Source organism: Pieris napi, chromosome 10 (assembly GCF_905475465.1).
Source record: "Pieris napi chromosome 10, ilPieNapi1.2, whole genome shotgun sequence".
NCBI lineage: Eukaryota > Metazoa > Arthropoda > Insecta > Lepidoptera > Pieridae > Pieris > Pieris napi.
The window spans coordinates 8,835,195-8,898,440 of record NC_062243.1 but is presented as its reverse complement, the minus strand read 5'-3'; the positions used below and the strand labels follow the sequence as shown (position 1 = coordinate 8,898,440).

At 32.3% G+C, this 63,246-nt stretch overlaps 1 protein-coding gene across 2 annotated transcripts; it reads right to left on the bottom strand.

Moving 5' to 3' along the window:
• Nucleotides 1-4,999: 4,999 nt before the first annotated feature.
• LOC125053336 (facilitated trehalose transporter Tret1-like) lies at nucleotides 5,000-62,730 on the bottom strand. 2 transcript variants are annotated; one of them, XM_047654658.1, is made up of 5 exons: nucleotides 62,497-62,730; nucleotides 22,238-22,403; nucleotides 19,521-19,680; nucleotides 10,034-10,221; nucleotides 5,000-6,994 (listed from the first exon to the last, which is right to left on the bottom strand). In XM_047654658.1, exons 2-5 carry the CDS (start codon nucleotides 22,340-22,342, stop codon nucleotides 5,966-5,968), a joined length of 1,482 nt encoding a protein of 493 aa, XP_047510614.1. In that variant the 5' UTR covers nucleotides 22,343-22,403; nucleotides 62,497-62,730; the 3' UTR covers nucleotides 5,000-5,965. The 2 variants fall into 2 exon arrangements, with proteins under 2 accessions (XP_047510614.1, XP_047510616.1); XM_047654660.1 differs by lacking the exon at nucleotides 62,497-62,730 and adding an exon at nucleotides 22,886-22,994.
• Between the last annotated feature and the right edge of the window lie 516 nt (nucleotides 62,731-63,246).

Genomic DNA, 63,246 nt, shown 5'->3' with positions numbered 1-63,246 from the left:
TTTCAAAATTACTGAATTTATTAGGTTAGATTTTAGAGGATTGAAATCGGAAGATAGGAAGACAGATTACCGTTTAACAATCCGTAACTTCTCCAAGGCATAAGACACGTTAGATAAGACAGTTCTGCAATTCTTTTTTTAATTCAGTAAGAGATTGGAAACTATATAACTATACAGGATGGATATCATCCTTACATGTAATGCTTCATATCAATTATAGAATTCACGTAATCATGAGTATAACATTTTTAAGGCAACTTTACCGGCATGTTAGTTTTAGTCTTTCTGCCTTTTTGCAGAGCACGTTGATGTATGTATGACTTGAACTAGTGAGAGAGCCATCGGCAATCTACTTTAAATGGAAGTAGAAAGATGATGGGAGATGGTAGAAGAAACTGTATGGACCAGCTTCCAGCATTGCTTAGATTATATGTACCTGAAAAGTATTTCAGATCCCGGAGGCATGCCCTGTTGTCACCATTCCGCATAAGACTTTGCTACTTAACCGTTTCCTCAGTTCTGGCTAGATCTGAATATATTTGTGACAGTTTGGGAAGACTAGGAGACGAATGTAGAATGTTTTTATTTTTTAGTAGAAATATTTTTTTAAGGTACCTAGTATGTAAATTAGAGAATATATTATAATTATGGTTAGGCATCTATGCTGTACATAAATAAATTTTATTATTTTCATAGATATTGAAATTAATAATTCAGCCAAAACCAATATTCATTCAATTTGTTTTGCTAACGAGAATGCCTGTGTTGAACGTATAGTTCAATATTAATTAAATAATATCAGAATCTATGAATAGGAAACCAGCAAAAGAGAAAATTTGATTAAAGCCAATGCATCAATAATTGAAAATAAATTATTTAGTTGTACATTTAAATGATACCGGGTCACAGATGATAATAAGATTTACTTTATAGATTTATTTTCAACCTTACACACTATATTAATTTAAATTTTAATTTAAACAAATTTAAATAGTGGCATACTTATCGTTGAGCTAGGAAAGCACCAGCTCTGGGGTCACGGGTACCTACTATCTACTTAAATCCTAAGGCGCCTACTTAAATCTATAAAAAGCGCCTGTGCACTTAAACCCCACGGCCCAAGAGTCTCTACTGGCATAAATATGAGAAATCATAAAGAATAAAAAAAACTTGTTATACCTTCCACCAATCCGTATCTCATACCTAACAAAATTTTTTCAGGAAAGTATTGTAGTGAATAGTAATTGCAAAACTTAATCGTTCCTAATCCTGGAGTAGTGCGTTGGAACGTATGATAAATGATTTAACATACTGTATTCGCAATTTATTTTTGAGTTTATATTTCTACATCTACAAACATATTTTAGAACATGTTACACATCCTGTATAGTCCTGTAAATCTAAAAACAACTCATTTCGAGCCCTCATCCAACCTCTAGAATTATTAACTTTCATCCTACTTGATGACTTTGTCGAAATAACATGTAATATCGATGATTATACGTGGAGTCTCGGTTTAGGGTCAATTAAATCTAGTCCAATTTAACCCCATGAAGACACAAGATTCCACGTTTTCCTCAAAAACAACCCCCTTTGTCACTACTCCTCTTATCAAGGACACTTTGTTTAAAGCCATAACCAGCATCGGAATACTTAGGGTTGATATATCGAACCACGATCAATTTCTTAGAGTACTGTTCGCACGTCTGGGCGAGAGCTTACCAGTACCAGCTCCTTCCATTTGACCGTATTCAACGAAGAGCGGTTTAAATTGTCAACGACCCTTTCCGCCTTTTCTTGGCGTTGCGTAGAGATGTGGGGTATTTCTGCATTTTATACCGCATTAACCACGAAGAGTGGAGTTGTTCGGATTAATACCTGCAGTTGAGTTTTATTAGCCAAGGCAGAATACGAAATACCATCCGTATCACCTCTACGTCCGTCGCCACAGCCCCACAGCAGTATTTCCGAACCAATTCGACTTAGGGTCCTTCAAGACGTACCAATTCTTATTAAGACGGCTCACTCGGGAGCCCTCTGGCATTGTGAGTGGCCATGTGGCGATATCACTTAATATTAGGTGACCCTGCCGTTTGCCCCGTTCTATAAAAAACACCAATACGGAAAATCTAGCTAAAGAATATTTACAACATTTACTTTTGTCACTTCACTTAAACGAACAATAACAAAGATCCGTTAATCTATGTAAATCGTTGACTAACTTAATATATCGAATACATGTCCTTTTTAGAAGGTTAATGCTAGCCGTGGGCACAAATAGTAACAATATTGTATTGCATTGTAAACCCTTTAATAATATATAGATTAAGCAAAAAATTTGTACCTTCTTTCATTCATTGCACAAATCATGATGTTTTAATTATTTCTATGGGGTTAAAGATGCGTATGCGCCACCACATTATTGGATAGTACACCATTCTCGAGTAATGAAAATACATATCATTGACGACTCATTGGTCTAGTGGTTAGTACCCCTGACTGCGAATCCATGGCTCCCGGGTTCGATCCCCGGCTGAGACGAACATCGTGATGAGCATTTGGTGTTGTGCTTAGGTCTTGGGTGTTTAAATATGTATTTATATGTCTATCTAACTATGTATGTATGTCCGTTGCCTAGTACCCATAACACAAGCTTCACCAGCTTAATGGGACTAGGTCAATTGGTGTGAATTGTCTTTAAAAAAAAAAACATATGTAAAAAAAATTTGGAGCTGTTTTAAGGTGGAGCCGTGATTTGGCAAATTTACTAAAACAAATTATCAGCGTATTTATGAGGCCAAGACCTAAAAGGTAGTATCGCCCGGTTGTCGTAGTCATAATCGTCGGCACGCTCATAGCTTTAAACTGCAATCAAATAAGCTTAAATTTTTTTTTTCAGAAACCATACTTCTAAGAATGATACAGTGGATTCAGTCAGACAGTAAAATTAAACTTCTATAAATATAGTTTAGTAAAGTGGGTTATGGATTCGTTTGCTTAGTAAACAATTTCTTTTATTTATAATTAAAATATTTTATTTATTTCACATTTATACAGCAACTATAGTAAAATAATAAGCAATATAATAAACAAATATAATAATGCAATATACATAAATATAGTTGCTTATATCGCAATAAAATGATCTTCACTAAATTCAGGCTCTATAAAACTCTTAAAAACCTATTTTCCACTATCGTCAGGTAGATTTTAAAGTACCTAATACCTCCATTACCAGAAAAGCCTCGTCCTGAAACATGCTAATACCCAGCCGGTATTTCCTCGTTACATGCATCCTTTGCATTTCACAGCGATGAAAATTGACTCATTCCATCTCACTCGCACTGATTGTTTGTGTATACCTATCTCGTACAACACCGATCAATCGATTGACTGATGACCACTATACGTGTTGATTGTTTTGTAGATTTGTCTTAAGATATATTTAGATATTTGAGTAAAATCAGGGAGATTCTACTTAAATTTTACAAGGTCTAGGCCTGATCAGCCTTAGGTGCCTAGAAATCATATACAATGATTTATTTTTGCATAAATCGAATTTAAAGAAATAATCATTACATTTGTGTTCATTCACGCATTGTGACTTTGCGTGTTAGATAAAACGTCATCAGTTATTTTTATACATTACAATATGCAAAATTATAATAATTGATAGTATATTCTTTCCGTGTACTTTTCTATTTTAGAAATTTATATGATTTTTTTACGTTATCTCGTTGCCAAACCAAAGTTTTCATTAATGCAAATTTTTTAAATTTTTTGTGTAAATATCACCGAACGTGTCTTTTGATGACTTGGCAAATGTTAGTAGGAATGCCCGGGGCATTGGTCGCTTTCCACTCGTTACTAGGAAAAAACCTACCTCACCCACCTACACCTCCATATGCCATAGTAGAAGTAACTTAGCTTGACCACTAAAAATATAGCTTTGGATATGTATATTTAGCAATAAGTTAAAGAAAAATCCTATTAGTCCAATAACTAATGGAGTACAGAAGTATCTTGTAAAAATGCCTAATTCTTTAGCATTAAGATATACAAGATATATCAAGATACATATAAGATAGATATATCAAGCAGGCAGTACATTCACGTATCCTCGAATATTTTGGCTAGGGATATATAATGGGCGGCGCTTTCATAAAGCCTCGAGTGCATTTGTCGTCTTAAAATTTTATAAGCACATAGTGTGAGTTGTGAGCCGAAACGATACAGCACAGGCTTCACCCATTTATCAAAATCCAATACATTTATGACGTACGTGAGTCAGACTTAGCGCTAAGTCCTACTTAGGACACTAAACTAATAATTTATATTTAATATTTTTTTTGTTTTTGAACGAATACCTACCGAGATTTTTCTTAATTATTAGTTAACCGATGTCTCTGCTCTGTGTAAACGTATTAAGATAATAGTGCGCATACATCAAGTGCACTCGAAATATAAATTTACCATCTCGAGTGGTTTCTTTGAACCCAACTCTATTCGAGAGCTTAAACTGATTTATTACTTTAATGGACTTGCATTGCATCATGCTAAATTAACATGTCATGCTTCTGCAATTAATTAATTGTTCTATATTTATAACAAAATACTTGTTTGTTCTGGGAGTCACGTTGAAGTGCCTGCACTTTATAATCTGCAATGTTTCCGGTCTGAATATTGCTAATAAAAAATTGCAGGCGTTATAGTTTTCATACTATTTTATTCTTTGTGTAAGTAATAGTGCCGAATGCAGAGTGAATTGGCACGTAAGGTTTAATCATACTTGTTTGATTATTGATTACATCTGGATAGTTTACCAATATTGACTGTTTCGTACTCCAGATTCGTTATTATCTACCAATATTAAACAGACTTTTCATTAAGTGTAAACATAAGCACATCCGTGAGAAATAATATTTTTATTTTTTATGCCTTGCAAGAACTTAATCAAAAAGAACTGGTAGATTAAAACTTGAAAATAAAAAAGCAAATATAATACTTGATATTTTATTAAAACTCTTAAAATCATTAAGTACATAAAATACACTATGTGTTGTACAGAACATGGCAACACTCTCACTACATAAATATACTATGTACAAAATATATATAACTAATATTGTTTTAGAAATTCCTAATTTTTAAGGCACCCGTTTTAGCACCCGATGTGTACATAGGCCAAACATTGTTTACTTAATTTAATTTGATTTTGTACAATATTTGTGACAATAATCTTATTTTAAATCGTAAAAAATTTCGTATTACAATCTATATACACATTTAAGTGTTGTTTTAAATTAATTTGTAGAAATAAATGCTATACGTTTGTGATTTTCACAAAATAACAATAAACATTAATATTTTTACATAGCCATAAAGGCTAGAATTATATTTACAATAATGGGTAAATTTTGAAGTTTTTGATAATTTCAAATACATGTTATTAAACATATGCAATTGTCATAATACAGAAATTGTATACATATAACATTTAAAAACTCGTCGTTTCATTAAAAGGTTTATCTGTTTTTAATTATTTGCTATAGTTTTGTGACTTAATATTCAGATCTTACCATAAAAGTTTTATATTAATTAAATACTTTGTAAGTTTAATTACTATGGCTCATAACATATAAAAATATAAAATTAGTCTATGAAACTATCACACATCTATTTTGTCTATGGAGCCGCGTGAAGACTTGCCTTTAAGATTATTTACTAAGATGGAAAATACTGCATCCACATTCCTAAATTATTTAAGTTCTAAGAGCGTATTTAAATATTTTTGACTTAAGCCCAAGGTTTATTTAACAATACAATATGTTCTGTGATGTATTTGGAAGGAACTCAATAAGGCACATGACTCAATGTTGAAGACAACTAACTATAATACTGGTTCGAAGAAAAACTATATTTACAAGTGCTATCAGTCTATTTGATATACTAAGACAAACGAATACTATCGGTTAATACATAACGATTCTACATACTTCGGGTCCATTTCATCGATCTCGCGCCCTTTTGTTTCCGGAACGAACAAAACCACAAATAACAGGCAAAGGACCGAAATCCCAGCGTATAACCAAAATAACCCGTATAAACCTATGTGGTCTTGGAAATCAGCTGCTGTTTTCACATTCACGAAACCACATAAATGACTAAAGCTCGTTGCCAAAGCACTTCCAGTACTCCTGTATTCTAATGGAAACAGTTCCCCAATCAACAATGATGATATGGGGCTGATACCGAGAGAAAAAGCTATGGTAAAAGTGACAACACATAGCAAGGGAATCCAGTCGTATCCGGGTTCAACGGGTGTCAAATTTAGTGTGTTTCTAAAGACTTCTTCATAGTAAGCATACGATCCGAAACCAGCCAAAGCAATAGACATCATAAAGCCACTGACCATTAGTAATGGTAGTCTACCAACGCTGTCGATGAGCATACCAGACACACAAGAGGCTACTAATTGTACTACGCTAATGGCAATCGCTCCACCGTGAGGACTCATAGTTCTGAACGTCTTCTTAAACATTGGTACCGCGTAGAAGTTGAAGACATGAGCGCCAGTAAACCGCTGAAAGAACATCAAGCCACAGGTGATGAGAACTGGTCTTGTTAGTCTTTTGGATAGAAGAACCTTAAGCTTTCCTGCTCTACCATCATTGAACTGCTTGCTTGCTAAAATGTTCGTTCTGATTGTTGCTAATTCCTGACGTATATCAGCATCAGGGCCACGAAGCCACTGTAAGGCTTCTGCGGCCTTTTCTTCCTTTCCTCTTAGCAGCAGAGAAGATGGAGTTTCAGGAACAAACAGGAGGGCCAAGAAGAGTAGAATTGGTGCGGCGGCAACTACCAATGCTAATTGTTGCCAGTTAAGATACGCTCCGAGAGAAAACGATGTGAGGATGCCTATTTGGCTTAGTATTTTCAGTACCGAGCTCAAGCAGCCACGTATTTCGGGTACAGCTATTTCTGTCACGTACACCTAGAACAAAGGAAATTTATATTATTAAGATGCACACACGGCTTATATTTTATTTGATGATACAATCACATTTATGGATATTTTATTAATTACATAGACTTTAGCCTTATAAATTTGATGTTCAATCGTATAAATATTATAGATCAAACTATGTAAAATTATATTTATTTTAGTATACATTTAATTATTGCCGTAATGACGAATTTTATCGTCACGTTCATTATAATAAGTGACAAATATTTATCCCTGAATTGAGACGTTAAAATTATTCTTACAAATAACAAATTGATAATAAGCGTCTCTAATTACGATTCGTGCGATAATTGCCGAGTCGGAACAAATCGTGACAGATCGCTGTTGAATTTTAATATCTCACGTCACGTTGGTTCAGCTTAATTGTACCAGATCCATTAAATCTTACTTATATTAAATATTCCACTGTAATAAAACTCATAAAAATAACTATGAACATATTTATTTAGGACATTATTGGGGACCTAATTTTTATAATACCCTTAAAGCGTCAATGTTAAGACTCTGTTGAGTAAACTGGCTTGATGTATACTTTTAATTTCTAATTAAATTATATAAAAATTATTACAACTCTACCCATTTAAAAAAATGTAAATGTTTTATAACTGCGGAGAAATTGCCTATTTCGTTTTATTGACGGCAAATTATAATTCTCAGAACTATTATCTGTTTAATGTTTATGTTATATTTGATATAATAGTTTTCATTCGAGTGGCTTTACTGGGAATCGGTATAAATGTATATTGTATATACTTCGCTATAAGATCCGTCGTGTAAAGTTTGTTTTTAAAAAGACATTCTTGGTCAAAACAACTGGTTCAATACATTGATAAAAACAATCTTACCTACTTTATTAAAATGAATTTTGTTAAACTTGGAAGACTAATTTCAAACTGAGTAAGGTGAGATGTCCCATTTAAACCATACATTATGCTTGCAGGTCCCAACGACATATTATTAGTTTGGAGTATTAGATCTAATGTAAATAAAAATGGGATCTGATGTGGGAGATAGATAAGTGATACAAAAATATATCTTATAGATAATTAGGTCTTAATTATGACTTTCATGACCTTATATTACACAAAAGCTTGTACAGAACAGTTATTTAATTTACATCTTCTCAGGTATTATACGGGGGAATCGTGGAAACGCACTCATACACCGAATATGGTTGATAATGCAGTTTTTCTGCGATACCTATTGATGGGAATGAGGTGTTTTTACAGCCTATGCCGAGATATACAGTTAGTAGGTACATTGATTAATGCTCAATTTTTTTACTCATAAAGGATTCTTGCCTTTATAAGTACCTAATGCCAATTTTGTATCATTTTTATTTCAAACCTGGCAATTAAAATTTAAATTGCCAGTTTTGTATAATAGATGGAGCTAGTAACTTCTGTCGTCATTGCACATTTGACATCTCAGGCGCCATAATATATACTTTGTCACGACTGATGCAAAGATATTTAGACATTTTGTTACAAGGTATTTTAAAATGCGAAAACATATTTTAATATTCTGCTAATGTTTCTATTACTATTTTGTTTTAAGGTATATTTAATAATGCTCAAATATTGGTAATGTCAGTCTTGTAACGTCGGCCATGATACATCAAAGTTTGTTAGATACAATTACAAAGTAAGATATCGGTGCAATAAAATTAATTATAGTACAAGATAAATGGCCGTAGGGTAGCGTATGCAATTATTAGTTATTATATTATGATTTACGAATTGATAACATACAGCATTGTTAACTGCGTCAATGAGTTTTGAAATTACTGTATTTAAGAATCAAATGTTACGTATAATTTATTTTATTCAGGTAGACAAGAACACACACACAAAAAAGATTGCTCAAGAAAAAATAATAATCGTTTTCATTATTATTTGCAATCGTTCTTTGTTTTGTCAGTTATGGCCATTGAATGCTTTATTTATTACATATTATCTTAATATATATAAATTACGTGTCACGTTGTTTGTCCGCTATGGACTCCTAAACTACCGAACCGATATCAATCAAATTTGCACACCGTGTGCAGTTTGATCTAACTTAAAAGATGGATAGCTTACATCTCAATTTATACCCGCAATATTATATTACTGCAAAATATTTGTTTATTATTTGATAGTCACAATTCTAATAGATGGCGCTGTGTTGAAAGTACCAACGTTTCATATAAGCTACAATTTAATGGCATAACCACCAATAAAGCATGGTGGATTGGTGTTCTCCTGCCGTTTCTCTTGAATAGTTTACTACTATGTAATATAACAAAAATCTTAGCCACAGCAACGCTTGGCCGGTCTGCTAGTTATAGTATATAAAATACTGTGAAAAACAGTAATCAATTGAGGGCAACAGTTGTTTTATAAATAAGATCTAAACTTCTTCCTTAAAGCTCAGAGTAAATTTTATTGAGCGTCTTATTAAAGGCATTTACACACGTAACCTTGTTCGTAAAAGCTTTCGAGAGATCAAAATTTCCAACACGTTTTGATATCATACAGGTCGTTAAATGCTTATTAAAAGATAAGTTATTGAGAAAATAAGTATTATAAATGATTTTCAGTATACTCATGATATATTAATAAAAAGCCAAATGAAGCTTTTTATTCGTTAAAATAACACTATGTATAGAAAATATACACATACCTTTATATAATTTACTTTAATACTAGAATAATAAAAGCTATTCCTTTCAGTACATTTTTGAATTTGTTTTAAAACTAAAAATATTTAAGTATTATTAGTTGCTGTATTCGCTAACGGTACTGAAGCTACAATTATATTCGCGCTTTTGAGGACTATCAATTTAATACAATACTTAACAAAAAAAACCAGACGCTCAGATTGCGGAGTTATTTGTCCAAGTTATACACAATAGAAGCGCACTGCTCTTTGAATAAATGTTGCCATCACTATGTCTCTGGTTTTATACATAAGAGGAAACATTTACTAAGCAAATTGGAGACACAAATATGTAATGAAACTCACCTGCGTTATCATAGTTATGCAACAAACAATCATGCCTCCGCAAAAAGAGGTGACTGAAATCATATCAACACTCGTCGACAAAGCTGTTGCCAGCCATGCCAGTGTGTATGGCAAGGCTACTGCTAGCAGAACCCTTCGCCTTCCAGAACGCATCGCCATACCACCGAGAATACCACCAAAGAGAGCGCCTGAAACAATATAGTACAAATAAAATTTACATTAAAATTAATCAAATTACACTTGTTATAAAACGGGCATTTTTAGAAGAAAATTTTGGTATGTGTAAGGCCCAAAAGGCTGATAGTTGAACTAGTGGATTAAAAGATAATTAAATAAAACACATGCAATCCAAAATGATCAGCCTTGCGATTCTGTAACTCACTTTTCGAACAGCATTCATTCATTCACACGGCATTCTGATAAACTACAAGCTCCCTCCTTATCAGAAAGCCAAATCGTAAAATGACTGCTTCACGACTAATTTGAGCGCGACCGCCGCTGCGAAAACCGCTGTGAGAGTTCGAAAAGTGAGTTACAGAATCGCAAGGCTGACCAGAAAGGGTTGTAGCGCCACTGGACTGGACTTCATTATACAAGAGCTTTTACAATTGTTGAAGCAATATTTAAGGGGCCGCATATATATTAAAATGTTTACTATAAATTAGCCTTTCATATAAAATGTAACCGCTTTTAGGAAACACTTAACAGAATATACACCACTTGAGATGTAAACGTTAACAATACAGTGTTTGAGATTCAAGATCTCATTGTTCGAAATTTGAATAAGTTTTGCTTACAGAACGGAAAATACTTAGGAACTTTTGAATAAAAGATTTTAAGATCCTTATTTTTAGTTAAAATTACCCAAATTTGCGTTTGAAAATGCTATCATAACATTATTAGTATTGCAGTGAGTGTGTTATGGCTTTATGCCGTTATTTGAACCAGTTTGTGAATAAATTCATAGAAAAACTTTGTAACAAATTTTAACAATAGCGGTGTGCCACCACAATAAAAGCAAACAATGTACGAATATTAAATTATCAAATTAAGTGTTTTTTGTACAGATAACACTGAGCTACTGATATATAAAATTTAAAGTACCTAAACATCGATTTGTTTACATTATCCCGCCAAATTCCCCAATATAGGTGGCGCCTCTGTAGTTTATGGACATACCGGCAGACGGCAGACACAAATAAACATCCCACGTACTATTTATGTATCGCGAATACCGGGTTTATTTTTAATGTCTTCTATACATTGATTTAATGAGGCTACTGCCCGCAAATACGTAGATTTAGGGTAAAAATCGCCAGCCATAATCGTAGAACAAAATCTGATCGCTTCGAATGTATTTTTAAACTGTATCAAATCACTGTTAGAATGTTCTTTCGATACTAATTGTAAAGAAAAAAATGTTGTGGAGAAAAAACCCAAAAGCTTCTCTACCGATTACATAAATTGTGTCGCCATTAGAACTCTTCATGTGTGTGTCAGGCACAGATGTTTGATCACCTACTTGCCATTAGAAATAATCACGGAGCCGATACAGAAATCTAATAACTAGACCTAAAAGGTTGTAGCGCCATTAGTATTATTATTATAAAGCCTCTACATTAACCCTGAGTAACATTTATTTATTTATTTCTACACTATTAAAAAAATCCGACTGTGCAAAGATGTGGGCGCTGTTTGTATAATAATATATTTGTCATCAAATAACATGTTCTAATATATAATAATATAAGTCAAAATGAAATTGGTGGCTGATTTTTTGCTTTAACATATTTTTGTTATTATTATTATTTTTTTATTTATAATGCTACAAATGTAATTATTTTATTTTATCTCACACACTGTTTTGTTGTGTTTTTTTATTAATAATGTTAGTATTCTACGGTTTCGATTTTTGTAAATATGTGAGGAACATGTATACTAACTTTTTTAGTATAGTAGTATTCTAAGAGTACATTGTCTTCACATATAATTATTTAACAAATGTAACATAATATTGTAAACGTATTTTAAAAGAGTAAGTGTTGAGTTTCTTGCCCATTTTTCTCCACACGAAACTACCATTTGGAAGGGGCAACTAGAATCTTCTTTGTATTTTTTTTTTTGACGTTCAAAAGTGCCATTTTAGCTGGTCTAATTGAAATAAATGATTTGACTTTGACTTTGAAGTAATAATCTTGGTTACAAAAACACCTGCAAATATGCTTGCTCAATGCAAATTGATACTGATCTAGCGTGTGACTAGGCTGCTGTGTTAATACAAATCTGTAATCAAAATAAATGTTCATAAGAGTAAATGTTTGGTAAATGTTCTGTAGACATTGCGTCGTGTCTCCTTTTTTCTGGCGTTAAACAAAGACAGTTGTTGAAAATAACCTAAATTATTATCGAGTACTGAATTCCGTACGAATTCCAATAATGACGGATGCTGCATTTTATTTTCGTAACATTTAAAATAACATCAAGGGTAAAGGAAGGGTTCCGTTGATTTATTACAAACCTAAAGATTTTTTTTTTAATTTTACCTATTAAATATCTATACTAATAATTTGTATGTTAAAACTCAAAAAGTACTGGACGGTATTTGAAAATTCCTTCACCTTTAGAATTGCATAAAATTTAATCATTAAACCTCAGCCTTTGTGTTTTTGAAGTCGGTTAAAATAATGATCGGTACTATAGGTAAAATAGTGTAATAAGATAGATTTACCTACTTTATTTATACATGTTAGCATTGGTTTATTAATTAATTCCTTAAAATTTTGTGAGAAAATAATCTCTTCTCTTAGCAAATAACAGTATTAATTTTCAATTTAATTGAGATATACATTTTACTTCCAATATTTATTTTAGAATTAGTTAATATGTAACTTCTGTTCATCCTTTACCCTACTCGGCAAAAACAAAAAAATTAGAAGCGATTGATTTACTGAACAATTGTTTTAAATAACAGACACATACTTCACGGGGATTTTTTGAAAACATAAAATATCATCTATATTTAAATAATGTTTCATTATATAACATCATTTATATGCTCAATGCTGTCTCTGACACTATCGACATCTTGTTCGCAGAGTGAGTACACAGTAGCGATATTATATATCTTTTTATATTTTATTTTGTTCGACATTATCGTATATACTTAGTACTGTAAGGATAGTGTATGTATTGTTGTGTATAAATAAATAATAACTTTAAGTAAAAAATAATGTTTTATTTTTTTACGTAGTCTTAAATCTAAAATGTTTAATTATTTATTTATGCTATAATAATAAGATAGACATCTAAGCCAGAAAATACTGATTATTTTGTGAAAAATATATCAGCTTGAAACCTATAATTTTCATCATCTTATAAACAGTTTTATGTGTTATAATATCACAAAATTGCTCTAACATATATTCCGGGCGTCAAGCCGCTGTGGGCTACAATTTGCGATGCGTGAGCGCAATACGAAGAAATCAATTAACGTTCAAGTTCTTGTTCATATAATTATGTATACATAACACTATGAGATATGAATATTGAAACCGCTATCACTTAAATATAAGTATTTTGGTAAATACTTAAGAAAGTTCTTTGACTTGTAATGAAATTGGAAGGTTGAAATTATATTGTATGGTTTCATTGAAGCTCACGGGACTTCATCATGTCTAGACTTTAGATAATATTAATATTTATTTGCAGCATTTGTGTTATAAAGTAATGGTAACATTTACTGTGATTTTCGTTTATCATCTTAAACTTATTTGGTTTATTAAAAGGTAAAAACAAATTGTATTTAAATGTATTATACCTCAACTGGTATGATATTTGCAAAGATTTTGGCTCACATATACGAGTACATAACCAAAGAAAATTTTAAATTGACTTGCAAAATTTCTAATGAATTATTAATCTTAGTAATATGAAGCCTTTAGTGGATTAAGTATAGATGGTATTAGCAGTGTATGATAACAACAAATTTTTAATGAAGTATAGTGGGGGTCGTTGTTGGATTAGTATAAAAAAATCTTCTACGCAAAAAAACACTGACAATGCGACAAACACAGTTCAATTCGTTCGAATAAGACTCGTAGCGATCTTAGATATTTACTTTGAGAGGTTTAGAAATATAACTAATTTAAAATAATATTGGTAAGTTGTTGGTTGGCTAGTGTCACAGAGTAGAGAGATAGAACAAAACAGACAAATATTGAATGATAAGAGATGTTAATGGCCCGAAATGTATATTTATATTTGACATAAGTACCCCTTTACCCTCTCAATTTTACCCCTATTTAAATATGTTTTACACCTATAAACCGAATAACTTAAACAACGCTCAAAATTCAAACAACCTCCAAATCTACTGTCAGACAAGATGGCGGATGTTTATGGTCAGCTGCTGTACTGTTTTGAGATATTTTTGATTACTTTTAAATGAACCTTTATAAAAATGATGATCTGAGACAATTATTACATTTACGTTAAAGAATTTGGACGGTTGAAGATAAAGACAATTATAAAAATACAATAATAAAAAGAACAATGATAAAAAGTTAATAATAGTTGAGTGTGATTTAGTTGAGAGATGTTTAAATCACTAGTGAGGCATTTTTATCGGTAAAGCGGTCAAACTCTACGTCTAAGAACTCCTAACGTACGTACATACAACAATAAAATCGAACAATTTATTTTCCAATTACTAAAACGTGTGCGTCCATAATTCTGTTTCGTATAAAAGTCTAATAAAAAGAGAAATGTAAGATCTTTCTTTGAATACAAACGATGAATGTTGTTTTCTATTTATTAAATAAATACACATTGAGAACGAGCCGCCTTTAAGTGGACAATATATTTTGGTTACATGAAATAAAATGTTTAATACAATTCTTTGTCAATTCTATATTAATTCAAAAAGAAGCTATTATTGTAAGATTTAAACTTAAACGTAACAAATACATTACGAAGAAGCTATCGTTACTTTACGTTACCATATTTTTATATGGAAAACCTAAGAAGTATCCATAGTACATAATTGTAGATTTTTGTATAGAAACGAACAAGACTTGACTGTACCCACGGTGTCGGTGGGAACTGAGCGAAAGCCTATATCATGAGGATAGGATTAGTGTATTTATATATATCAAATGTGTCTGCATAGGTGTCAGACACTTAAATATTGGTATTAAAGCATACGAATTTACTATACTTGAAATTTCTTAGAAGATAATTTTTTCACTTAAAATACGAATGCACTGTAATCTTATTTTATGACTGTATACAAATGTGTCTATAATTAGTTCATTTATGATTAAGTTTACATTTTATGGTATAGAACAGTTTTTTTTAATTTATTTTATTTATGTAGCTTTTATAATAACTAAAAAACCAAGTGTATTGTATTAACAAAGAATTGTTATGGACCGCTTACCCTAGTAAAATATAATCTTAATAAATATTAGTGTGGCTGTCGTACGTATGTCTGTATGTGTGTGGGTATGTAAAAGTTTTTTGTTAACCTTGAACTTTCTCAATGAAAAGCCAATTTTGAAACAGTCCACTTAGTTACGCACTGCGCAATTACAAACTGCATATGTCCCTTAAGTTATTTACATATACAGAGTGATCACAAACAATGCACTTTAGAGCCAGTTTTACCTTTCAAATGCAAAATTATCGTAAAACTGCCGATTTACGATATGCCGTGAATATATTAGGGATGTCCAGGAACAGAAGTTCTTCAAACAGGTTTCAATAATTATTTAACCAACTTAAAGATGACGACTCATTGGTCTAGTGGTTAGTACCCCTGACTGCGAATCCATGGGTCCCGGGTTCGATCCCCGGCTGAGACGAACATCGACGTGATGAGCATTTGGTGTTGTGCTTTGGTCTTGGGTGTTTAAATATGTATTTATATGTCTATCTATCTATAATATGTATGTATATCCGTTGCCTAGTACCCATAACACAAGCTTCACCAGCTTAGCATGGGACTCGGTCAATTGGTGTGAATTGTCTTTAAAAAAAAAAAGAACTTATACAAAATATTATTACTATTGATTAATGACAATGAACAAAACAATTGGGGAACTGATATATGTAGCAGTAATGAAAAATATTATAGAGAATCTGCAAGAAGTTCGAACTTAAATTTCCATTTATTTAGGATTTGTACTGTCTACCATTTAAAGCCGTAAATGCGTAAGCTTTTTGTATATTATATATTGAACCAGACATCATAAAAGTTACTGCAAAAAGTATTTATATATAGTATTATAATTATTAACATTCATAAAAGTTCGACATCATTTACTGCACATCCCTATTCCTTAATGTATTTCAACATAAACAACAAAGTAATTGCTACCTAATTCCCGTAGAAATTAGGTTCAGTTAGGCTTACAAAATAATATTTCACGATACGATGTAAACGGAATAAATTATGATGCTTTTACTTGTACAGGACATAAAACAAGACTGAGAAATAGGTTTATAATACGCCACATTTGGTCTAAATAATGGTTTCATATAGAGAAAGCTATAGTACGCATCGTACATATTTATAGGCATTATAAATTATTTTAAAATAATAATAAAAAATATTTTGCCGCCCAAAAAGTAAAAAAGTATTCTCCTTTTGTGCACAGATAAAGATTGATTTGAAGGTTTTTATTTTGTTAATGTCTATCTAATTGTCTAAACTATAAATCCATTCTCAACCAACTAAATATCCACATCAGAAACACCATAAGACTGTCAAATATTATGTAAAAACGGGTGCTTATGTACTTTGGCCATATGTTTCTCTCCTGGCAATATTGCCGAATAGTCTCGACAAGCTGGTAGGGAGGAGCGATGGCAGGAGAATTCGGGTTCCATCGCCTACCCGTTGGTCTGATCAAATTAAGACAATTATGGATCTTAATATCCCTAATGCACTGGGACAAGCTGAGAAAAGAGTGGTGTGGAGTGAGCAAGTCGACATATCGCTTAGGGCTATTCAAGACAGCCACGACCGTCAGTAATGAAGAAGAAGAAGATCTAATTGTCTATACTTATAATCTAATATATAAAATTCTCGTGTCGCGGTGTTTGTAGTTAAACTCCGAAACGGCTCGACCGTTTCTCATGAAATTTTGTGTGCATATTCAGTAAGTCTGAGAATCGGACAACATCTATTTTTCATCTATATTACGGGTAGTCAGTCCACCCCTAAATATGTTTTTTTTATTTTGAGATATTTTTTTATTTTTTAATGATACCTACAGCATTAAAAATACATACAACCCTTAACTTTCACCCCTCTACGATCAACCCCTATTTTTTATTATAAATGATATACATGGCAAAACGACGTTTGCCCGGTCAGCTAGTATCTTTATATCATAATTACGTTCCAATTTAATTAAATAACTATAAAGGGTTGTAATGTTAAACTTTCTGAAAGTTATTATATGTGTTTTGAAATCTACCGGCAGAAACTAGTATCGCAGATATTTGAAGTCAGCACTTAATGTTAAGTCCGCTCCTTCCCGTCTATACAGCCTCCATTACTAACATTTGCACATCACATCAAAGTCTGCGCATTGTCAAACAGACAAACAATCGTAATTAGCAGTGACAACACGCCGAACGTTCGCCCAACATCCGTAAACCAGTCGTACGTTCTGTTTGTTTAATACTATATCTCCTAATTTATTTAGATATTATTTTCATCATTGTTAATACAGAACATAAGTATATTCCAAAGTCTCTAAATCAGGCCCTGTGCAGGAGTCACATCTGATGTTTAGTAATACAGCCGCCCTTGGAAATTGTCAATGTCAGAGGGCTCGATATCGAAAATTCGAATAATTTTACTGTGTTGTCTTCATTAATAACTAATACGCGAATACATTTGTACAGAGTCAAAATGCACACAAACAACAGAATTACCAATTATGTAATCAAATTTAAAAAGACAAAACTATTCCGACTGTTTTATCTCTGGTTTTAACTACAATTACTCTTGGAAAATACGAAAAAAAATATTTCCGCGTAGTACTAGTATTTAGTACCTAGTTCCAGAAATACTTAGGTATTCTACAGTTGCATTGTTTGCAACAACCAGTTTAGTGCTTACAATAGTTAGCTAGGCTTTTACTGCTTCTTTCATCGTGTGCAGTCGCCGTTTAATGTGCAACAATTCATGTAATCTTTTGTTTTAACACGTATAATCGTCTTTTCTTGCTCAGCCTTGGAGAAAAGTTTAATATTACTATGCTAATTAGTACTATTGTTTGCGTTCTTCACATGTTATAGAAATATTTCTACGTTAAGCTTTGGCAGGTCAGTTTTCTCGGGATACGAAGCCTTCCCGAATCCAGGCCAGGGTTACTAATCCATCCAGGTTTTAAACCACAGAGTCGGTCTAATATTAGGGAAGAAATTATTATGATAAATTAATGTTACTATCATCAGAAATTAAGTGGTCGTCGCTTCTCTTGTCCTACACGGTTAAGATTTATAACAGCATTAAAAATCAGTGATAATGTGTCCAATTAACTAATGGAAAAATCTCACCAATAAGAACATATGATTATAGCTTACATCGCATATTTGTGACGATGATATAGTTTTATCAAAAGTCTTACAATACATCGTGATATGAGTTCTCTTCTAGTAAAATGAAAGAATATCTGGACATGTGTGTAACGAAACAAGTAACAATCAACATTTTACCACAATACACATCGTAAAATGTATTGTTTATAACAAAAGGCAATTCGAGCGATACTATAAATCACGAATGGCGATATAATTCTTACGTTTATAGCTTTAATCTTGTTCGCAATTTACACTTTAATCCAACCGGGGTTCGAACCTGTTGTTATACTGAACATGTTTTATCCATGGCCGATGAGTTATAAATCCGCATTTAAAGACACTCATTATTCGCTTATCAGATTATAATTGAGAATAAGGAAAAGAATATTTAAGTACCTTTTCGTAAACATTCCCTTTAGTACCTTATGCAATAGTATATTATACATATTTTTAATTAATTACTATAATAAATGAATTATTAAAAACCTAATACGGGTGTATTAGGAAGAATAGCGATGCGATCCTATTTTAATATTAAAGGAATTCGTATAGTTTAGATACTGGTTTAAGTAAAAAATGTTTCTGCTAAGGGTTTGGAAGTAGAAGACGAAAGCCGTATTAATTTTATAACATCAAAGAAAACAGTGACGCTACAACCTTTTATATCTGTACCTCACATTTCTGTATCTATTCCGTGATCTTTTGCTATTCTAATAGGGAAGTAGGTGATCAGCCTACGGTGACAAACGCCGTCGCCTTTGTACGTCTAAAGCATGCCACTTAAAATGCGCACTTCAGACAGTCCATATGTGCCGGGAATCGAACCTACAACCTCAGGGATAAAAATTGCATGCCACAAGGCCAACGCTGCTCATTAAGGTAAAACACTTACCCAATAAGCTCAAACTCGCGATCCAACTGGCCTGCTGATCTGTGACGGTGAAGGATCCATTTAGCTTTGACTCTTGCATACTGGCGATTGCTGGAGACATGTAGCCCTTGCTGAGACCAGCTGCGAATGGTCCAAGGGATACCGCCAGAGCTGCTAATACCTATAGACAGACAAAACCGTTATCAAAAATCAAACAGACAAAACATGAACAAAAACATAGAAGTATGGAAATATAAATAAAAGTATGTACACTAAAGTTTACTTCAATCACAAAAGGTGACAAATAACCTCATCGTTTTTTTTTTTAATTTTTGCGTATTACACATAGCAGAGTGGCTATCGTTTCGATGATTTTTAAATTCATAATAATGACGTTTAATTATTGTAGACGTTTTTCATAAAGGGTAAAAAGGCCTATATAAAGATTACAATTCTAAATTAATAACATAGAAATAATCTAAATAAGGTGTGTGTAATGAATTGTATATTTGGTAAAGTTCATACTATTTTCCAATCATTACTAAAACTGATTAATACTTAAGCAGTAATATAGGGTTTGGTAACATCACTCTGTACAGTGCTGTACCAGCGCGACTGTTCAAAATCGATCAATGTTACGAGCGCAACGTTTTACTAATAGTGATTGGATATGTAAAGTTGTCGATATTTTAATTTCATTTCATTAAATGTATAGAATATATCTTACATAAATTACTTATTTTCATATAAATTTGAGTTTTATGAGTAACTTATTCAATTTTGTTAATATGACTATACGTTTGTAGATTAGGTTAGTGAGTCATGAATGATGAGCCAAAACAATCACTTAAAATATGATATTGCTTATCATCGTTAAATATGTAATTTTATATTGAACAGATAATAAAATAGTACGTTAATCAATTAACTGAAATGCCACGTTGTTAATTACATATATTACGTCATTAGTTGACAGTAAATTATGAACATAATAATTATACAAAACCGTATACGTCATGTCATACCCATCAACCACTATTTCTTCAGTTTATTAAGTTATTTCATTCTACAAACCTATTATAATAAGAGAGAGGATTCATACTTTGGACCTCTAAACAAACCAGTAGGTTACCACAAAATTTAAGGAGGTAATTAAATACATAAAACGTATATGTTAACGTAAAATTGTAAACACCGTTAGATTGTAATCTATCTCGCGAGATTATAAACTGTCGAAAGATTGTGAACCTCAGCTTACTGCTTACAATTTAACGTATTATTATTCGGGAGATTGTACTACACTAACTTAGTTATCATTCAAACTTCTTTGGTCAATTACAGATTAATTTTACTTTCCAACAATTTCATATAACTACCGAATAATAATACGTTAAATTGTAAGCAGTAAGCTGAGGTTCACAATCTTTCGACAGTTTATAATCTCGCGAGATAGATTACAATCTAACGGTGTTTACAATTTTACGGTGACATATACATTTAAAAAAAATGTCTTTATCTTGCAATCAGTCAGCTAGATTATGAGCAGATGTGTTGAGAGCTGTTAGGTGTTAAAATTTTAATAATATTGAACGATTTTTTAAATACACACAGATTTAAACGGTCTTCTACTACACTTCACTGAACTGAATAAGTTACGTTACGTACGTTACAAATATCGGCCACACAAAACATCCCGTTCATATGATATAATAATGTAGGTTAATCTATTTTCATCTTTTAAAGCGATAAATCATCGACGTAGAAATAACATCACTAGTGACATTATCTAAAAGCATTGCTAGATTGAAGCGAACATTTGGAAGGGGTCAATGTACGGCACACTGACTCAGATTTGGACATCTAAATAGATTTAAAATTAAACCTTGTTTTAAGGACATAAAGTTGAATATTCACAAGCAATGTTTTAGGAAGGACGGCATTTGTTTTGATATGATACCTGATGTAGCACTTATGTCGCATGTCACTTAATATTGTGTCGCTAAATTGTATAATAAATAATCTATATAATAATAATAATTACTGCCTGAAATATTTTTGCTACTGAACACACAGAAGGTTATGTGCATCAATTTAATGCAATTGCATATTTTTAATTAATGTTACACTGTCCTGTTGAGAATTAAAACTAAATAAGTAAAAATATACAGCATAAGAAGAAAATACTCTTGATTTGAACAAGGGTTCCTGGAAAATTTTCAATAGAACTTTGTAAGGCTTCCGAAAATAGAAAGACGTTTAAATTAATTAAAATAATATACATGTATTTATTATGTGTTGTGTCACTTTTGATGAATTTACTGGCTTTAATAATTTTAACTTTTATTGAATGGACTAGTAGTTGTAGTTGTTCGAGGTTATTTTTTTTAAATATAGCCTAATGTCATGACAACGAAGAAATACAGCCACTGACATAGTGACCAAATTTGTATAGTAATTTTAGTTTTATTTAAAGTATTAATAGATTTTGTAATTTATTATTTGAAATATAAATATTCTACTATACAAGAAAAAGTATTTTTAGAATTTATTTAATTTTAATTTTAAAACCTCTTAAAATTTAAAATGATATTTCTTAATAGTGCAGAAAAGGGCGCATATTATTTTTTGTGCATTAGGAACTAACAAAACCGGTGCAATTGATATACATTGGTCATACAGACACATATTGTATATAAAATTTAAGTTTTCATATATATATAAGAAAAGATATATCTTACCTGTCTTCTATAACCCTGTCGACTGTCATCAGACCGCATCATCATGATTCTGGTCTCCGGCGTAATGTTCGTCATTTTCTCACTTAAAATCACTTTTTCACTCATGTACACTGATTTATTGCACTTTATCACTAAACTGTCACCACTTGACGGGTATGCGAATTACCTGAAACAAATGATTAATTTTAGTATCATATTCATTCGCTCTCTAATGGGGTATTGGGCAAATAAATGTGGATCAACCGTCTAAAATAGTTATCTGCGGTATCGGAGATTTGCGCGCTTAATGATTAATTATTATCCAAGGATGAACTTATTTCCTATTATATTGTAATTTTTTTTAATAATAATGTTAAGAATATCAAAAATGTATCGTACAGAAAACTATCCCGTTGACACCAAAGTCTAATCTAATTACTATTATCAATTAAGGTTTGGATAACAATTAAAAAAAATTAAACAATCCGTCACAATAGTATAAGAATAATGTTTCATTATATTATATTTAATGTCACCCTGAATAGAACACAAATAATTTTATCGTCTAACACATTGAAACTACTAATAACCATGTCCGTTTCGTCCGCGTTAATATCAGAAAATACTGATATGTTATAAGTCATACAAATATATTTATTTATTTCAAACCTGTAGATTCTGAGGCGCGTTCAACTCCTCAACTTTATATTAGTATAGATATAAGAATTTACATTTATAGATCGCACAATATATCGCCCACAAGTGTTTGTTACAACTGAGATACATCTCTCGAGAAACAATGAAGCCGTCATAGTGTTATTGTTCAATGAACGCTGTTATTACTCTCATAGGTGATTTGTACAAATATTTATTCATAAATCTACTAATACAATCATCTAAAACTGCTAAACAATTTTTTACAGATTGAGGAAAAACGATTACGAATCTAAAAAAAAAAATCGAGTTTGCGAGTGTTCGACTTATCAACAACTTCGAGATACATATGATTTAACTATTGAATTTTATTTCTATGTGTATTTTTCGATTTGTGATGAGTCGAATTTGAATAACAATTCAACTTAAGTTTTGTATATATTTTTTACATATTAATACGAATAACATAATAATGATGATAACTGTACACTAAAATGATGATGATGATGAATGTATTCATTCATTGCACGTGTACAAGACAAAAACAATAGACAAAAAGCCTCGAACCCGAACATTCATTTTGGATTTTATTGCTATTCTTTCGGGGAATTCCAAGTAACACTTACGGAGTCTCCGTTTTGAAATTCGAGTTATAGAGAATAACAGTAGTGTTATACTATAATAGTAACATTTTGTTCGAGTTACAAAGTCTATATAATTCGAAATACCGCGTTATAAGGGTCCAGCGGAAGCGAATGGCAATATTTTTTCGACTTAACGAAGTTCGCGTTATAGAGATTCCACTGTATACATATTTTGTACCTATACTTAAAAGTCATTATATCTAGAATTAAAATATGATAGGTCCTTCTAGCGTTAGAAAACCTTCCTTTATAGCGTCGTCTTCTCTGACATCGAGTTGACCGTAAATGTTATTGGTTTTCCGTGAACAAATCTAGAATCTACGAATTATATACTCGGGTCATCCTAACCTAGTCTACAGAAGCGATGAATATATAAAAAAAACTCAAAGATCCTTCTAGATACAATACCTACTCTAGAGATATGATTTATTTTTATAAGGAAATTGTCTATTAATATTTATGTAAGTCATACTCAGACTTCTAACGGAAACCGTGAAAGAATATACCTATACCTAAACCTTTCTCATGAATCAGTCTAGATATTGATGAAACCGCAGTAGTTTTTAAGTTTACCGTGAACAGCAACAGACAGATAGACGCGGCGGAAAACATGTTCTATTGCTGACTTTTTGTAGGCATTATCAAGATCTACAACTTCGAACGAATTCAATCATATATCTCTCATCGTTAAGACAGCGTTCGTAAGAAATGTTTCGTTCAACCATTTTTTATCCGAATTACTTTGCAAAACGACTAACAATAAGTCTTTTAAATTTCCTTTACCAATAGAAGTTGGTGGCTTTCTATTGGTAAAAGGAATTTCAAAATCAGTTCACTAGACCCAGAGATTCCTCAATACAACCTCACAAACATTACCTCTTAATAATAATAGTATAGATAGTAAAATCGCCATTGTTTTAGTTTGAAATCTGGAAGTTAAACTAGCAATTGTTTGCATTCTTACTGTCGCGTGGGTGAACACGCAAACATCAATATTATTGTTTCAGACATGTTTTATATGTATTTATTAAACAAGACACGTCAATAACAGGGGAAGAAGAGAAAATATAAGCGAGCTATTTTCATTAATTACTAACAGACCCGATTATTTTTGTTCATAGACCAACTGTGACGCACTCGGGTAAGGCCGAGCCGTATTTAAAGATAGGCGATACGTTTGAAATATCTTTATATATATAATTCTTCTGTGAATGTGTATGTCACTGAACTTCTATCAAACGACTGGACCGATTTTGATGAAATTTTTTGTGTGTGTTCAAAGGGATCTGGGAATGGTTTAGATTCACAAATCAGCCCGCCAGATGGCGCTGCAGTCGGTACTTCATACTGTGTTAAATATCCTAATCGCTTGAAATAGGTATAATGCAAGACAAAGTCTGTGGGGTCCGCTAGTATTCTATATAAACAAAGAAAAACTATTGTACACCATTACTTTATGCTTTATGTCTTGTTGAAATCGTGAAATTACTCTACTCCTACGGCTTTATTATAAACACTTTTGTTTTAAGATAGATTGTTAGGAAGGTTACAAAAAAAACATCATAATCATGGTTATATTATGCACAATATTTAGTACACGTTTAATAATAAGAGCGAAAGGGTTTTACAACATTTGAATTTTAAAATAAGACTTTAGGACGTATCACTATTGCTTACTACTATTGATCACATCATAAGATGTTTTTAACTATTTTAGATTCTGCGGAAAAAGAACCGTAGCGGTAGTTGAGGTCACTGCACTCAATTACTACAACTAAATTAGTAGACCTTTTTTGTTATGCTGGTAATACTGTTAGGGGGCGTCCATAAATTACGTGAGTTGTTTAAGGGGGGGAGGGGGTCGAGTCAAATCTCATTTAATCTTACGTTTTAGAGAGGGGGGGGGTCTCGGCAAATATCACGCAATTTTTTTTTCTGATTGAAAAAAAAAAATAGGAAAATGGTTGACCCAAAAGGCCATCTCTGCAACTTCCCGCTAACTCCATACCTAAACGCTCAACATTTCACTTATTTTGTATTAGTCGTAAATAAAAGCACAAAGCAATTTTTTTTTCTTTTTCAACGCGTTTACGTAAGAAACCCACATTTTGAAAAATCTCACGTGAGATTGGGGGTTGGGGGAGGGGATTGAATAAAATCTCACAACATCTCACCAGGGGGGGAGGGAGTCACGGAAAATTTAAAAAAACACCTTACGTAATTTGTGGACGCCCCCTTACGTTACTATAGTTCGACAGTAATCATTTAAATATACGTTATATGAAAAAAATTGTGAATGAACTGAAGCGCAGCATTAGAATAGCTTGCATAATTGCCACGCCGTTATTAGAAGATTTTAAACGTTTGTTCTCATTGACAGCATCGGACAGTAACCAAACTTCATGAAACAGGAAATTTAGGCATAACTAAAGACACACTGGATAAACAGCATAACACCAACTGTGCGCAAATTTATATTAGTGCTAATTATTGAGGCCATGTCCGACTTCGAACATTACTAATCTTTCGTTTCTTGTAATAAGACTTCCTGTATTGACAGATAGAGATTATTAAAACAATCAAATCAATGAGGAATTGATTGTATTATTTTCTCTCGTTGCTTAACTCTTGAAGATTCAAAAAGGCGGAACGTAGATCTAGGCCTCAGATTTGTGTATCTAAAAAGGTTGTAGCGCCACTGTATTTTTCTTTTATTAATAAATGAAATGGTGATGGAACAACACTCATTAAAATATGTCCATAGAAGGCCCCATTAGGCCATTTCAAAGAATACCAAATATCAATGCAAGTTGAAAGGAACATAGAAATGTCTATAAATGACACATCTTTTCCATTTAGGCGGCTAGGCTTTTAATAATATCCGTTGCTTTGTTATTATAAATAAAACGTATTACGCGGCGATTTTAATCTAGGTCTAACAATATCGCAAAACAACACAAAGTAGGTATTGTACAGTCAGCAAAATATTTACTTGTTATTAAAGACTGTTATAATGCTAGAATAATATAAAATCACACTAATTTGCTGGGTTTTTAAATAAAAACAAACTCTCTTTTAGCAGGTTACCGGGCTCATTCGAATAGAGGCACTCAGAGACTATAATATATTTCTAAACAATTCTTGTAGTGTTTTTCCTTTGAAAGTGCATAAGTATTTTTTTTAAACTAGGACCAAAGATGTTAAAAAATGCTTAGATAATTGAAGTTTATCTAGATTATAGTGGAAACAAAGCACTAAAGGTATGTAGGTAAAACTTTTTTACGTGAATCTATGAGAAAATAACAAAGCAGTTGATATATATGCAAACAACCGTTGTGAAAAGTTTTTGCAGATAACAAACACAGCAGGTTTCTATTGAAACTGTACTGAAAACGTTGCTACAGTACCAGGAAAACATGATTAAAAAGAGCTTCTAACAAATGTTCTATAGAATTTCAAAAAAATATTCTGTATTCCAAACTCTATGCACGAATACTTTTTTAGGGATTATGTTAGGTTTTGAAGAAAAAAGTATGATTGTATAATAAATTAAACCGTTGAAATAAAAATGTTTACGAATGAAAGAAAAAAACTACAATACGTAGCAATACCTACATACATACAATACATAGCATTTTCATTCTTCATGTCTACTGAAAACTTTGCAATTTAAACATACTATTTAATGCATTTGCTTTTTAAAATATCATGACGTTTGTCGATTATATTGTTTATTTATAATATTAGTTAACACTAAAAGGTTAGCTTTACATTTTGTACGTGTTACTTCCGACTGCAAACATTCCGGTCGTTTGTTCTCTCACAAAGCTATAAATATTATAGCAAATAGACTCGAGACCTCCACAGAATGAGGTCAATGTTAGATCTGCGATTATTTTAAACCATATTGTGACCTACGTGTGTATTTATGAATTTATCGCGTCATAACTTGCAGACGGAACTAGATAGGAGGACATTTTAATAACCTTTGGCGTAAAATTTACTCAGGGTTTTTAAAATTACTACTAGCGTCAATTTTTTCGCTTTTTTATCTAAAAATTCAGTCAATTGCTACGAGTCGTAGCGGGTACTGGAAGCACGTTATCTCACGTCATTTGAGAGAAGGCGGTTGCGGTAAAGCTTGTCTAAAGTTCGTGATTCAACTTGCTTATGAAGACAATTTATAAGCCAAACGCGTCTAATATATTTTAAAACCTGACCATACAAACTATCACGTAAAAATTGTTTTAATTTCTCTTAAAATGTTTTAGCTCAAACTTGACAATATCTCGGTCTTCAAGAATATTGTCATTTCCTAAAAATAAATTTCCTCTTGGTCCGACTCCAGACGACGATAAATTTATTTTTGAGTTGCTAAGATATTCAATACAGTTATATAGATGTAAGACTTATATATTAATGTCTACGGGTGTCATATTTATATCTCAATAATAAGTATTCATTACTTCAGTATGTATATTCGAAGATTTTAGCTAACTAAATAATCGCCATCAAGTCGTCGATGGCATATCTACCAGCTCCGGTAGTTTTCTAATCGATATGGGATAGTTTCATTTTCATCAAATTATCAAGATGTTAGAAATTATATCAATTTCAAAGAAAAGTTCATTTTTCGTTTTTTTTCTCTGTCATATTGCTATGTTTATTCTGCACAATTCTTGTTAAAATCTGCGCGAATGATGTATGTAAGTCTTATATCAAGATTTCTTGCAAAGCTCTTTTGAACTTTCCAAACAGAGTAAAATATCGGATAATTATCAATAAATCTGTCATTATATTGGTAAAGTGGCCACTGTAAAAGGATGAAGCTATAACGTGTTTTATGTTTCAATAAACATCTAATTTGAGGAGTTATACCCAAATATTTTGAGAACATTAAAACAATATGAAAACGGAAGGGCTCGTAAAGTGTTTATATTTACAACTTCTCTTAAAAATTTCTTTTAGGCTCTTTACAATCGAGCGGTTATAGCGATTCCTTTGCTATTACAGTGTTCCAAGCGCTTCTGTTTCTAAAACTCATTTCCTATGGGATGTCGCTGTTGATCTGAAGGGTTATTTCGGCAAGGGCTATTTGTAAGCGCAGCTCAACCGAGACTGATTGTCTGCGCAAAAGCGAATCCATTTCGTTCTTATGAGTTCAAACGAAAAGCACATGAGCATGCCTGCCTATACACTGATCATTTCACGTGTTTTCTCTAGTAAACGTGTATTTCCTGTTCATCGGAACAAAAATGTAAATTAAAAAGGATGCAATATTTATCATTACGTTTGTCCCAAATAAATAAACATTAATTAATTATAACTAATATTGTTGTATGTGATTATATTCTTTATATATATTGTTAAACGTCGTTAATTAAACACGTGCGTATCGTTCGTTTATGTTAAGCCTAACTTTGATAACTATAAAAATAATAAGAGTGTTTAATAGGTCTGTTTATAACGCCGATTGCTGTAGGTTGGAACACGGAAATTCTAACAAGACATTAACGATTATGAGTTTTAACATTTCAGGATGTCTTAAGCGAGATCTAAACTACCATAGACTAACTAATATTTAAACCTATTTAATACAAAAAACTACACAAGACAAAATATTATGTACAAAATGAATATAACCTTTTGAAATAGGTTTAAATAGGAATGTTTACATTTCGAAGTGAACTTTTTAAATTACGAAAAATAATCTTTAAAATAATTGCTACTTAACCTAGTTGGTAACGTTGTTTGGAATCATATCTAATAACTGTTAATGACGTAATCTATTAAAATTAATGACGTCATAATGCTCTAATGGAGTTAGCTCAAATCAGATTAACCACCCTTCCAACCCAAAAACTGATGCCGGACAAACACAGTTACGCACGTTAACTCTTATTTATGTATTTAGATTTTATTGTTGTGTGCAGTGTCGGCCCAGTGGCCAGGGCGTGCATTCGAATCGCGGCTGGGCACGAATGCAATTGTTTTATGTGCCTATTTAGCACACGCTCATACGGTGAAGACACCACAAGGCACAGTCAGGAAACCGGCATGCTTTAACCCTAAAAGTCGGGGTGTGTCAGGCGCAGAAGGCTGGTCTTCCACTTGCCTATTAGAATAAAATGATCACGAAAAATATCCAGAATACTGAGGCTTAAAAGGTTGTAGCACCACTGGCTTTTTTATTATAATATTGTAATATCGACAGCATGTTCTATGCAATGACTACCAAATCCTTTTAATAAATTAATTACAATAGAAAAAAACGTGTATTCTATCATCCTCTATCTATTTTGAGGTGAACCTAGGCTCATTATTAAGGTTATTGACATTTGGCAGCTGCGGTACTTTCGCAAGTACCTACTGACAAAAATAACTGATACAAATCAGACACTGCTCGATTCTAGTTTATAATTAACTTCAGAATTAATTATACAAAACCCTTATTCTTAACGAAAAGGCAACCTCTAGCCATTACATTTTACAGTTTTACAAATGCAAAAATCACTTATACTTGAATATAGAAATAATTTAGATTATACTATGCTATTTTTGTCTGTCATTGTTTACGTTTTCTTCGTGTCTAGTGTGCCTGTTAAGCTAACCGCTTTTTAAGTATTTTAAGATATTGCATAGATTTTATCGCGGGCTTTGAGCGCGGCGACCGAATCAAGAAATTCCGTAACGAAAAAACCTAACACACGATGACGTAATATAGGTGCGGCAAATACGCGTTAGAGTGGGACAGAACGCATACTGCGCATTCCCGTGACGTAGTGTGAGCGCGGCCGGTGCAGCCGGTACCCGTTAGAGTGAGACAGACTATATAGGCGTTTTAGTCTGAGTCTGGTAGAGTGGTAGATTGAAATAATATCAAAGAAAAAACTTGAATGAATATCAAAGAAAAACAAATACTGCATAAATAAAAAATTATAACTGCATAAGTTGATAAAAAATGCTATGCAATAGCTTTACCGCGGCAGTCCCCGAGTGCTACACGTTTTTTTATTATTTCATAAACTTCAGAGAAGAAGAAAAAGCTATTAAGAATTTATGATTCCATGAATAAACCTTATTGAATAACACGAATTTTAAACCGTAACAAAAGTCGGATACAAGTTACATTTTCATCGAGATAACTGTAATAAAAATAATTTTCAATCAAACCTTAAGTTGAGTAATAAAAATCAATTTTTTCTACTTTACCTAACAATTATGTCAAATTACAGCGATATATCATCATTATCAGTATTCAGATGTAATTAAGCGGTGATTATTAAAAATATAAACGCGACTTTAGCGCCTCGAGGCGTCATTATGTGTGGAAATTACTCTTGTATCGAAGTTTACATCTTTATGAACTACCTTTTATATGATACGATTGCGACAATAATTTTAATGTGCAGGTATAAATTCTGTGTAATTTATCTTCATCAAAGTCGTGATTTTCGATAACATATTGGACATTAAAAGCGTAATCTTGGATCTTATTTTCGATTAAAGGTGCTCTTAGCCAATACTAAATTGGAACATATTTATCCGCCGCATACACGACTTGTTTTATAATACTTGTCTAGTAGAATACCGGCTTTGGTTTAGAGGTACGGAGAGCTAATCAAGTATAGAAATAAAAAAAAGGTTTGATTTTTGATTAAAATCCAGTCCATTCGGTTTTGTAAGAAGAACTCACTATACTTATCATAAGAGGTATGTTGTATACATACTCACACAAAAACATTATTTTTATTCATCATTTTAGTTATTTCTGTTCACATATGTTAAAAAAAATTAAATGTCAGAATAAAACCGTCACTGCCATTCGATTGTGAATTTAACTTTCATATTATTTATGTTTGGTTTGTCCTGAAGAAACCACCTTTAGTAGTAAGACCGCCAATTTACATTCTTTTTTCCTTCATTTATTTAATTCTATTTATCTCCTGTTTTGTAAATGTGATGTAAATTAAGTGTTATATGTTATGAAAATATATAAAACGATTCAAGAGACTCAAAGTACGACTAAAAGTATATAAAAATATCGGAATCGTATATTGTAAATGTCATAAATTATAATCGTACGCTCATTACCGTTGATCGGCGCAGACGTTAACTCGATGTGCCATCGATTAATATGTGATGTGAACATCGATTCTACGTTTCGATATCTATACGATTACTCGTAACAACGGTTAATTAACGCTATTAATACAGTTATATACACATTTGTACAGATGTTAAGCGTCATATGTGGATGACATAGCTATTAAATAATTTAAGTGAATTTTCTTATTAAATGTGAAATATTTTACTTAACTTAAATACCTTTAATTAGATAAATGTGTACTATTGTCACTGCAAAACTAAGTTAACACTTCAGTAAGTCATCTTTGTTGTTGAAGTAATAAAGGCGTTTATTACGTTGTAAGACAGTATAATAATTATTTATACTTACGAAAATCTCTCAATTATGGTAATTATTTGTTGACTATAAGATGACTATATTTATTACTTTAATAGAGAAGTTAAACACCTTTATCTGAAGTATTTCAACTTCTAAAAACTGATAGTATACTCGTAATAGTAATTTACAGAAGCTAGGATCGCCTTCTTTTGTTCTGTTTTAACTTGAACACAGTATCGCATACAAGTTCCTAAGCAACACTTTAGAATTAAACGAACAATAGGGTGTTTCTCTTTATTTGATGACATTATTTTCATCAGACCATTTATTCTGAATTTATTATAATATTCCCTAATATAAATGCTACTATTATAAGTGATTTAGTAGTATCTAAATCCAAAAAAATCACGTTTAAATAAACTGAACTGAATTATATGACACGAATGTGTCCACATACTTCGAGGGAAGGGTCGCTTATTCTATGGTGCCATTGCCGTTCTTGTTTAATAACATTGGAATGTTAACCAATGATCAAATGAGTTTATTGTTTTACAATTGAGCAAATAAATTATCTTGTAAAGCACTTATGGAATCGAACAGATGACCCCCCAGTGGCTAAGCCATAAACTCGAGAACACAACTTTCTAAAACGAAACATATTTACGATGTCACGAGAGCCATTTTGTCGTGTTTTGTTTGACAATGGCTATTGGGCTATATAGATATGCATGATAGTAGCTATAAGGAGTCATAGAGTCGTCAGTAAATGTCAGTTTGACATAAGGCGATTGTCATAAATGGTGTTTTACGCGCTTGTCTATATTTATTTACCAAAGACGTAGTGACTTCAAACGGCGATCGCGAAGCAATAGTATTTAGATTTTTAAGACATAAACAAACGATGTTAACTGTAGCTACAATCGTTTGTATAGATTTAGTTTATATAATATATTTTATACTATAAATATAAACAATAGCCTAGATATTAATCTTGTGAATAACTGGGTTTTTTTATGTGCATTAAGTAAAGATATACCTTAAATACTCGTAGTCAATAAATGTCAAGACAGAATGCAAAATTCCTTGACGTCTGGCGGTCCACGACAGAGCGGTTTTAAAACAGCTGCCATTCTAGGTATTTCCGAGCCGTTATGACTTAGGGGCCGTCAAGAGAAGAACGTACCATTAACTTAAACAAACATCTTGGTGTGACAGGTGTCCATGGATACCGGTAAACACATAACTTCATGAAAAAAAATTACTTTTAAATTAACTTTATTCGATTTTTTTTTTTAATATCTATCCGTATAAACCTCATTTGTCTTCTATAAAAAAGGGTTAACTAACCATAGACAGATTCTTACGAGCTGCTATTTATAACAATCCAATGCAGCACTACAAAAATACTCTAGTAACGTAGTAAAAAGGTTGTTCTTTCAATCACTTTAGTTCATCACAATCCAAAATGAATAAAATTCAAGAAGAGTCAAATAATTAGTTATTAAATTATATCTTAAGTCTACGTAGTTCAAATTAGGAGCTCAAAATACTTTGAAAGACGGAACTGAAGCCTTATGATATAACAGAAGTTCTTAAAACAATCATTCCATCAGCACATCACGTTGTTGAGGGCACGTGGCAACTTCTCTAAGAGGGATCTAGAAACGTGATGATCAACACACGTGGCTGATGCCAGGGGGCTGATTCCGACACCTGACCTGGTGACGACGGTGTGACGAGGTTGAAGCCATTTTGGCGCCTATTGTTTTTTACAATGCCCGGTGTAACCATTGTTCAAAAATAAATTAATGTCTATGGGTAGAGAAATTGTAGCTATTTTGCATAATCTGCAAATTTAACTAAAGATTCTCACAGCATTCATTGTATAGTCTGTGTTGTAGACATTGAAGATTCATCAACATCTTATATTATCTGTATCTATAGCCTGCTTATTTTATATTATATTTTTCGTGATCAGCTGTCACGTATACCGTGCGCTTAAAATATGCAAATCTAGACATTATATTGTAGTAAAATTTATTGAGGTATAGTATCACTTAGCTACTGTGAGAATAGGTTTTTTATCACGTTTCTTGACTTGATGTAAAAATCGCGTGTGTCGTGTGCGGTTTGAAGTGTTGGGGAGACTGCGAGATCGTAAAACGTTTGTTATCTGTGAATTGAGTCAATTGTCAGCTTTCTATTTTTAATCTGGCTATCATTTAAGTTCTTTAAGTCCAGATTAGAACAAAACGGTATATTGGACTATGCTTAATACTTGATTAGATTGTTAAGTAATAAATTGTCACTAACATTGTGATTTTTCCATAAATTATATTACAGATCTTATATCTTGTAATACAAAACCATCAAATCCATTAAATAATTTAACCATTTAAGCAAACTAATACATAATCAGATACCATAGCTATTTATGATTGCCACATAATAGATACAATAAGACAGGTTTGGATATAGCCTTATGAAACTCGCATATTTGTTATGCTATCCTGGTAAGGAAGGCTGTTGCATGAGGAAGAATATCAGTTACACAGGACTAGTTTTTGCCGTAATAGTTGTTCAGATTAGCTGAGATGCACTATCGGATATCAAAGCAGAATACGAAATTCCACTCGCATCACCGCTTTTCACAATAAAGCGCTTTTTATAGTACTTTTTGCCGCAATTTTTGTACCTAAATAGTGTAAAGAAAACTCAACAGTGCTGCCTTCCGAGCCTAACAAAGGCTGTATAATTTTGTGGCGAAATGAATTGAACAAAGGTTCAAACTAAATGGTTGTATATTCCTATTGTTTTAAAAAAAAATACGACATAAACGACGAGGTAATCAGGCTTTGAAGGTAGGTTGAAAAAGAACGCCACACGTTGATTAGCGGTTGAGATGTTTCAGTGTCTTTGAGGGGCTTAATAAAGCTTTGCAGCAGTAGTTTATTCAAACGCTTTTTCTCATCTCTTAACGCGAATTAGTTTGATTATATAGTCTACCTGTGTACATGAATTAAAAAAAATAAACAATGCGTTTGGACATGATAAAATCAATTTTTGTTTATAGTACAGGGAGCAAACGGGCAGGAGGCTTATCTGGTGTTAAGTGATACAGCCGCCCGTTTACACTCACATTGCCAGGGGTTCGCCGCTGTCGGCCTTTTAAGAATTTGTACGCTCTTTTCTTGAAGGACCCTATTTCGAATTGGTGAGGAAATACATCAGTTTGCAGCTGGATACGGGTGGAATTTGGTATTCTACCTTGACGTCCGATGATGAAACTCACCTGCAGATATATGCAACATATCTGTTTTAATTGAAACCTTATTTTTTATTATATAAATCGGATTCTATCTTAATAACCTTACTAGTTTTTTATATACCTATTTATATAATTGTAAATACTGTATATTTGTGTAATCAAAATAAATTATAATTTATAAAACCCAGATGTACATTTTAATAACAAGACTTTCGTGTAAATACAATTAAAATATTAACTTAATTATCGTAACCCTTTATTAAACCTACAGCATATGGGGCCGCGTAAATTGTGGTTTCTACGTATTATTGTGTTCTGTATAAGTTGGATAATGTTTGTGACTGTTAAAATTTAAGTATAAATAGTAGGTATATGTAGAACCAATTGATCTTATTCTCTAACAAGTTGTGACAAGGCGTGGCGTAGTAATTGGATTGTATCTCACACAACAACCATCGTAACGTGACCTATGGGAAAATTCCTAGCGTTTTATACAATTGAATTATACATATATCAATATTGTAAGCGCACTCTTTAGTGCTGGTTAAAAGCTTCTCTATCTATCTACCATTGGTACGAATTGAAGATAATATAGATCAGACATGCTACAACTGATTAAAACTGTTAAAACAGAAGATATATAAGAAATAATCATAGCTTTGTTCATGTAAAATTTAAAAAAAATGATAAATGATGATGATTACTGTACAAGATCTCTATCAAACTAAGTATGTTTCGACTCAGAAGAATACACTATTGTATCTTATTTAGGTTATATTTTATCGTATTTAAAGTGAAAACAAGATTTTTTATTTTAGCTTAGCATTCACACCTAATATTCCTACTTTGTTACCTATACACAGAAATCAAGTAGAGCAAATATCTGAACGAGCGAATTTCACACGATACTCAATATCGCGAAATATGAACTCTCTGTGGTTAGCTTTGACATTCGCGGTTCAACTTCCTGGTTAGGTGAATAAACTTCGGCGACCTTTACGGCAAATTAAAAAAAGAAGAACCTGCCCAATTTCACCTGGCAGTCGCTGTATAGAAAGTATTTATTATTAAAGTTTTGCGTTTGTGTCACGGCGCGATATATTGGCCTTTATGGGTTAGAAAGATTAAGGATTCTTCCGTCTCTCGACCTATATAAATACGTCATTATTTACTACTGCACTTTGCTTATCGATTTTTCAATTTTAGGGTCATATTAAAGACGATTGTTATCATATTAAAGACCTTAGAAAAGAATAAAGAATCTCGTTAAGTATCTAGTTTTTTTATAAAATATATAACACAGGTAGTAGGGAAATTTAACCAATATTAATATTTAAGCAAGACTTGAATGCATTAACCCGTTTAGTTTTATTATTTATTAGTTTGATCAATGCAATATTTCCAATTGTGACATCATTCAACATCATCCAATCTTGATGTAGTTGTTTTAATAGATCGCGAGCTAACCTGGGCCTCTGTAAGTTCAAATTCCAACAAACAACTCCAATAATGAGTTTTTGTACCGCGCGCTCTAGGTTCCGACCTTAGCGCTACGGGTATTGATACCTCGAACTTGAATAACGTCGGACTCGCTGTCGCTTTGGAACAGAATTGATAGTGAAAAATTGGAAGTTACAGAGTAAAGCTTCTAGTACTTTCTATTAAAGCGATTTATATCGGATATATCGAAGTCTAAATGTATCATTTTAGACCTCACTCATTCTTTTTGCTTAATGTTGTATAACCTCTAGATGAGGCAAAGGGCATCCAAGTCTTACCGGCTCTCTTTGCCCCACCTGCAACTGTACGGCGCCAGGTTTGCCTGAGTCGGCCACGCTTCCACTATCCTTGCGGGTTCCAATCAAGCGCCTGCTTGGGAATATGATTGAGATCCCTTCGGAGTGTATGGCGTATGCATTTCCTGCTGGCTAATCGGGGTTTCTCGGCAGCGATCCCAAAGTTGCTCTAAGAGTTTGTCAAAATGCTCTCTATGGAAACCTTACTCTTTAGTTGTTTCATATCACCCTACCTCGTCCTAATGGATTTTTAAAATTCTTGTAATAAAAATACTTCGGTAGTTATATAACGTCATGTCGCAATAAAGCCGTAAAGTTTTATTATGAAACAATAATTTTTATTCGTTTCAAACACCTGGATTTTATTGCCTAATGTGAATTTTACGCTATTACTTTTATGTGCTTTTTATATTAAACTTCAAGTTACATAATGTGTTTATAGAGAGAGAAAATTACAAAAGGAAATTGTGAAATGTTTGGTCAACTTGTTGCCATGGGTTCGATCTCTGGTATAACAATAATACGAAGGAAAATACCACATACCAACCTAACCTATGTCACATAGACTCAAATATTTACAACGTACCTATGTCAGGCATAAAGAAACGATTAGCTTGGCATTTAAGAAAAAATACAATGCAGCATTGGTACTCTGCATTCTATTAGCGACAGCCATAATGATGCCGACATTTTTGTTCATGTTTGTGTGTTGTTGTTTTTCATTGTTTTTCTGTTCATACAGTTCTTATAATATCTGTGGCCCATTCTTAGGGTCACAATTCAACATTAAAGTCGAGATCGCAATCGCTATCGCAATTGAGATTAACGTAGTTTAGATTTACCGCGAACGCTTCCGCATGTCAAAAAAGGTTTATAAATTAGCGCAAAGTGTCGACTCTGAATCCTATCCTTAGAGCTAAGTATGACTCCCAAATGTCAAATGCTAGTCGTTTTTGAGTTACTAGAGGCATACTTAACGTTAAGTCTCGACTCTAAGAACCTTGGTTATAACGCCACTGGTTGTGTGCAATAATTGTAGCTCACGAGTCAAACACGAACTATCAATGTTATGTCACCTGTATCTTATCAAATGACACCGAGCCGATAATGTTTACTTAACTAGACTCTGAGCTTTACATTAGATTTCATTAAGTCGTGTGTTAGTGGCTAGTGCTCACTAATATAATATTTAGAAGACGATTCTAGCTTTAAGTAATAGAGGATGATATTTTTAACACTCGCGTTTAACAAGGCTGAAGAGAGTGCCTGCTAAGAGAGTCTGGCTATACTCTCGGGGCGTAACTCCGACAATTTAGGCATACACTTTCTATATACAATATTACATCATATTTCTACTGAGTAATAAACATTTCCCTTTGAAATTTCACCTTTCTTCTCTTAACTCAGCAATAATACAACATAACAAATATGTCACATAGGATTTTTTCTAATATCCAGTATGAGCATGCGCTTATATTGGAAAGTGAAATGTAAATAAGATTGAATCGTGAAGATAGTGCCGATAGAGCCTTCCTTATTGCCGTGTCGTTTCTGACTACATATCCAATTATATAGTTATTTTAACGCCTATATAAGGATTTAATGCTTTAATCGTTTAATGGTGCATAACAACTTATTTACGATATGCATATTTTACAAGTGTCTAGTTTATTTCCTAACCAATGCCGTAGGTTTAATCATTAGTGCGAGTAATATAATCATTATAGGCTTATATAGGTTTTATACAGCTTAAGAGGCTATTATTGGTAGGACAAGTTGTCTGAACGATGTCAAAGTACTATGGACGGTCTTAAATGGAAACCCATGAGGCAAGCGACTTAGGGTCCTTTAAGAAAAGAGCGTACCAATTCTTAAAAGGCCAGCTACGTACTCGCGAGCCCTATATCATTGAGAGTGTCCATCACTTAACATCAGGAGAGCCACCAGCCTCCATGTTCTATAATAAAAAATAGAAAAAGTAAAGATGTCTCCGGCAGCCCTAGTCTTGCCTAATTACAACCCCACCGTACGATTACTTAACTCCCTTTTTAATTTAGCAATAAACCATATACTATATATTATGATTAAAAGAAGTTTGTTATTTAAAATAAAAAATATTAATTATGATTAACCATATTAATATTTTTTCTTTTGAATATTTTATATTTCAACTGAGATATAATCGGATACGTCATAACCCATATAGTCCTGGAATGCGTGTCTATGGCTTCCCAACGAGCAGAAATCCTCGGAGCAGTGAGCTCGCTATATCGCTCGGAGGAACAATAAGAGGGGTTAGACTGATAATATACATACTACTAAAATATTGCCTTCACAATACGCACAAACAATCACTAAAAAAATAACATTGAGGACGTTACTAATAATGAATATAATTGGTAAAAAGGGTAATCAATATAAAAATGCGTCTAGCATAACCCGAGCGATGTAAGATGTAACGAATATGTATTTCGAACAATTATTTTATCATCAATGTATTTAATTTAATGATAATAATAACAATTGCATACATACATAAACATCGTAAATCCGTAGTTATGTGATACTTTACTAATAATATTCAGGTCAGTACCGATATAGACAAACATACAATAATTCAATGGTATACGTGACTCGCCACGCATAGATTTGAATAGTTTTATCTCAACCTATATTTACTAATTACCAAGTGTGTTAACGTAATTCTGCAAATACAGAATCATAAAAAATACTCATCCGTTCGTTTGACATGCCTCAAGCGCAGCATACGCTCTTGCCTCAAGTCCATAGGGTACAGATGATGGGTTTTAGTGGGTAGGTATATTGCACCTCACAGACCGACCCCTACACTCACCGCTTTACTTTACAAAGTTGCCCCGGAGCGGCGAAAAAAACACCATTTCACTGAACCGAAATAATAGTTAACTAATTAAATCCACTGACGAGGGAATCATATAAAAATAGAATTGGCTGCTGTTAAGAAATACTGACACATTCCCAGAAGACTCGCAAGTGCGATGCCTTTTAAGAATAAATCTGATTTATAGGATTCATAATTGGAAATTGTATTCGTTTTTACAACAAAGTCCCAAGCGAAATCATCACTGAATAAATTCAAAACTCAATCAAGGTTTTTATAAATTTGGCGAATATTTAAATGATCCTTATCCTTGGGATTGATTTGCCCCAGTTCAAACAATTTGTATGACTCAAAACTTAGCGATTAAAAAGAGTGGCGGAGAGTTTCTTGCCAGTTCTTCTAGCCCGCTCTACGCCCTTGACTTGTGAACTTGTAGTAAATGTAAATTAATAATCAATTTAACTTTTTTTTGTTGACGTTCATAAGTGTACTTGCTTATGAATAAAGTAATTTTAAGTTTGATTTAATTAGAACAAAATTGGATTTCTAATTATGGTGGACGAATTTACGCACATTCCTTTAAAAAAGTTTTTTTCAACATCGAATTTTAATTAGATTTAAAACATAAAAAGTAACGCTTTTGTTAAGTTTAAAAGTTTAAAGTTACTTTTTTCAGATTTAGTCGAACTTCAAACGGATTAAGTTTTAACCAAAACACGCTTAGATTAAATGTCGTCAGCTTATCGTTCAGATAAAAATGTCAACGGTTGCCTGACACTGAATAAACATGTCCACATGTCTCACTCGATACTTTTTCTGGTGAAAGATCAAAGACCAATAGATTCCAAAAAATACTAAAGGTATTTTCTTAGAAGTACATTTTTTGCTGTATGTGTTGGAAAAATTTATAATATTCATAAATAATGGCTTGCAACTGTTACACCCAAAATTTTTTACAACCCAATTTTATCTTGGATAAATTTATCTTAATCTGTAAGCGGAGTATCAGATGTATAACGATTTCATTGCACTGTATTATGAATGTGGAATATTTACGAATTAACTTAATAATAAAATGATTTAAATTTAAATGTTGCATGTTTAATAGTGAACTAATAGCAATGTTTTTCAGTTCCTGAGTCAACTGGGTTGCTTTGAATTATAAAGAATATTACTCACGTAGAATAAATTACAATGCTATGTTATTTGAAATACTTAAAAGATTGCCTACGTCTGGTTATCGGGACTTACTCCGATTTAATTAATGAGCTGATAAAACTAAGAAAGCTTGTGAAATCGAATATAAAACTAAGAAAGACTGGCGCCACTATACCACACCCTAAATATAAAATTTTAAAATTCGATTTCTCACAGACACCTATATTCTACGGCTACAAGCACTGTGATGACGTCATAATATACTGCGCGTCATAAACGCGCTAGCAAAATTATTCATTCGCAACTGGGGCCTTCGTCGGACCAGTCTAACCAAGACTGGTCGAGGATCTTTTACGTTAGAGGAACTGTTCAGGTCCTCTTCAATATTATTCCACAACAACATGAAGAAAGATATAGTAGAAATCTATCAGCTCTCTTCGTCGTTAATTTCATACTATCGGTAAAGAAATAGGAAATTAATGGAAATCGTTAAATGCGGTTAATTGAACGGTTAACAGCCTATTTTACCCTCGATTCAGAATCAATGAAATGTTATAATTATTTACTGGTTATCTGTTATTTTTATTAAGGGAAGTATATTAGATATTTATTATATTCTCTCTTTCAGTTTCACTAATTTCGGAAGAATGGCTGTGTGAGACAGTTGTCACGTAATGGAGTTTAAAACAATTTAAAAAAAAGTAAAAATATATAACATTGAAAATATAGATTGAGTCAGTTTTGGGCCTATACAGACCAGATTAGCAAGATTATTCCATTGCACAATCTTTTATTGGAAAAAGCGACTTTATTGCTTTGTGTTAGGATGTCTTTTACAATGAAAGAAACGTGTTAAATGTTCTTGAATCATTTACGCAGTTTTTAGCTTATATGATAAGGGTCAATTAATTTGATAAAAATATAATACCTTTATCTTGGATTAGAATATTCTGCCTTTAATATTTATGGATTTATCTAAAGAATGCATTTAATTCAATTTTTAAAGTAATAATTGTATCGATTAAAATGAAAAATATCATTTATCCCAAGATAGCCTTACTACGAATCTTTTCGACTATATTAGATAAGTATTCTATATCGAAAATATTATTCGAAATTGCTACGAGTAGAAAATTTTTCATTTGTTAACCTCAGAATTTAATATTAAGAATAGTCTCATGTACCCCCTGTGTTATGTTTACATTACCATAAAACCAACTACTACGAGTACTAAATATATAAAAGCTCCCCAGGGTTTACTCTTAATACTGATAAGGAGTTTATTACGACCGAATTAGAATCGTGTCCAATACGCCGATATAAACAGGAGTGCACCCCCGCCTACATATTTCAATAGCTATATGCATTGATACCGTTACACTATCCACTTGAATTATCCGCGTTTCCATTACATCACGGGAAAATATCGTGTTCAAAAGTCGTGTATTGCTGAAGCATTGTGACATAAAAGGCCTACACGACATAACGAAGCACATAGTGTGCCTTGTTCTGAGACAAAACGATTAAATATAGAAGGCAAAAGGCGAATGAAAGAATGGGTCTTGCGAGCGATTGCTCGCCTATGACTATTGTTAATAATAATATTAGCGATAGCACAAGTACAAGTATTTAGTATTAAACATTTGTACTAGATAAAGTAAAATATAGCCGAAAAACCACAGATAACAAATGGTAAAAGTAAGTACCTATGGCAGGGAAGTAGTCCGATAAATCTAACAAAAAAATGTATGGCTTTTTGGTTTAATATTAGTATTGGTAAGTGAAGTAATGGAAGTTACCGTCGCCACCTGTATGATTTGCTCAAAAACAAACTGTTAGTGCATTCTAGAAATACGTTAATAATACCGTGAGGTATTATTTAAATAAACAATTTAATAATTAAAAATAGGTTTGCAATAAGACTTCGCTTAAAGGTCTCATTACCAGGACATACAATTAAAAAAAAGTAGAGTAGGTACCATAGAGTTTATAGAATTACATTTTTGTTTTAACCGTTTAAACTAATTTTTTTTTTAGTAGGAAATCCTTTAAATTTGTGTGTTACAATGGACACATACGCGTGTCAAGTATCACTAACAACTAACAAGGCATGCTTTCTTCTGATTGCACTTAAGAGCCCTTATATTCTCATCCTTATTCCTTTCATTATAAAGACTATATTATTTTTAATATGTTATATTATAGTCAAGATTTCGTGGAAGAAATATGTTATTGGTACAATATTTAAATATTAAAATATTCACCCGAGTCTGTGGAAAATGTTTATGGTTATGTCTATGTTACAGAAAAAATTCCAAAAGTATATTTATTATAAAATAATTTTAACAGATTTTTAGTAAGGAAAATCCTTATTTGAATTAGTTCAGTGAGTCCGCATTACTTTAAAACGCGTTTAATTAAAAAAAAATGTTCCATTTTTCATAGGACTCATTTAGCGTAAAATTATGAGACCGCTATATTGAAATTTTAATAACAGTTTGTAAAAAATAAACGGCAAGGCTAGTCTGTAAAATCAGATACCGATTTTCATTTATTACATCAATGGTTTAACTATGACCATCTAACGACAAAACCACACCATCGATGTATTCGCAACAACGTTAGGTCAAATATAAAAAGTGATATAGAGGATAAAAATTATCAAGTAATTTCTATTGTTTTTTTACTATAGATCATTTCCTCTTATATAAAAAAATATATATGCTTGCTTATGTATATATAAACTTTTTTGGTGAATCTTGAGAGCCATCAGAGATTAAACTTTTGGTCTCAACTGATTTTAAGTGATAGACACATACACTTACTTTGTCAGAGGGCTCGCGGGCTCGCTCGTGAAGAGATGCAATGGAGGTCTGACAGAAATTTCCTTGGACAGCTTTGTCAAAAGCTCAGAAGGCTCAAGTCCCCGAAGGGAAGCGGGCTATTATCTTGCCAAATCTGTCAATGTGCTCTGACTTTGCCCTAGCGATGTTCCGATTTAAAAACCTGGAGGCTGAGTTATAAGCTTTTTTAAAGTTCCACCATCACATGATGTCGCCGCTTCTGCCCAGGCTTTAAAGCATTCTCGCAAGAGCGTTTAAACCAAGGCTAGTACTTGCCAACCACCTCGGCGACAGACTCAGCAATAGCATCTGGAATATCCGACAAAAGCATGTGGGCCCCCAAGAGTAGGACGCGAAAAAAGACTCGTAGTAAGTCAGCAGACTGGGATTGAACACACAAGCGAGGTGGTGGAGGGCAAGTGAACGGCACAATGCTCCGAACCACGCAATGTTCTGATGAACCCAATGGCGGATCAACAGAGATTTGGTAGTTCTCCGTATGCGAAGTCAACAGAAGGTCCAACAAAGAGGGTTCCTGGCCATCAACATCTGTGGTATGCTAAAGCAAAGTTTTAACTATGTACAATTTTTTTTATTATAGTAATATTTAAATTGGTAAACAGTACTTAAATGGCGATCTAGCGCAAAAAGATACCATTTTATTTTCTGTGATGGGATTAATAATTTATTGTATTTCCAAAATAATTTAAATAGCAAATTAGCAAAACTTTCTTCAATTAAGATTAACAGATTTAACACTTAATCCGGTGATTTCGCGAAACGGTCGCGTTTTCGGGCGATAAATTTTTCACTCTCGCTAATTCAATTATGACGATTATAATCTATTAACGTTTTATTTTTTGGGGTTCCGCAAATCGTTTTAGAAAATAAAAAATATTTATTACGGTTATCTAAGATGATTAATTATTTTAATAAAGAATTGAGAACATGATAACAAATTATTGTTAGAAAGTAACACGTTTAAATTTGGTAAAGCTGAGTGTCGATGTATTTTTATTTAGATAATATTCTTAAGTTTTCCAAGTATTGAAAACCTGGACATTTCATTTATACCACAACTTAATATTAAACCCATCCACTTAGTCAATAGAGTATACGGAAAAAGAAAATACAACGGAACCAAATAAAATAATTTCTAAGTCACGCTACCCACTTTATCTTTCAATCTAAAATGAAATATTAGAGCAACAAAGGGTATAATTTATAGAAATTGTCACTTTCACTCGTAAATAATAGATACGACGAAAGTGTGTTTATATGTCTGTAGTCACGTTTAATGGCTGAACTGATTCTGTATTTAATATCCTATTATTTAAACACCATTGTCTCACTACGCTCGTGTATAACATGCTAATGTATAGATGCGCAGGAGTTGATAGTAGTATCAGAGGAGTGCCGTGGCTATAAAAGTTAAGACTCTTAATGCGGATGTCCCGTACAGTCCATGCTTCATACGGTGTAAAATTCCTATTAAACAGACGCACAAAAATGTCTGCCAGAATAGTTTCCCAATAAACTGCTACACTAAATTGTCAGAAGATATAGATATATGGTGCTTTCCTGGCTCCACGAATAAATATCGCAATACAGCGAGGAAATGCTGCCAGCATTAAAGGTACACTGCCACAGGGACCAAAGTCCAAACTTTAAAGTTCTATACATTTTTAATTTTTATTACTATTTTACAAAGAGACTTACGCAACTTAGAGCGACAATATATTACGATATCTTTTGATACAAATCTTTTGAGTATTAGTTTACGTGGAGATATGTATCAATTTAACAACTTATATATTGAATTACGAAAAATTTCGTCGCCTAGAAAATCAAATCGTATAAATTATTTGAAGTTGAAATTACAGTAGTGATTGTATTGGGCTACTCTCTAAAGTATAAAGAATATTTGAATTTCGAATTGAAATCTTTTAACAAATAAGCATGAGAAAATTATACGTTCTATATTTAAATAAATACTTGTAAAAACATTTAAAATATTTTATGATCCAAGTTTAAAGAAGTTAACACTTGCAAAATATATGTCACCTTGAGTAATTTTGTAAGTACAGTTATTTGTACACTTATATGAGAAAGAGTAAGAAAGAGAGGAGAAGAGAAAGAGACGAAATAAAGAGTTTCGATTACCTCTAACAAAATCTATATGTTTTGGAAATTCAACTCAAACTTTGCATCTATTTAGTTCTCAATTATTTTGTGGACATACAACAAACGTAGCTATACTGTATCACATTTTTGTTTTTCATTGATACTCGGGGTATTTTATTAGTAATATAATAATAAAACCATACTGTTTATTGGTAATATTATGATAAGCATACGCTTTAAGTGTCTTGTTACTTACACACAATAATTGAATCAGATAAAGGAAATACATTAAGAAATCATATAAATGGAAACACTAGTTTTCTGAATAAACCTAAACGTTATCACGAAACATAATAATTGTCTTATTAAGTCGAAGATTATTGCAAAAAATTAAAAATGACGCGATCTACCTCTAGTACAGTAGTGGTACATAAAATTATTTTACTTGGTAGCAGTTTTTTTAAATAAAGATAACCTTTTAATTGTGTATGTAATCAATAGTGTTGCAATGTTTGGCAGACTTTGTATTTTTAAAACAACCATAAAGCAATAAGATGGACTTTGGCAACTCCGTTTATTGCATTTTAAAGCTAAATTGCGTGTCATTAAAACAAATCCAGGTACGTATTAAAAACCTGGCAAACACATGTTAGACTCGTCATAATCATTAAAAATGCCGACAGATTTCTGCACACATTGAAGCAATGTAAAAAAGGCTTTCTTTGGAACTAATTACAGGTAATTAAGACAGTCCATTTGGGTAAAAGGACGATTAAACCGGTTCCCTTGGACATCATTTTCAGTTAAAGCTTACGATGAAAGCTTGCCTCACATAATTAACATTTTAAAAAACTATTCGAAATTGGTGAAAAATATTTTTGTAAGAGCGAATTGTTAAGTTTTTAAAGGTTAACGTTTTAATCTTTAATTCGATATATGTCTATGTATCTTTGACATTTATGATGAAAATACAAATAAATAAAGAATTTATAAATAAAATAACAAAGAATTGGTAAGAAAAACATTTATTAACATATTTATTTTTCTTTTTTTAAGCATTATTATGAACATATAAAAATCAGTCGCGCTACTACCTTCTAGGTATGAGCCTTAGATTTCTGTATCCGTTTCGTCATAATTTCTCTTTCTTAACAGGCAAGTAGGTGATCAGCCTTCTGTGCTTAGCACTTCGACTTTTTTGGCTTTGAAGCAAGCTCTACTCACGATGTTTTACATCACCGTGCGAGCGAATGTTGAATGCGCATATAGACCAAAAGACCATTAGTGCACAGCTGGGGATCGAACCTACGACCTCAGGGATGAGAGTCGCACGCTGAAACCACTAGGACAACGCTGCTATTATGTAAATATAATTGGTAGTAATTGTAATAATTGTGGAATATTGTTGTTTATATTGATGTATGCAGCTCAATAATTAAATAAGTTTTACCATGAGTTTTGTTTAATATCCCCTTTTGGAGCTATTTAGCATAAGGTAAATATTGATGTGAGAAATTTCACACTTATAACTAGTTGTACAGATAATTCAAGGTCGAAGGAAACGGTCAAAAGTATGGGCATTACGTTTCTAAGAATTTTTCCTTTCCTTAAAATGTCCTTCATACAGATCTCGTACTGAACACAATAAAAACAGAAGGAATTTAATCGCTCCAGAGATCATAAAGATGTTTCATATACATAAGTATTCCGTCTCCGGAATGCAGTATGCAAGAATTATTATGGTCCATAAAACGAATGCAGAAATGTGAAAGCCGTAAAGGGCATTATTTGATAGATCAAAGGTTTTGATTATGTGAAGCAGTTCGCCTAGTGACTTAAGCGTGCGAACACCATCTCTCAGGGTCTTGCATTCACGCATGTACCAATGGAATTGTATTTCTATGTTCGCAATTACTGGCTCCTACTGTGATGGCAAACATCGTGAGGAAACCAGCGTGTGCCAGACAGAACGCTGTTCCAACGTCCCAATCAAAAGTAGAAATTATCGAAGAAACGCATGCAATCTTTGGGCAAGACGCACAAAGGGTTGTAGCGCCAATGGATTATTATTTACATAATTTATAGTTAAACCTATAAATTTCATCTCAAGATGTATAATTTTATTTATTGTTTGTAAAAACCCGTTAATGAGATGAAAGTGATCTACCACGGAAATAAACCTACTTCCTGTTGACAAGAAAATCCATTGAAATATTATCACTTAATTTAGTACAGCCATAACTCAATCGTAAAGTCAGGCTGACTTACGACACCAGAGACTTGCACAAATCCCATAAATCATAGAATTTCGTTACTTTTATGGTCTTTTTTCTCATTAATTATAATCGTGTGTTACTACGATTGACACGTATAACGCAATCTAGTATTTTAGTGTCAGTCTCATCTCTGAGAACGTAGGTTCGAAATCTGGCTGTGCTCGAATAGACTTTCTATGTGCGCATTTAACACTTGCTCGGAAGAGAAAAGATCGTAAGGTAACCGGCATGCCGTAGACCCAAAAACTCAATGGCGTGTGTCAGGCACAGAATGACGATCGCGTAATAGGCAATAGTAGAAAAAAACATATTATGATTACGAAACATATACAAAAATCTGAGGCCCAGATTAAAGGATTGTAACGTCACTATTTCTTTTGTGATTTACATATAAAGCTAACCGCCGTATGACATATACATTTAAAAATATTCAATTTGTTAACAGTGTGAATAACATCGTAATAAATATTAAAATTTGCCACGTTATTTAGTACGAAGTCCTGTAGCTGACATAAGTCAGACATCTGTTTGATTAGCCATATTATTAAGAACATATGTCGATCTAAGATATTCCGAATTTCTAATATTGTTTTACTTTATGTATAATCTATATAATCTATTGGTAGGCAAACGAACGACTTAAGAGTGTAGAAAAAATCGCTTAACTACCAGGCTAACATTGATATATTTAATATTGATTTATTTATGTAGAAAAACCTTACAGACTAAACCTTAATGCATTTGTGTGTGTTAGTAACTGAAGCCTGTGTGTATAATTTGATTTAGTGACATAAAATGTCATCATCAATGTTCTTAACAAATTTTGTTTGTTTTACCCAATAGAAACTTGACCCCCAACTAGAAAATAAACGAGTACCAAGTCCAAGGAAATCCGAAGGGCGGTGATTTCATATACTAGGAAATAATAAACACGAACTGCCTTGAGATACATCGCGACTGCTAAGTGTTGGTTTCGTCATTAAATCGATTTTATACACCGCATCAATATTCTATTAGTTCGGGCTTACAGTTGTACTCATGGAAGGAAAATAGATAAAGGGAAAAAAATTGCGGAAGCTAGATAACAGAGATTGCTGGCATTGTTTTTCTTATTTCTATTAATTTCCTCTTATTCATAAAAATAGAAGTGTTTTCCTCACTGGGTCCCTGCTTGAGGTCGTCCGTTCAATCATGGCTGTGTACCAATAGATTTTTCTATGTCCTCACTTAATACTTGCTCGTACGAGTACGGTGACGGAAAACATCGTGAGGAAATTGGGATGCCTTGAACCTAAAGAGTAGAGGTTGTGACTTAGTGGCTTTTTTATTCGCAAATAATTCTAAATAATCTGACCTTTTTACTCCCGTATTATTATACAAATGAACGAACGAGACAAAACATTAGTTATGTGAACCGTAAGTTTACTTATTATCAAAAAAGGTTCTAAAGCAACGTACTTACGTTTTAAAATGTTATCATGTAAATATAATCAGCAGTCACGTGTTACTGAGATATACATACTAACCAGGCGTTAAAAACACGCCCAGTCTAGACAACTGTCAAAAACACATAAAATCTTTCTTTCATTTTACTTTTTTCCAAAACGGACCACCGCCGTTGACTTAACTTAAGATTTTTCAAAATTACACCCTATTCATTCGGCAATAGAGCTGTGATTTCCTTGAGTTTAAAAATGCATAGGAAAGCACTAGTCATTCCCGTATTCTATAATTTTATAGACAAATTATTATTTTATTTTCGAATGTAGATTTTTGAGATCTATGCCATTGAGTTAAGTTTCATTTTCGTTTATTACACGACCGATTTGTTTTGTGTGTGGTCTATTAAGTTTTTCGTGATTAAGTTATTGGGCTTTCACTTTATGATTGTTTTATTCGCTTTAATTGTGAGACAAATATTTTATAGGTGATCCTAATTACTAATCAGTTTCCTTTTATTTGTATTTATTTTGATAAACATTGGTAGATTTATTAGTAGCTAATATGAAGCTAAATGTCCCAATATGTTGCATAATTTTCAATGTTAAGGGTCTGTTTCACAATGTATGTATAAAGTACCAAATAGCTATGCAACACATAAATTATTTGGAAGTTAATATGTGCTATTTGACATTCATCGGACTCTTAACTTATGATGGACTTTATGTTACGAATAGCGCTATCTGACTGTCGTGAAACGCAACAATAGTGTTTATCCTACCAATAAGTAATAAATAGCTAATTTGGAACTTATGTAGAACTTATCCGTACATTGTGAAACAGACCCTAAGTCTGATTTATTTCCTTAAATGATACGAGAGTCATGAAGGCAAAATATTCAACAGTTAGAGACTCTGTAAGTTTATAAACGGGACAAAGACAAAATCAAAATAAATATTAGGAATATTTATACAATATGGGTTGTTTTTTTAAATATTTTCTATTAAATAAAGTGCTAAACTAACACATAATAGTATTGATTAGTCACTAAACAGTGTAACATTAGTACATCTAATAGGTCACAGAATTACACAACATCGCATCTGGCGCGGTGGCGGCCTATTTCCGTACCATCCTTTGCTAATCATTTAAATAACTCTGAAAAAAACATGTGGAAGGATTTATTTGCATGAAAGTGTTTCATAAACTTACATCTCTCTGGGACTCATTTTGCATGTTTTAAGTTTCAGTCTAAGAGATTGTTTATTTTATTTTCATATGTATTTGGTAAAATACCTTTTAAATGTTTCTGTTGTTTGGTTTATGAAATTTAACACAGTTGAATTTTAATTAAATTAGACAGTCAAAAGTATATATGGAAACATTATTAACGCAGTAAAGTCTGTCTTAACCCTAGAAAGATAATCATATTTTGTAATACGGAAAAGATAATCATGCGTAAAATTTACGCAAGAATTTGAATTAGTTGTAGGTCTAGGTTTAATAGTTTATTTTAATGAATTGTATGTTATTATATATACACATATATTAGAATAATTAATACTGCAGATAATTTTTTAAACTCCTTTTATTTTTACTTAAAAAAAAAGAAAACTTTAAACGTGGTCCGCTACTTCACTGTCGGTGTCCTCACACGGAAGCTCGTCATCACTTTGCATAAGAGCGGCCAGGATTTCGTGTTCGTTGAAATTGATACTCCCCATTGTGATATATATTTGCCTCAATATCTTTAGAAATGAAATTATAATATTAGTTATGATATAAAGTATTAAAACAGTACTAAAACTGTCATATAAGCCAAAATCATAAAAGTCACGATAAAGATAATCATGCGTAATTTTGACTCACGCGGTCGTTATATTTCAAAATCGGTGGCACTTACCTTATTGACACTTACGTCACGCGGCAGCTCCCAACGACGAATGAGATGTCCTAAACGCACAGCTATGGATTCGCGCTAATTAGAAAGATAGAGCAATTATTCTAAAACGCATGCGTAAATTTTACGCAGACTATCTTTCCAGGGTTAAATTATATTTTTTGATACGTCATTATAGTCCGACAGTCAACACCATCACAACACATCTTGATATATTAGTTGGCATAATAGCCACGCTGGTTCTCTTTCCGCAGACTCTTACGACCCACGTTAGAGTCTCAGCAGACAAACGAGGAGCTGGAGTAGCTCTTGTCCCATAGCTACTAAATTAAAAACCGTTTACGAAGACGAAAACAACTCGCTCTTGTTTCCTAAAAAATAGTTTGGACATGATACGTTTTAGTTTTAATATTTATCTAATACTAGCCATTTCCCGCCCGCTGTGCTGGGCGAAATAAATAAAATTTTATGTTTCATTAATATTATTTTTTCATACTTTCTTTTTAATTTCCCGCTAAGAAAATAGAAAATTTTCGAAAATCAAGTTTTTAACAGATGTTGACGTTTTGAGGTCCTAGGAAGCCTCCCCGAATGTTTCCGCGGTGAAGTCCGAATGGATAAATTTTCATAAAAGTAAAACAGCAATAAAAAAATGAAGGAACGTTAGAATTCGAAAAATAAATAGCCATAAACCATCTAGGAACCATTCTACGAAGACCATTTTCATTATATATATATAGAGATATAGATATAAAATTCTCGTGTCAGAATGTTCGTTCCCATACTCCTCCGAAACGACTCGACCGATTCTTATGAAATTTTACATTATATTGTATATAATCGGCCACTATCTATCTTACAAACCCTTAAGTGATAAGGGTGTCCACCCCATATTTTTTTTTTGTTTTTATTTTTTTATGATAAAGCAACATAAAAAAATACAAAAATACATACAACCCCTAATTTGCACCAGTCTACAATCAACCCCTATTTTTTATTATTGTAGATATTATGTAGTTATTTTTATAGAACTAAAAAATGTTTCCTGGAAATAATATACATGGCAAAACTAACGTTTGCCGGGTCAGCTAGTGTATAATATGTACATAAAAATTTTAACATTAGCCTTTAACTATTTTATTTCTTACGTATATATATGAACCAGGAAAGAGAATCTAGTCACCCACAACACACGGATGTCCTAAGTGTGGGGATCGAAGATATGCACTATAAAAATATTATAACTTAGAACTAGTGTAATTAATTGTTGGTATGCATGCACTTCCCGGAATTATAAACAAGTTGATAAGCAATAGTAAATCGTCAAATTAACTCTTAATGAGCAAATTCAGGAAGTGTTGTGAACTATTTATTAAATGGGCCGTCAGTTTGATAGCTTTGTGGTATGTATAATGGTCATTGGTCCGTATTTAGTTCTAATAAAAATGTGAAATGGGCTACGCAGAAGGTAAAATGCATTAAGGATAATAAATAAGATGTTTCTGTAAATTTTACAGCTTTTATAGCGTCTTCCCTTGCCACAGAAAAAAAGGGTGCGTGTACTTATGTACGCGCGTAAGAAGTTATGCTTCTTTGGCATTATTAATAATTAATTACAATTAAATAATCAAAGACTGGAAAAGGAGTCATTATAGTCAATAAAGTTCAGTTTACATTTGAAAAATTAAATAAATAAATATTTATTATTATTCTCTTACATTAAGTGTAACATAAATTCTATTATTATTCGAATGTTTTTTTTAAATTATGTCCAATGCCGTAGCATCTTCCGTGGGCAACTTCATTCTGTTAATTTCGTGTCACGGTGCGCGCGCATCGTAAAATTTCACTCTCATAAATTTTTCATAACGCGCCTAAAGAAGTATAACTACAAAAAGTTTTAATTAAGTGTTAATATGTGGTTATAAAAATAGTTCTAGTTTATAGTGATTTTCTTGTATATTACGGTTAACTACGGTTTTCATCTTCCCATATATACAAAACGAGTTATACAGATAACTCCACAGTGCTCATCTGTTTTCCATGTTCCTGGTATGTAGTGTTAATGTAAAACTGTTATCTATATCATAAATCAGGTTTTCGTGTTAGTGACGTGTAACGACGAATAAAAATATTAAGGTCGGCGACAGCGCATCCCTCTTTTTTGAGATTTCTTAAATGCGCACATGGAAAGAAAGTCCATTGGTGCACAGCCGGGGTTCGAACCTACGACCTCAGGGATGAAAGTCGCACGTATAACAAATATAACGGCATTTAATATTATTTATTTTAATTATTACTTTGTATGTTATAGATAGGTCGAAGTGCTATATTAAATTATTAACATTTGCTTGAACGGTGAAGGAAAACATCAAGAGGAAACCGACATGTCTTAGACCCATAAAGTCGACGGCGTGTGTCAGGCACTGGAGGCTGATCACCTACTTGCCTATTAGATTTAAAAATGATCATGATACAGATTCAGAAATCTGAGGCCAAGACCTAAAGAGGTTGTAGCGCCACTGATTTTTTTATATTTGTTATATATTATACAAAAATGAAATTGAAAATGAGTTTATTTTAATTATTGAGGTGAAAATTTTGACGTACACGGCAAAGATCACCTTACCAGCCAGCGGTCCATGTAGAAGCTATTGCAAGTTATAAAAAAAATATGAACTTGTCTATAGGTTCTGGTCTAATTCTGGACTGAACTTTAAGTGTATAAGCATACGTTTCGTATTATTAATATTAAGTACATATATGTAGCAGCTGTTATAATAGAACGTGAACAGTAAATTGTATTTGCAAATTATTAAGCTACAAGTAAGTGCTAATTATAGTTATTAAATATTTATTCGTACAGTATAATATTTAACCTTACCTTAGTGACTTTTAAAATGATTTTCCTTTAAGTTAGCAAATATATCACATTATAATTGCATATTCTATTTACAATTGTAAATATCTTTTCCCTAAGACCGTCAAGGACAATTTTACTGGCGAAGGTCTTATGGTCTTTGAAAAATATAATTTAAATTCAACAATTTATTATAAAGCAGAGTCAGATTAGTAGTTTACCATCGGGTTCTCGCCCTGAGCCTTGGAACCTAGGCACATGAGACATGTTGCTGAGTAGGAGAGTACGTAAACCGATATGTTTTGGACCCAAAATTATGATAGGTGTAAAAATATAACTGCCCCATGCCCCGTTGCAAGATTCGTACGATACTACGTACCTTGAAAATTCCCAGACAAGAAATGGTATAGCTTACCGGCATATCGTTTAAAAACAATTTAAAGCGGTTAAAATGTAGTTACGTAGATAACTGTACAAGAAAAGCTTCATTCATCACGCATTGCGTCACGTAAGGATACTTCAGACGAGGAAACGCAAGTAATTATACAAAACATTTTTGCTTCTGTTGGCCTAAACCCGGGTCAGACCTGCGAAACAAATTTTCCACATTCCGCGGTCTCCGATAATAGTGTTCCCATTCTTTGAGTGTACCTACCAATTACTAAGTTATTAAGTATGAACATTGAACAACGTGTAAATATTATGTTGATTGTGTGATAAATTTACCATATTGTGTTAAAATGCTATATTTATTTCAAAGATATTAAAAAATAGATATACATTCTATGTAATTAAATAATATTTAATAAATCTACTTAAAAATTGTTTTTTAAATAGTCTGTACTGTGTAGTCTGAAGATACCTTATCAACTATTGTGTGGGATGAAATAAAACTGTCAACAGTTCTAATAGATTTAAATGTCTCACGATAAAAATAAATTAAATAATTAGTTTATTTCTTGTATGAAACGCACGAAGAACACTTTTGTGTCAACCAATAAATCAAGATATACATAATGTACCCAAAGGTACAAACTATCCTATGGTTGTCAAATATGATATGTTAACAATATTCCTATTAGTAGAGTATAAGCGGTCCATAGTGAATCTATGCGTTACGCAGGGTCTGTCTAGAAAACCTGGGAATTACAAACCACAGACATACTATAATAATATGGTTGTGATGGCAACACACGTCAAGCATTTTATATTTTATGCCCATTTTTCTTCGGTGTTACGTGTAGGTGTTACGTTAAAAAATAATACGTGTCCTTAAATCGTAAAATTTGAATTACAAAAAATTCAAAGCGATTGCAAAATAATAAAATAAAAATTTCAATAAAATAGAAAAAAATATGATGATAAAAATATACAATAAAATTATGCAAAAAGTTGTGTCACCAAAGAGGTTTCGTTAATTATTGTTTTATATTTAAATGCAAATACGAGACGCGCAATCTATATTTTTTATCTATGGCAATGCCCGCTTGGACGCATGCGCGGGATGCAGTCAGCTGAACTAATTACAGTAGTGAGTTTTGGCGCTATATGTTGTATGCACTAAATTTGGTGGAAAAAAATGAGTCTCACATAACACCTAATTTTATATTAAATTTGGTATACACTGAGTCATACTATCCAAATTGAGAAAGTTTATAAATTAATGACTTCATCGTTTACTGGTATAAAAAACATAGATCAATGTTAAATATACGGGTAGTTATTATCCAAATTTATGAGATACTGTAGTATATTTTATTATCAACATAGTATAATTACGTTTTTGAAGTTTTGGATTTCTTTCAAATTGAATAAGGGATAGTTATTTAAAATGTGAAAGTTTGTGGGTTTTTCCATATAATATTTTAAATTTGTTAAGTACTCGCAACGGAAACTATATTGAGAAGCTCCGTACGTTTTCTCCTTGTTTATTTAATAGCCATAAAAGGGAAAGTTAAAATTCTTAACGTCACTAGGCTCTATGGTTCATAAAGAAATTTCCAATGCTATGAATTATTTTATATATACCTATATATATATATTTTCTTATAAGTAATGCTTAAACAATAAATGCCGTTTACGGTTTTATTTAAATTGAATGTACGGCTAATTAATTAATTTAAATTGTATGGCAACGAGACGTATAAGCCTATTAATAATAATAATTTATATAACATTTTTAGTGTCATTCAATTCGAAATTTTATTTTTAATCTCCGTGGTGATAAGCGAAAAATGTATCATTTTGTAATATGACATGATTATTATTGTATTTTATTATATTTATTTTATTTAAGTTGTGTTATACATACATTTATTTAAATAAAACAAAATCTGTGAAACAATTTAAGGACACTTCTATAATTATAACTTGTGTATATATATTTTTTCTTTACATATCTTGTACTTGTGATGTGTCTGTCAAATTTCTTTATTGATAAATAAATAAATTAAATTAAATTATCTAATACGACGAGATAAAGTGATTTTCTTTGAGTTTTAACAAAACTTAATCATTATACGGTTTTTGCTTGTCTGTGGATATTTGAGTGCCTATATAAACAAACATAATAATTAATACATGATGCGTAAAAGATAAAAGTTTTGATGCACTAAACCGGTTAGTTCTAGACGTTAATTAACGTCGTAACTTATTAAAGTTAAACTTAATTAACTTTTTAATAGTTATCTGTCAATAAAAGATTGCATAGCTTCCATTATTAACTGTAACAGTACTTATTATAACTGTTTTAGAGATATTGTTTGGACAAAACATAATATTATATAGGTTGAATTTATAGAATACCAGCTGTTTTCGTTATTTTACCCGTCTATTTGAAGAAAAAATGTAAAGCAGCAAAATCCATCATTTATAAAGTTACCTAATACCATGAACTCTGCGCGAGCAAAGCCACAGTAATAACTTTACGTATTTAGAGATCATTATGTACTAGAACTTTAATTTACTGGTATGAGAAATAGAATTATTACTCTAGTTAAATAACATTATCGGTTACGTACCAAGCTCAATATAAATCAAATTACCAATAAATGATAAAATAATTTCCTATATAACTCGTTGGAGTATAATGATTTAGCCGTTTCCTTATAGTTTTTCTAAATATTATACAGAAAATAGTAGGCATCACCCTTTTACCCAATCACCCTTCCTTGTATGACATTATTTAGTTAAATTATTTTATCTTACTATCACGCCTGAGTTGTTGGTTACGAGTTAGCCATACGCTTAGACATTAGGGTTCCAAGTTCTGGATGCTTTAAAGAAAGCAATCGAATCACTCTAACAAGGTTCTAAAAGCTTATGCTATGCTTATTATATTAAGAACTGCGTCCCACCAGAACCGCTATAAGATTTTTCATTCATGTTATGTAGCGTCTAGTCGACTTAGGGTCCTTCAAAAGCGTAGGCACCAAGAACTTAACAGGCCGGCAACGCAGATGCAATCTCTCTGGCAATGTGAGTGTCCATAGGAGGCGGAATCACTTAATATTAGTTGAGTCTGCCCGTATACCCCTGTTATACAACAGGGAAAAATAAGGCTTGAATACATTTGACTTGTACAAAGTGATCACTAGCTTTAGCTGCGAAAGAGGATTGAGATATCGCGAGCCGTCAAGTATGATCGATGTATACCCATTACATTTGATTAAATCTTGTGAAACTAACATTCTTATTAAGACATGTTCATTAGTGCTAATCTAGTAAAAACGTATTCAGATGATATTATTATCTGTCATTAGTCAAATAGCTTATTATAGTTTAACAAGTATGTAGCAACATATGGACCGTTGGACAAAAAGTTTTATTTAGGAAATTTTACTTGACAATTGAAACACGCAAATGGTATTCGATTTCTCATAAATTTAACGTCGGAACACAACATACAAATTAGAAACATTAAAGCATATTTAGAACCTAATATTTTTCAACAATATTACTAAAATTTCCCCTCAGGATTTTCTTTGAATATGCCGCAGCAGTAATGTTAGCTATTTAATATTAATAAACATTTTATTTAACAAGTTGACATAAAGAGACATTGTTGACAATGCAATCGCAATTTAGACGAATACATACCAAGTAAGATTAACAATTTTGGTGAATGTCTGACCTTTAAGCCAAATATCACGACAAATTAAGCAACGTTCTAATCAACTATATTTAGGCATTTTAGAACCATGACTGATTCACCAAAGCTCTTGAACTTCAAAGGTACCAAATTCTCCCACCAAGGAGAATGCAGACTTTTTCATGCATAAAACTAAAATATTTTTTTTATTTTTTATTTGTTTAAATTATTGTGACTAATTCTCGATATGCTTGGAAAATGAAACAGGCAAATGAAAAACATTTCTTACTACTTCAGGTAACGTCCATATACAATGTAATAAAAATGCGTTTGATAAAAAACGATGTAAGTGGTGATTCTTCTATAAATTTTCAATGGTTTAGCGGCGCCAAGATTATTTAACTATACCTCAATATTTTTGAATCTGTTCTTAAATATACTTGTATACGACATATCAAGCTGTAAGCACTACATAAACCTTTAAAAATCCAGTAAGTGGTCATCGCCATTATCATCAAAATATTTCAATAGTTAAGTACGAAACTATTGTGCCTTGTCTTGTATTTTCACTAATGGACATTAAATTAACACGTTTTGTCCCGGTACAGTTATTCCTAACATTTGCTCTGGAAGTTACTTTTAAAATACAAATATTGTCATAGACCATGTGTGAAAAGCGTTCGATTTGACGACTTTGTTGAAACTGTTTAAATACTTGCAAGAGACAAGTTTTGGAGGAACTTTCATCTTTCAAATGGTCATTTCATTTTGACAAATGGGAGATCTGTTCGCACTACCTTAATCTACGGGTAATTGTTGTGAATACTGATGTTGGTTTTCTCGTTAAGCAATGATTAACTTCAGACCATCCATTCCATTCCAACTCCAACTCCAACTAACCATTATCATATTTATTATAAACAATATGATGAATTTATAAATTCTAAATCCATATAATAATAACTAAATACCACTTCCATCCCATATGTTTCATACTATTTTCTCTAATAAAGAGTGCTAGACTATAGCTTTTATGTACCACCAGCACAACAGTCAATCAATTTAAATTATGTAATCATTCGGTTTTTTTTAATAGATAGAGTGATTCAAGAGGAAGGTTTATATGTATAATAACATCCATTAAATAGTGGAGAAGTACTGTTATTTTTGAGGTTTCTAATGTGATGTCGTAAATAATTACATTTTTTCCGCTTACATTGCAAACGCAGGCTGAACCCTACGAGTTTTATCAAAATAATGTACTAAGTATTGTACACATTGAAAAGGTCTACAGAAAAGTCCTGATGGTATATGTCTATCTCTTATGGATAACCCACAATAACTTTTTTTTGTCATTTACTTTTTACGACAAATAATGGCTAATTTTCGAAGCGATTTTAACCAATACAGCATTAATCCTTAACCAATTAAATACCTTGAATACATTGTTCATTTAATATAGATCTATATGGCCCTTTACAGCATATGATTTAAATGAATATTTTCGAAGCTATTACAAATTTAAAAATTGCGGGACGCAGCGCGTCGGAGGCCGCGGTTCTCCCTATACTTTATAGCACTTTGAATTTAGTATCAGCATTGCATCCGTGCGAAGCCGGGGCGGGTCGCTAGTTAATCTTATAAAAACAATATCGGACACTTTACGGACCGGTAGTTTATCATACCCAGAAACTTAGTGTTAATGTGAATCAAATAATGGTCGTCGCAGGATTGACTTTGAAATAAAAACAGCAAAAATTATGTTAAGTAATGTAGTTTTTGCTATCGCAGGTATTTTGTGACGTAAACTTCCAATTGTTTCACTTCAAACAAAGGAATGTCGTTGAGCCTATGCACATAGGTCTATTTAGTACAAATAATTGATATATGTGTTTTAAGAACAATTTCACTTTTTCTCAACAGCAACCGGCACTTGAACCCGGAACAATTTGTTTGACCGACTTTTCGACCTAACTTAAAAATCAATTGAATTTGTACTAAAGTTTACTGCTGTTGACTCAATGTATGATTTGACTTTATCGCTCTTTTAATTTGATTAACGCCTCCAGGCTTTTATTAAATTGTACTAATGGCCTATATGCCTTCAAGCTAAATTTCGTTTACCAAACATGGGTTGACAGCAAATAATAAGTTTCTTCTAGGTATGGGGATATATGTATATTTCGAATTAAATATGTAGGAAATTATTAAGACTCATAGAACCTTTAAAGTTCTCTAGCCTACTGACTTTCTACTAACCGAAATTATTCTTAAGGACTTGGGTCATACAAGCTAGTCCTATTCTATAATCTGTAAAAGGATTTCATTTTCATTTGTGTTATACAAATTATTTTTATTTGTCGCTTCACAAATCTAATTGGCAATATAATTGATTCGTTTCCGACTATTTAGTACTTTAAATATTAATATTATAAAAAGGTTTACAAATTAATTATTTTAATTAAAAACTACAAATGAACTATTATTTCCAACGTATTACAGTGATGATTAGATTTCGATGGTACGTGACATATCGCCGTATTCTGTGTTGCCAAATCTAGAAACAACACTTTTATATATTTAAACATTTCGATATTAAAACTTGTTAATTACATAACCGTTACAGCAGCTAACAGCTTAAACCTTTCCGAAAACCGAAAATTTCAAGTTCGGCATATGGGCCCAGTTAAGCATCAGGTTTTGTGAGACATCCAAAAATATTTAAGATTAAAAAATGAGTAAATGTATCAACCACGTATTTCCACTAGCCACGGTCCTAACATACCTCTCTCGCTTCATTCACTTTCATGAAATAAATTCACATCAGTTATAGTACTTTCGACTTGTCCCTTCTCTAGTACGTGTCCGCTGGTCGTGTCCACATATTATAGAGAAGGCACCGCTTTTTATATTTTTGTATGTATGTCTATTTATATCATGTATGTGTGTGTCCTAATTATGTGGTCCAAATAAAAAAAAAGGTCGTACTGGTTTTGGTCCAACGTGACTTCAACATGACTTCAATTGTTTAAAATGAATGTGATAAAACACCATTACTAAGGCCACAAGGTACGTTCCGGAATAAGACATAGACCTTATAGGCTATTTTCTTAGATATATTAAAAAGCGATAGGGAACAAGCCGCGGGCGTCAACAAAATTACGTAAAATCTTACAAAATAGTTAATAATGAGTTTTAAAAGGTTTTTACAAATGTAAATTGATGTAACAAACGCAATTGTTATCATGTAATGCGCCTTGTTCTTTGTTGTCATGAAAAGATTCAGATACTGGCTATTTAATCACTAGATAAACTTTAATGAGTGATAAGATAAAAATTTGCGATTTACAAAACAATATCAAGGTTTACAATAGAAAATTCGCGGACACTTATGATAACAATCTATTTGTTTACTTTGATGATATAATTATTGAAATTTTGATAACTTTAAATTTTAATACTGTATAGGTTTTATACTACATAAACTAGTTGATTGTTAATAACATCTACTTAATTATTAGTAATAGACAAACTGATTGATTAGTATATTTATCTCTTAGAGAAAGTCAATAATTTTAAAGTGGTTAAGGAAGAAAGCCGACACGTAATTATTGATAGAACGAGTTGATATTATTATTATTTATTTGATAGGTTATCGCAAATACCCATACAAATTTAATGAGACGATAAAACTAGTACGGTAAACAAAACTACATGTATAGAAGTTCAAGTACAATGTTTACCATCCAGAGATAAAATTTACATTTCGAGTTTAAACTCGTAAAACTTTACAGCCAACATTAACGCGTTTACGGCTCCTTAATTAGAACTTGATAAACTTGTAAATAAAGCACAGCGAGATGAAAGTGCTATTGATGCTGAATCTGAGCAAAAAGACCTCCCGCCTAAACAATGCTACCATTCAAATGCCGGTGCAAGAAATATTTCAAAATCACTCACCGTACGATGCAGCATCTGCATATGGACCACGAAACAATTCACTTAATCACGATGCACACAATTAATATAAAAGTACAAAATAAAAATTCACTGAACTCAAACTGCACCCCTGTGGGGCACCCAAAGTATTTTTTGTGTTCGGTTATTTTTCGTTCGAATTGACGGGGCGGCTGGCGCGTGCACACAATGTCGGCTCTCCAATGAACTATCAGTAACTGACTGCGGACTGTGCGCCGGCGTTTCTCCTCGCTGTTTACTATAACCCCATGTGCAACGTTATTAGACGCTTTATCTAAAACCAATCTTATTTCAATGAAATAAAAACCAGTTTCAAATGTAATCGCAATTCGGCTTATCTGTGTTAGTAAGTCGGACACTTGTATTTGTCGTTTGTATGAATGAAAAATAAACTTGCACATAGAGCTTTCTGACGCTAGCCGTCCGTTTTGTAACCTTAATTAATGTTTTTAACCACTTGATATGTTAGCGTTAGTCCTTGGAGAATACAGAATGATTGTGTCATTTAAGAAACATGATTCATATGCGTACGTGACAATTGTTTGAGATTTTTTAAGATACGTTAGCTTTTACTAGGAAATTCTCGTGTGGCAATGCTCCAGAAACAATAAAGATGAGACGTTCAAATGAAGATCATCTGATTACATTTTCAGGGAATCTTACGCACTGAGATTACAATGGTCATCCATATTGACGTAAATGAAAGTGAAATCAGCAAATCATACGTCAATT

Coding starts and splice junctions, on each gene's coding strand:
- LOC125053336 (XM_047654658.1), bottom strand. CDS start 22,342: ATGAGTGAAAAAGTGATTTTAAGTGAGAAAATGACGAACATTACGCCG. Junction 19,681..22,237: donor GACAGGGTTATAGAAGACAG/GTAAGATATATC, acceptor GTCTGTCTATAG/GTATTAGCAGCTCTGGCGGT. Junction 10,222..19,520: donor CGCGAGTTTGAGCTTATTGG/GTAAGTGTTTTA, acceptor ATATTGTTTCAG/GCGCTCTCTTTGGTGGTATT.